Here is a 71,043-nt window from a genome sequence, read left to right as displayed (position 1 = left end):
GGATTGTTTTCGTTGGAAAGACGGAGGTTGAGGGGGGGACCTGATTGAGGTCTACAAAATTACGAGAGGTATGGACAGGGTGGACAGCAACAAGCTTTTTCCAAGAGTGGGGGTGTCAATTACAAGGGGTCACGATTTCAAGGTGAGAGGGGGAAAGTTTAAGGGAGATGTGCGTGGAAAGTTTTTTACGCAGAGGGTGGTGGGTGCCTGGAACGCTTTGCCAGCGGAGGTGGTAGAGGCGGGCACGATAGCATCATTTAAGATGCATCTGGACAGATATATGAACGGGTGGGGAACAGACGGAAGTAGACCTTGGAAAATAGGCGACAGGTTTAGATAAAGGATCTGGATCGGCGCAGGCTGGGAGGGCCGAAGGGCCTGTTCCTGTGCTGTAATTTTCTTTGTTCTTTGTTCTCTTTGTTAGAGAGAAAGAAAGACAGCGTGTGGGGGCGGAGGTGGGATGAGCGGATCAGCCTCGCCCGACCACGAACAAATGAAGTGGGATTTGGGGAAGAATGGCCCAGCGTGTTCACTCTGCCACTGTGTACACCTGCACCGGTCCCTCGTGCAAGCAACTGCTGGTTGTGAAGGTAGCCAAAGATAAAAGAGATTTAGCAACCTTTGTACTACACGATACTCCCACGGATGAACATTCTTGCGCAGCGGGGGCAGGGGAGGGGAAAGATAATTCTGGAAAAATGTCTGTGGAGCTGATACATAGTGGAAACATACAGATGGTATATTAAAAGGGGAATAACAGCATGATTGAAATCGCCAAGCACAGCTAATCTGAGCAGGCCTCGGAGAATCAAAGACCAGGCTGACCAAATGTGGTAATTATGTGAGGTGTTGCTCGAACCTCTCACACTAATTCCTGCCAAATGTACGGCCACACACAACACAAAAAACAAATCCCAGGGCATTGACACCTACCTGCAAAAGCCTTTTGTTCGACTGGCAGGAATACACAGGAGGTGGACATTTCAGCAGTTTAGAGGGAGGGGATTGGGGGGGGGGGGGGGGGGGGGGGGGGGGGGGGGGTGGGGGGGGTGGGGAAGAGGAGTTTAAGGAGCGAGCGGTTAACCCTTTAAGGCATCAGGTAACATGGTTGTACTCCTGTGCTACAATACCCACACTGATCGAAGGAATCACAAGATGCCAACACTGGGAGTTACACCATCGCAGACAGCAGAGCCAACAGTACAGAGTTTTTCCACAAATGCCTCAATTTAGAAACAAACACTTTTTTTTCAAACCCTAATGGGCTCACTCCTCCCTTCCTCGATCACCTCCTCCAGTCCGAGAACCCTCGCCTACTGCACTGGTCAAATTCGGGTCCCTCGCACCTTCCCGGTTCGAGTCACCTCTGCGATTGGTGACTAAATGTCTTCAGCTCTCTGGGCTCCCCTTCCTCCCTCAACCTCTCCATCCCCCTGGAGTCTCTCCTCTTCAAAACCTACAACTTTCAGCAAGTTCTGGTCCGAATATCTCGTGGCTCAGTCTATCAAATTCTGATTGATAAAACCTTGATGGAGGCACCTTACATTTATTTAATATACGGAGCTGTGTGAACAGCTTAGAGCTGTTTGCCTGCATTATTTGGGGAGGAGTGTAGCGATGAGGAATAGAGAGGAGCCATGCCAGATAGATATTGTATCCCCCATACAACACTGCGTCTCAGATGTCTCCTTTACTGTTTTAAAAGCTCTATTTTTCCCATAGCCCCAATCCCCCTCCAACTAGGATCTCGTTAGTGGATGACAATCTCACACACATTTGAACTTAATTCCTGCTGGTTTGTTACACATTCCCGATGGAGAAATCTGTTCTGTGGTTTGAGAGCTGGAATCCTGCTGGGACATGCCTGTTGCTCTCCCGCAGAGGCCTCTGTCATCAGGCCTGCAGTATCCAAACAAAGCCTCACTATCTCCCCCACCCACAACCTCCCTGCAGGTGGAGTTACTCCACTCGAGATGGAGTGTCACTCGAGTCTCCACTTACCCCGAGACTCCCTCTATCCCAGTGCATACATCCTAATATATCCTTGCTGCCGTGGAGATTTAGTGTTTTTTAATAAATTTACAATGCTCTCCCCCCCACCCCCCCCCCCACCCCCAATTAAGGAGCAGTTTAGTATGGCCAATCCACCTACCCTATACATCTAGGGTGATCATGGCTCGGCACGACATCGAGGGCCGAAGGGCCTGTTCTGTGCTGTAATGTTCTATGTTCTATCTTTGGCTTGTGTGGTGGAAAGCACGGTGGCACAGTGGTTAGCACTGCTGCCTCAAGGCACTGAGGTCCCAGGTTCGATCCCGGCCCTGGGTCACTGTCCGTGTGGAGTTTGCACATTCTCCCCGTGTCTGCGTGGGTTTCGCCCCCACAACCCAAAGATGTGCAGGGGAGGTGGATTGGCCGCGCTAAATTGCCCCTTAATTGGTAAAAAAAAATGAATTAGGTACCCTAAATTTATTTTGGGTTGTGGGGGTGAGACCCATGGGGAGAATATGCACACTCCACACAAGTGACCCAGAGCCGGGATCGAACCCACGTCCTCGGCACTGTGAGGCAGCAGTGTTAAGCACTGCCCCACCGTGCTGCCCTGAAGATTTAGTTGTTAACAGAGACACATTCCATTCAGTTAAGTGACAGGCCGTGTCTGCACAGGTGTCACCCCAGAACCCAAAGATGTGCAGCGTACGTGGATTGGCCACGTTAAATTGCCCCTTATTTGGAATTTTAAAAAAAGTGAAGCCTTTTTTTCCCCAGACAAGATGTGAAACCGAATCCCCATCTACCCTGAGTGGATGTAAAAGATTGTCGCACTGTGTGGAGGAAGGGCAGAGATTCCCCATGTCCTGGGGCCCATATTCCCGACTCCACAAACACCACTGAAACAGATCATCTGGCTTGATCCCATCACTGGCTGTGGGATCTTACTGTGCACAAATCGGCTCTCGCGTTTAATTCATCAAGTGCTTTGCTGAGCCATGACGAGCTGAGGCAGTGAAAGGTGCGAGAGTTGCACAACTCTTCCATTTATTAAAGGTCAACATTATTCAATAAGTCACATTATATATTTTCCCCCCCTTCCTACAGATAAGTCATCAATTTGCTCTTCCATTCCCCTCCCCCATAGACACTTATTGTGGAAAATGTTCGCAAATGTCAGCCAAGAAATAGAGAAGAAAAGTCGATCATCAAATGACACCCACTCCCAGGCAGTGACTGTTCAAACAGCCTTCAATCTGGAACAGAAGGAGCGGAGTGCTGGAGGGGATCATAGAATCAGTACAGTGCACAAGGCCATTCAGCCCATCCAGTCTGCACCCACCCCACCGATGCCCCTGCCCCAACCCAATCCCCATCAACCCACCTAACCTTCGGACATTCAGAGGCAATTTAGCACGGCCAATCCACCCAACCTGCGCATCTTTGGGCTGCGGGAGGAAACCGGAGCACCTGGAGGAAACCCACGCAGACACGGGGAGAACGTGCTGACTCCGCGCAGTCACCCGAGGCCGGAATTGAACCCGGGACCCTGGCGCTGTGAGGCAGCAGTGCTAACCACTGTGCCACCCCCATCAATGCGTGTTTTCAACATTTGAAAGCAAATTGATATTTGATCAAATTGGGAACGAGAAGGATGAACTATGACCGCTCAATGTTTTTTTTCCATTGTAGCGAAATATCCGATTATAAAATGCAATTTGACACTGGACGAGATGGCATTAAATTCAGAGTGATAAAGCACAGAAAGAAGCCATTTGGCAGAGGTGCCTTTGCTGAGCGGTCCAATGGGACCATTCCTTTTGGTATTGGTGACATGGTAGGTGCAGACTTGGCATCCTATATGGCAACAACATCAGTTCAGGTGCCTGGACTTTGCACAAAATACCACCTTTCTGGCCGAAAAATCACGCACACTCCCAGAGATGACAACCAGTCTGGAGCAAGGCTGGTGTCCACATTATCTACCAAGACAGTGATAGCTGGACAGCATCCAAGACCTCCCCCCCACCATCATGCAATGCAAGAGAATGTTGACAACTTCCCCCAGCTAGGGAGCAACATCTCCAGGTTGGCCGATGTTCCACATGGATATTGACAAGGCAGAAAGGCTCTTCCAGGGCTCCAGGGGGTCTGGGCACGTGACACCATCAAAATGGCCATGAAGGTCTGACTAAATGTCCATGAAGATACCAACGTGCTCCACCTGTTTAAGAGACCAGGCATCACACGGAGAGGCAGCATCACCCATCAGAACAAAGACAGGTTAAAGGTACAAAGAAGCAGTATGGCAAGTCTGGGTGGCATTTATTTAATGTACGGAGGTGTGCGAGTAGGGCAGATGAAATTAGGGTGTTGAACAACACATGGGATGGTATCACTGCTATCAGAGACAAGACTGAGGAAGAGTCCAGGACGAGCAGCTCCATATTCCAGGGTATGGAATCATCGGGTGAGGTGGGAGAGGGTGGAAACAAGGCGGTGTTGCAGTATTGATTAAGGAGTCAATTGCTGCAGGAAGGGAGGGCTGAGATCTTAGAATAGAACATACAGTGCAGAAGGAGGCCATTCGGCCCATCGAGTCTGCACCAACCCACTTCAGCCCACACCCTATCCCCGTAACCCTATAACCCCATCTAACCCTTTTTTTGGATACCAAGAGCAATTTAGAATGGCCAATCCACCTAACCTGCACGTCTTTGGACTGTGGGAGGAAACCCACGCACACACGAGGAGAACGTGCAGACTCCGCAAAGACAGTGACCTGAGGCCGGAATTGAACCTGGGACCCTGGCGCTGTGAAGCCACAGTGCTAATCACCTGTGCTACCGTGCTGCCCGAATGTTCCTCAAATGAGGCCATATGGGGAGAACCTGGGAAGAAAAAGGCAGCAGCCACATTGCGAGAGGCCCCCAGTCAGGGAGGGATAGAAGGGCAGGTATGTGAACAAATCGGAGAGATGTAAAATAATAGGGTAATAATAGTAAGGTTTTAAATGAGAACTTTGTATGTGTGTTCACTATGGAGAAGAACGATGTGGGGATAGAAATCAGGGAGGTGACTGTGATGCACTTCAACAATATCCATTGAAAGGGAGGAGGTATTAGCAGTTTTTGTGGGTGCAAAAGTGGATAATTCCCCAGGCCCAGATGGGATGTATCCAAGGTTTCTGTGGTGGGGAAGGGAGGAGTTTGCAAAGGCTCTGACAATATTCAAATCATCTCTGGCCACAGGTGCAGAGGACTGGAGGACAGCTACAATGGTGCCATTATTCAAAAAAAGGGGAGCAGGGAAAAGGTAACAGAAAATTACAGGCCAGTGAGTCGAACAGTGGGAGGGAAACGACTGGAAAAATTTCTGAGGGACAGATTTAAAAAATTTTTTTTTAGAATACCTAATTAATTTTTTTCCAATTAAGGGACAGTTTAGCGCGGCCAATCCACCTAACCTGCACATCTTTGGGTTGTGGGGGTGAAACCCACGCACGCACGGGGAGAATGTGCAAACTGCACATGGACAGTGACCCAGAGCCAGGATCGAACCTGGGACCTCAGCGCCTTGAGGCAGCAGGGCTAACCACTGTGCCATCGTGCTGCCCTTGAGGGACAGAATTAACCCCCACTTGGAGAGGCAAGGATTAATCAAGGATAATCAGCATGGCTTTGTTAAAGGGAGATCGTGTCTGACAAATTTGATTGAATTTTACAATGAGGCGACTCAGGAGACTGGTCAAGGAGGGAAGAGTCCATGGGATCCAGGGCAATTTGCCACATTGGATCCAAAATTGGCTAAGTGGCAGTAGGCACAGGGTAAAGGTCGAAGGTTATCAGTCGAAGGTTAACTGGAAGCTGCCCAGTGTGTTCTGCAGCAATCGGTGCTGGGTCACTTGTTGCTTGTACATGAATGATAACGATCTGGACACTGAATATGAAGGAGGTATGATCAATAAGTTTGCAGATGTCACAAATTGGCAAATAGTGAAGAGGAAAGCCTTCGATTATGGGATGATTATAGATGCGCATAACAGTGGCAAAAAGAATTGAACCCTAAAAAGTGAGGTAATGCACGTTGGGAGGGGGTGACTAACAAGGAAAGGCAATACACAATAAACAGTAGGACACGAGGAAATACAGAGGAGCCTTGGGGTAGCATGCCCTTAGATCCCCAAAGACAGCAGGACAGGTGGATAAGGTAGTTCAGAAGGCATGTGGGACACTTGCTTTTATTACCTTAGGTAGAGAATATATGAGCAAGGAGGTCATGTTGGAGCTGCACAAGCTGGTTAGGGCCCAGCTGGAGTACTTTCTGCAGCTCTCGTTGCCACACTATAGGAAGGGCGTGATTGCACGGGAGAAGATTCACCAGGATGGAGTCTTTTGGCTGTCAAGAGAGACTGACTGGGCTTGGGGGATTTTTTCCTTGCAGTAGAGAAGGCTGAGGGGGGGAAACCTGATCAAGGTGTACATGAGGGGCATTGATAGGGTGTAGCAGAGGCCTCAATAACTGGGTTGGGGGGGGGGGGGGGAAAGAGAGAGAAAGATAAGGGGCAGGAGGTTTAGAGGGGATGTGAGGAGAGGGTTTTCCCCCCACCCAGAGGGCGATTGGAATCTGGAACCCATTGGCTGAAAGGGTGGTCCAGGTAGGAATCCTCAACAGTTAAGAAGCATTTACATGAAACGTCACAGCCGACAAAGCTACAGACCAAGTACTGGAAGATGGGATGAGTGTAGATAAGTGCCCGACGGCTGGTGTGAACACAATGGGCTAAAAGGTCCTCTTGCTGTGCTGTGAAATCTCTACGGCTTTTGGACTATGCTACAATAAACTGGTCAGAAGAATGTGCCGGAAACTGAGAGACAATGGAGACCATTGGGAGAAATATTTCACATCCCAGAGGTACAGGTCCAGAGTGGCGGTGGAATACACAGCAACAGATGGAGAAAGATAACAGGGCCAGCCAAAGACCACCTGGTGAAGTACAAAGAGGACCTTCAAGAACTGATCACGACCTGGGCTGGAGCGAGAGAAACTGCAATGGACCAGGGTCGTGGAGTCTTCAATTCTTTGAGAGTTGATCAGGGAGACCTGCTGGATGTGGTTTATTTAGAATCGCAGAAGGCTTTTGACAAGGTCTCATATAGCAGATGACTGTGTAAAGTTAAGGAACATGGGATTTCAGGCAGTGCCGAGATGGATAGAAAGCTGGTTCACAGACAGGAAGCAAAAAAAACAAATGGGTCTTTTTCAGATTGGCAGGCGAGTGGGGTATCACAGGGATCTGTGAGAGGACCCCTACTGTTCACATTATATAATTAATGATTTGGACGAGGGAACTAAATGTATTATCTCCAATTTGCAGATGATACAAAGTTGGGTGGGAGGGTGAGCTGTGAGGAGGATGCAGAGATGCTTCAGTGGGATTTCTGGGCAGCACGATAGCATGGTGGTTAGCATCAATGCTTCACAGCTCCAGGGTCCCAGGTTCGATTCCCGGCTGGGGCACTGTCTGTGCGGAGTCTGCACGTCTTCCCCGTGTGTGCATGGGTTTCCTCCGGGTGCTCCGGTTTCCTCCCACAGTCCAAAGATGTGCGGGTTAGGTGGATTGGCCAGGCTAAATTGCCCTTAGTGTCCTAAAAAATAAGGTTAATGGGGGTTGTTGGGTTACTGGCATAGGGTGGATACGTGGGCTTGAGTAGGGTGATCATGGCTCGGCACAACATCGAGGGCCGAAGGGCCAGTTCTGTGCTGTACTGTTTTAATTCTAATTCTAATTTGAGTGAGTGGGACATGCATGGCACATGCAGTATAATGTGGATAGATGTGAGCTATTCCGCTTCGGTGGCAAAGTCAGGAAGGCAGATTATTATTTGAATGGGTGTAAATTGAGAGAGTTGGATACTCAACGAGACCTTGGTGTCCTTGTGCATCAGTCGCTGAAAGTAAGCGCGCAGGTACAGCCGGCAGTAAAGAAGGCAAATGGCATGTTGGCCTTCATAGAGAGAGGATTTGAGTACAGGAATAGGGATATTTTACTGCAATTGTACAGGGCCTTGGTGAGGCCACACCTGGAGTGTTGTGCCCAGTTTTGGTGTCTCTATCTGAGGAAGGATGTTCTTGCTATGGAGGGAGGACAGAGAAGGTTTACCAGGCTGATTCCTGGGATGGCAGGACTGAGGAACGACCGAGTTAGTTAGTATTATAGTAATTGCAGTTTAGAAGAGTGAGAGGATTTATTTAAAAATTTTTTTTAGAATACCTAATTAATCTTTTCCAATATAGGGGCAATTTAGCATGGTCAAACTACCTACCCTGCACATCTTTGGGTTGTGGGGGTGCAACCCACGCAGACACGGGGAGAACGTGCAAACTCCACATCGGTTGTTTCATGCTACCATGATATTTTGTTAATCATCCGAGAAGTCTATTCTCTGGTTACTGACATACTGATATTGGAAAGTTTCACATCATTTGCTCCCTCAAAACAATTCAAGATTTTGAGCACCTCTATCAAATCTCCCCCAAGTCTTCTCGGATCTCAAAGTGTGCAATATAGTTTCTCCACCACTGCACCCCTTAATCCCCACCACCATTAAACCTGCTCCACTCCCTCAAAAAGGCCAGACATCCTTCAGAAACAGCATTGCTCAGAATCGGACACAACTCCATCAGAACAAAAAGGACCAGGAGAGTGCTCCCGAGCACCTTCAGCCTCATACCATCATTCAAATAATATTGGCTGTTCTACAGTCCAAGTCCACGTGCCCTCTGACCCTCGATACCTATAAATTAACAATTGATCTGGCGCATGTTACTGTTTGAGCATTGTAGAGTTGGACGAGACTGGGCGAAAAGTGTTGGAGGGTTTGACCCCACCCACTGACATTTTGACTTTCATTGTGAAGGTGGCTCATTTCAGGCAGAGGGGGTGTTTGTGTCTTTGCTTGGATGCTGCCCTCTCCTGGAGTATGAAGAGATATAACGTCAGGAACAGATTTTTCTCCTTCACCATTCATGCAAGCGGTGTGCCAGAGTGAGCACAGACACAGAGCTATTTAATTGTAGGGAGTATTTTAACACAACCCAATTGCTGTCCCTTCATTCTAATCCCCATGGCCTGGGTCCCAGTGATCAGAAACAGACATTTCCCTCCACAGCCTCATCCCAGGCACAACAACGGAGGTCGAATAGACAGCAGATTGCACATCTTTGGGTTGTGGGGGCAAAACCCACGCAGACACGGGGAGAATGTGCAAACTCCACATGAAAATGAAAAAATGAAATGAAAATCGCTTATTGTCACGAGTAGGCTTCAAATGAAGTTACTGTGAAAAGCCCCTAGTCGCCACATTCCGGCGCCTGTTCAGGGAGGCTGTTACGGGAATCGAACCGTGCTGCTGGCCTGCTTTCAAAGCCAGCAAATTAGCCCTGTGCTAAACAGCCCCTACATGGACAGCGACCCAGGGCTGGGATTCGAACCCAGGTCCTCAGTGCCAACCATTGTGTCACTGTGCTGCCCTTTCTTCTGTCCAGTACACCAACCAGCAATAAATCGGACATTTCACAACCTTGGCTGTTCAAAGTACTTTTACAGTCAGTGAAGTGATTTGGGAGTCAACATAGGAGATGCAGCAACATGTTTACACAGCAAGATCCCACAAACCGACAGGACAAAGGATCATGCATTTCCTAATGATACAAGCAAAATGAAATGAAAATCGCTCGTCACGAGTAGGCTTCAATTAAGTTACTGTGAAAAGCCCCTAGTCGCCACATTCCGGCACCTGTCCAGGGAGGCTGGTACGGGAATCGAACCGTGCTGCTGGCCTGCTTTAAAAGCCAGCGATTTAGCTCAGTGAGCTTGTTGAAAATACAAACCGATTCTGTCTGACATGCAGAGTATTCTCAGTTCTCGCTTTTCTTTTGGTCAAGGAATGAGAGCTGCTGTGAAATTTAACATGTTTTAAGGCAGGCTTTAGGGATGTCTGCTTGAAAGGCCATCATATGAGAAAGAGCACCTCTATCAATACTGCAGTGGCAGCCGGGAGTCTGGACTCCGTGGAATCGGAACTGACAAGCAGACAGAGAACCTAACCGAGTCACTTTGCAGCCAGCTGGACAGTACTCATTCTGGATTATAGCACAAATTGCTTTTACTTGATCGGATGATTTCAAAGTTCAACTACTTGGACGATTGTTTTCAAAGTATTCTCATTTTGACCAGTCTTGGTTCTGTAACTGGCCAACAAGGGGGGGGGGGGGGGCTTTAACTGCAAGGGGAGACGACAAAACTTTTTAAAATTCCCCTTACTCAGCACAAATGCCACACAAGAATGAAAGATATTCAAGAAATTAAGAAAGTGCTCAGAAACACATGATCGGGCAAGGTCAAGTTTGATACCTCAAGAGTATTCCACAGTTAGGGCAGCGCAGTGGGTTAGCACTACTGCCTACAGCGCTGAGGTCCCAGGTTCGATCCTGGCCCTGGGTCACTGTCCGTGTGGAGTTTGCACATTCTCCCAGTGTCTGCGTGGGTTTCGCCCCCACAACCCAAAGATGTGCAGGGTAGGTAGATTGGCCACGCTAAATTGCCTCTTAATTGGAAAAAATGAATTGGGCAATCCAGCAAAATTTTAAAAAGTATTCCCCAGTTGAATAGCCACGGAGCAACCTAGAGCTGATGGCCATGGACGACCCATATTCAGAGAGGGGCTGGTTTAGCACAGTGGGCTAAACAACTGGTTTCTGAAGCCGAACAAGGCCAGCAGCGCAGGTTCAATTCCCGTACCAGCCTCCCCGAACAGGTGCCGGAATGTGGCGGCTGGGGCTTTTCACGGTTTTCATTTGAAGCCTATTTGTGACAATAAGCGATTTTCATTTCATTTCATTTCTAGGTGATCCACAGAATCTAGCAGCTGGAACACATCAATAACAACTCAAACGCAAGGGCTCATCTTCAATATTAGTTTAAAATTCTGTTACTTCTGACTATTGATCAGACATCAGTCAGAATGCATTAACAAGGTCAGTTAAGGTCCCACTCAGACCTACTTCACTAATGCTCAAGGTTACTTGCTGGCTTTTAAACTAGCTGCTTCTCACTGAGGAACTGAACATGTGGAAACACTGCCCCCTACAGGGCAGCAAGACACAAACATCCAACCAGAGGCACTGTTCCACAGATCAGCCATCCACAAGAAGTCAAATGTCTTCATTCAAAGAGCAAATGTGCAATACATTAGTAAGCCAAAAAATTAGCAGACCTGGATTTGCAAATTGAGCGAGGGATGATGCTGGGGAACAGCATTATCTAATGTTATCCACACTCATAAAATTGCATTCTTGATTCAAAGAGCACAATGTATTCGTCACCCCCAGGCCTCTCTCCCATCTTGCAGCCCTCAAATTAATTCATCCAATCCCTAACTCACACCAAGTCCCATCACCCAATGTTCATTGAACTACCGTGCCACAATGACAAATTACAAATTCTTGTTCTGGTGTTAAAATCCTGCCCTGGTTTTGTCCCCTCTAGCCCTCTCAGTCAAAGTGTCTGCATCTCTCCAATCCGAACAGGAGATTGACAAGCAGTCATTTCACCTGCTGTGTGCCAGGTGAACAGAAAGGTTGATCAGACCAGAATTTCACTTGGCAGATCTGTAGGTTAACGAATTTGTGCACATCCCTTTTTATTCAGTCAAATGCAAAGTTCTAGACAGCCTCCGCAGCACAAGATTGAAGGAATTCTCAACTCCCTCATCCTTCTCCAAGTTTAAATCAATGCTCTGGAAACTACATGCCTCCTATCCTCTCATCTGCATTTTTAAAAATTAAATTTAGAGTACCCAATTTTTTTTCCAATGAAGGGGCAATTTAGCGTGGCCAATCCACCTACCCGGCACATCTTTGGGTTGTGGGGGGTGAGACCCACGCAGACACGGGGAGAATGTGCAAACTCCACACGGACAGTGACCCAGGGCAGGGAGGGCAGCATTTTATAAGGCAAAATTTCATTTACCGCCCACCTCCTCCGTCCCATGCACTCCTTCAGTAGTCTGGCCTCTAGCTGGATGACCCACCCCGCCCGAGCTGGATGGCCCCCTCCCCCCGGTCAGATGTGTTTTGTTTGCCCCCCCCCCCCCCCCCCCCCATGGTCACCACAGACAGACATGAGACACAAGATGTAGCAAAGTGTGACCTTTATTCCAATAAATTTTATTCCAACGTTTTACAAAAATAAGTTTAAAGTCCTTCCTCTGGGCTTTGTTGTTTACCTGAGGGGGAGAAAATAAAATATTCTTAAATTAAATATTCTAGTGCAAGTCATGGAAAAGAAAAAAAAAAGATATTCAGCAATTGGTGTGATATCTGCCTCAGGAGGGCAAGGCTTTGGGAGGAATTCAAGTGTCAATTATCAAGGTTCCAGTTTGACATTAAAATTAAATTTAGAGTACCCAATTATTTCCCCCCCCCCAATTAAGGGGCAATTAAGTGTGGCCAATCCATCTTTGGGTTGTGGGGGTGAGACCCACACAGACATGGGGAGAATGTGCAAACTCCACACAGGGAAGGTTCCAGTTTGACTTGCAGATGTCAGCACTGGTCTAATTCTGGCCTCTTGTCTGTAGTGTTCTTGTCCGAGGGTCTGATTCATATGACAAGAACATTTGTAGCAAAAGCTATAAATGATTTAACACTGTGGGTTAACTGTATACAACACAACAGATGAATAACAGTATGATCATGCACAACAGATCATAGAATTTACAGCGCAGGAGGCCATTCGGCCCATCGAATCTGCACCAGCTCTTCGAAAGAGCACCCTACCCAAGGTCAACACCTCCACCCTATCCCCATAACCCAGTAACCCCACCCAACACCAAGGGCAATTTTGGACACCAAGGGCAATTTATCATGGCCAATCCACCTAACCTACACATCTTTGGACTGTGGGAGGAAACCGGAGCACCCGGAGGAAACCCACGCAGACACGGGGAGGATGTGCAGACTCCGCACAGACAGTGACCCAAGCCGGAATCGAACCTGGGACCCTGGAGCTGTGAAGCAATTGTGCTACCAATTATGATCATGCACAAGCAACTCAGCTCCCTAATCTGTCTGAGGTCACCTGACTCCAACATTCACTTTTGAGACTCCTAGTGGTCGGTCAGTAAATTACAACCACCATGATATCACTACATTGTCCATCTCCAGCATAATTGCTCCACCATTGGTGGCAGTACCTTCAGCTGTCTAGGCTATTCCTCCTCTCATTCTACCATGCATTCCTCCTTTAAGGCGTTCTTTAAAAGCCGATTCTTTGACCAAGCTCAAAGTCACCTGACCCAATTTCACCTTGTGGGATCCTCATGTGCCTTTGTAGTGCCGGAAGGACAGTTCAGTCCACCTATCCAAGTTTTGATTCTTCTGAATGGAATGGATGAAAGTCTCAGCAGCTTGAAGACAATGTGGTCTCCTGGCTGCCAGAGAGCAAACATTGGGCAGTAATTTCAAAATGGTGGATCCTGGGACCTCTATACCCATTTGGATGTGAAATAAAGCTTCTTTTGGCCCACCTGCCTGAACTAGGGCAACCAGTTAGGGCAGCACGGTGGTTAGCATAAATGCTTCACAGCTCCAGGGTCCCAGGTTCGATTCCCGGCTGGGTCACTGTCTGTGCGGAGTCTGCACGTCCTCCCCCTGTGTGCGTGGGTTTCCTCCGGGTGCTCCGGTTTCCTCCCACAGTCCAAAGATGTGCGGGTTAGGTGGATTGGCCATGCTAAATTGCGGGGAGGGGGAGGTGGGTTACGGGTATAGGGTGGATACGTGGGTTTGAGTAGGGTGATCATGGCTCGGCACAACATCGAGGGCTGAAGGGCCTGTTCTGTTCTATGTTCTATGTTCTAATCCTAATCCCAGAACAAAGTTCAATTTGACCATTCTTTCATTGGGAATCGAGGTATCAAAGTAAATGGGTTAAACACAGCAGACCATAGCAAACAGCACTGCAGGGACACAAACATGATTTCAGCATGTACCCTCCAAATAGCACAGCTTCCAACGCCCAATGATACCCAGTATAATCACACCAAAAACCATAGGAGCAGAGAGACATTGAACAGTTCAAATATAGGCTCCTTCCGTGACCCTCCCAAACTCTTCCAAGAGACTACATGAAGAGACGTCCCATTAGTCTGTCCTCCCCTAGAAAAAGGCCAATCCTTACCTTTCAAACATTTCCTTTGTGCTCTCCAACAAGTCTTTACTTCTTCGTAGCTACGCTCCTCACTTTACCGACCTCTTTTCCCTAGGGAATTAAAATAAGTATGGTGTTCATGCTGCATATACATTAGGCGATAGCCACAAGGCCAATTGCCAATAAGGCACATCCCCAAGGCTTACAGTTCATCAAACGGTTCAAGAATAGGAACAAGGTTGTAACCAGAAGCTGGTGATCAACAACAGTATCCATGAGCAGGGGTGAAAGGACCACAAACGGACTCGGAAACAATAAAACTGTTCCATGTCCTGGGGATTTGCCACAATCTTTTGCTCACTGACAGGTCAAATGACTACGGCAGAGCACAACAGGTAAGCACGCACCAAGGTATTTCTCCAAACAAGTATGGGAAAGATACGACTCAGCTTTGAGACAGTAGCGGGGGTAACGCGAAGAGGCTGGTTTTGGGGGTAAAGCGAAGAGGTTTTTGACCTCCTTACAGTTCAGTCAGAACCTGGAAGAGTTGTGGTCAGAAGGTGATGGACACCCTAACCCTATGGTGTTGGCATAACCACATCCCAAATTCCAGAATTGTAATCCAACAAGAGAGAAGGATGATGGGTCGCTCGGTATTCCGATGCATCTACTGCTCTTGTCCTTGTAGTTGGCAGAGTCTGTGGGTTTGTAAGGTGCTGTTGAAGGAGCCATGGTGGGTTACTGCAGTGCATCTTGTTGGTATTACGCACTGCTGCCACTGTGGAGGCAATGGATGTTGAAAGGTGGTGGACAAGGTCCTAGTCAGGTCAGCTGCTTTGTCCTGATGCTGACTTGAACCTAGTGGATTGTTGGCCATGCTTTGGAGAGTCTGGAATGGAGTTACTAGCCCAGAATTCCCAGCCTCTGACCTGCTCTCAGAGCCATCACATTAATATGGCTGATCCAATTCAATTTATTTTTTAAAATTTGTAAATAAATTTAGAGTACCAATGTAAGGGGCAATTTAGCGTGGCCAATCCACCTACCCTGCACATCTTTGCGCTGTGGGGGGAAACCCACAAACACGGGGAGAAAATGCAAACTCCACACGGACAGTGACCCAGAGCCAGGATCGAACCTGGGACCTCTGCCCTGAGGCAGCAATGCTAACCACTGTGCCACCTTGCTGCCCCTTCCATTCAGTTTATGGTGAAGGATTTTGATCGTGGGAATTCAGCAATGGTAGTGCCGTTGAATGTCAAGCGGAGACGGTTAGATTATTTTTTTGGAAATGGTCATTGTCTCAAGTCAATGTCTCAAGTTCTAGGCAATGTACCTGGCCTCGATCCAGCTCAAGCTGAATATGGACGCACTGCTTCAGTACCTGAGCATTAGCTACTTAGGCAAAATGGCTGCCTTCCACATCTATTTTATTATGCTGAAGCAGGAAGGAAGTCATGCAGTAAGTTAGCTAGATCGAGTCCAAGGGAACAAGCTTCCTCAAACAGCAACGTCCAGCATCCGCACAGGCCTGTGAAGGTCAGCAGATTCATTCATTCTGTTTGCATACATTTGACACTCAGCATACTGTCCAAATGACCCACTGGATGTTCCAGATTGATTAAAGAGCACATCTAATTCACCAGATGTGAACACAATGTGGAGGGGGTGCAGAGAACTTCCAGATATTCAACAAACTGCCCCGTGTTTGGACAGTTCAATTGGTTTTTCACTGAACAAGGCAAGGCGATTGAGACATCACCGTGGAAGTAACTAAAGCTGGAGAAACAAGGAGAACAAGAGTTCTTTCACAAAGCAAAGCATTGGATTTCATTGAGGCAGGAGGGAGAACCTACCTTTTTAACCGGAAGCTGCTCATCAGAGTCATCTCTGTAAACAAAGAAGTCACAGTCATCATGCAAGTACTCAGATCTGGCATCAGTGTTAATAAATCAGTCACTTACTCTGTCCTTTCAGCTTCCATCTTCTTCTTCTAAAGGAGAGAGAGATTAGAGAATTAGAGAACGAGCTTAGAGGGTTTTAGAAATAGATGAGGTTTTCCCAAGACAAGGAGCAGCTACCTTTGAAAGCCCGGCTTTCTTGGTGGTAGCAGACCGTTTCGCTGGCTTTGGGGGCGTTTCCTCCTCCTCTTCTTCCTCCTCCTCCTCTTCAACCATGTCCTCTTCTTCCTCATCCCATGAGTAATCCTCTACTAGAGATTCAAAAGGAGGAATTTCATTCAAATGCCAGACTCTTCCATTAGGAATGACTGAGCCAGCTATCCAAGAGCACTCGTTCTAGTTAACAAAGCACACCATCATCCCACCATCCATCAGGACAAGGCTGGCTCGAGGGCAGATTGACAAGATCAACTTCATCCTCTCCCAGCAGCACTTGATAATGTTTCAACTTCTTGTGCCTGGTGTTAGGAGTCAAGGGAATTACAGGACATCATCCCAGAGAGCAACAGCCTTCAGGTACTTGACCAAGACACTAGCTTGGGCTTTATGTGCAGTCAAGCTGATGGCTAAGCACCAAGACACTTCCAATGCATCCAAGGGGACAAGCTTGGGTGGACAAACAAAGAAATGGAGAGCAGGAAAGCAAGGACACCAGATGTTGGACATTGGGTGAAAAGGGAAATGCTGCACAGGACAGTCAGCATCTGCAGAGTATCAAACTATTAACGTTTCAGATCAATGACCCTTCAGAGCAAAACTGAAACTCTCTCCAGATACTGCCTGACCTCAATATTTCCAGCACCCTGTTTTTATATCAAGTAAACCTCTCCACCTCTCACTCAAGGACTTGCAAAAGGCCATTGAACACCAAAAATGTTGAATAATGACCCCAAGCAGATTACCTTGGCTGGAAATCCACTTTTGGTTAATGTATTGATGGTGACCAACCAGGTCAACTTAAAAACTGGCCACTCTAGGGGTACCAGGACCAGCGTCGGCTCATTCAACCAATTCCTGTGCTGAAGTGGGAATGAGGAAAGGTTGGGCCTTAAATTTAGAGTATCCAATTATTTTTTCTAATTAAGGGGCAATTTAGCACGGCCAGTCCACCTACCCTGCACATCTTTGGGTTGTGGGGGTGAGACCCACGCAGACATGGGGAGAATGTGCAAACTCCACACGGACAGAGACCCGGGGCCAGGATCGAACCCCGATCATCTGCACCGTGATGCAGCAGTGCTAACCACTGCACCACCGTGCCGACCCAGGCTGGGTTTTTATATTGGACTGAAGAATGAGAGGTGACATTATTGAAACACAAGTTCCTGAGAAATGGTGGCAGTGTTTCGTACTGCTGCCTCATGACTCAGGGTTCAATCCTGGCCCTGGGTCGCTGTCCAATTGGAGCCGATTCTCTGCGTGGGTCTCACCCCCACAACCTAAAGATGTGCAGAGTAGCTGTCTGGCTATACTAAATTGCCCTTAATTGGAAAAGAAGAATTGGATACTTTAAAATTCCCAAAAAAAAGAATAAAAGTTCCTGAGGAGACCAGACAGAGTGGATGCTGAAAGGAAGCTTGCTCTTGTGGGAAAGGCAAGTGTTTGGGAAAACGGATCGAAAATAAGCGGCTTTCCATTTTCAGATGGAGAGAGCCCTGGGCTGTCAGTTTGTGGAAATCTCCTCCAGCAGAAGCTGGGGCATTGGTTGTTTGTGAAAGCTGGATTATTGATTGATGAGGGAGTCAAACGTCATCAGTGGTTGGCACAATGCGAAGTTGAGGCCACAATCCAATCACGCTAGAGGGGCTGAATGGTCTATTCCTGCTCCCCATCAGGTGCTCACATGCAGGGGTGAAGAACTCAGCCCCTCGAGTTATTAAAAATAGAAGAGAGAGAGAGAAAGAAGCGGTCTCATACTTACAGACCATGTTTTGACCAGTTATATACACGGGTCCAGATCCACTCTTCAATCGGAAAGTAACTGGAGGAGTCAGCTCAATGCCAGAGATGGTGGTCTGGAAAGAGATCAGGACAGTGGACAATATTCACATGCTGCAAAACACAAGTCTAAACTCGGAACGCTCAAAAGTGAAGGCAGGAGCAAAACAGGAGAGAGAGAAAACCCATCAGCAAAGGTGACACCATCACCAAGTGGTTGAAAATCTTGAAGATGGGAACGTGAGCAGAAATGTTCAAACAGCAGAAAAGCTGAGAGTGACTAACCATTGGCAATATGGAAAGTTGCAGGGCAGCAATCGGAACGGCTGCACCCTGATTCTCTGGGACTATTTCCACAATGTTCAGCTCATCCTTTGCACCAACTCCCAGACATATCTAGGAGTCAAATAACCATATACTGAACCATATACTGAACACTAGACTGTCACCTGGAACAAAAGCAATTGGTTAACTTTACATAACTGCTCAGCCACATGTTCAGGGTGCGCCTCACTCTGAAAATACTCTTAGCAAGGAGAAAGATCGGCTAGTCTTCTTCGTTTATAGACATTTCCTCAACATATGGGAGTATCGGAATTTGGAGCAGAAGGAGGCCATTCAGCCCTTCCAGCCTGCTCAGTTATTCAATCAGATCATGGCTGATCTCTTCCTGGTCTCAAATCCACCTCCCCACCTGTTCCCCAGATCCCTTTAATTTGTTTTAAAAATCAGAAACATATCTCCCTCTTGAAACCATTTAATGATTCAGATTCCTCCACACGATAGGGCAACGAGTTCCACAAATTCACTACCCTGTGCAAGAAATAGTTCCCCCCTCATCTCAGTTTTACATCACCGCCTCTCAGCCTGTATCAGTGACCTCTCGTTCTCGATTGCCCCACACGGGGAAACATTTGGTCTCCGTTTACTTTATCAATCCCTTTTAGTATTTTATGTGCCTCGATATGATCAGAGTGGAGCGACCTGCCACACGAATGGTCACTACTCTTCCTGTATTGCATCCCAACAGGAACCAGTTTTATACAGCAAAAATGACAGTGAACCATCAGTTTCTACATTTGATACCCTCCCACCCTCTGGAGTCACCTCCGTGTCGCTGGACAGCCGCAAACCCATGGTCATTAAATTTCACAAGATGTGCGACAGGCCACAGGTGCTAATATGATCTCAGCGGACAGTCCAGTGTAGTGGCGAGGGACTGCTGCACTACCAGGGGTGCTGTCTTTTTGATGGAAATGTTAAGGCAAGGCCCATTATGCTTGCTGTGGTGCAGGAGTGCAAAATTCCCCGCGCTGTTTAAAGAGCAAACTGCTCTTCTGGCGTTGTGGGTTGACATCTTGTCCGTGAACCAACATGACCAAATAGACACATTGGCCACTTAACCCAGGCCTTAGGAATGCTGGTGAGTCACCTTGATAGAGCTAATATTCCCAGAAGGCACCAAAATGACCTTTAACCTTGCCCAAGTAGATATAATCCAGGGCCACTATGGAGATACATCCAAGCCTGCTCTTGCACAAATCATTCCCATCTCGAAATGAAGCAGAAACATGGAGGAATTTCCTCAAAAGAAACAACACAGATAATCTCTGCCAGGTTTGCGCTGATGCCTGAAACACTTTGGCCCACATTTCAACTTATTTTTTTTCAAATTAAGGGGCAATTTAGCATGGCCAATCCACCTACCCTGCACATCTTTGGGGTTAGGGGTGCGAGATGCTTGCAGACAAGGGGAGAATGTGCAAACTCCACACGGACAGTGACCTGGGGTCGGGATTGAACCTGGGCTCTCGGGTGCAGTGAGGCAGCAGTGCTAACCACTGCGCTGCCCCGTCACACACCTCACTCAAAAGCATCCAACCTTGGGATGGATTTTAAACTCCAGTATCCAAGATTAATTTTCGGGAGTCTGGGTAGAGAATGACAGGGACTTCACGGTGTGTTATTTATTTTTACAAACACCGAATCATGGAATCTACAGTGCAGAAGGAGGCCATTCAGCCCATCGAGTCTGCACTGACCCTTGGAAAGAGCTGTACCCAAGCCCACACCTCCACCTTATCTCCGTAACCCCACCCCACCTTTTTGGGCAAAGGGCAATTTATCATGGCCAATCCACCTAACCTGCACATCTTTGGACTGTGGGAGGAAACCGGAGCACCCGGAGGAAACCCACGCAGACACGGGGAGGACGTGCAGACTCCACACAGACAGTGACCCAAGCCGGGAATCGAACCTGGGACCCTGGAGCCGTGAAGCTGCTAACGACTGTGCTGCCGTCACTGCCAGCGGGGGAGGTGGCGAGATGTTCTTGCACTGGGCAGGGTTGTTTGGGATTATATCTCCAGTGGTTCTCCAGTGTCTGCATGATGAGGTGGATTGGCCCTCGTGTCCCGAGGTGTGCAGATTAGGTGGGGTTACAGGGATAGGGTGGGGGAGTGGGCCAATTTAGGGTGCTCTTTCAGAGTGCTGGTGCAGAATCAATGGGCCGAATGGCCACCTTCTGCACTGTAGGGATTATGGTACCTCTGACCAGAGCTGGTAAGAATCCCTCCTGAGAAGAAGGTGCTACTTTTGGTCAGATTGCTATGTACACCCTGGGACAATGAACGCCTCCCAAGATGTCAGGAGCCTAAATGAAAGTCATGGAAGAGGAACATGCATCTCCTCACCGTCTTCAAAGCCAGCTGATGTTCCCAGATCTCGTTGTCTGCAATTTGAAACTTCTGTGTGGTCTGACCCGCATTCAACTCACAGCCTGCAATGAATTCAACGTTATTCCTCCAAAAGAAACAAATAAAACATCAAAAACACTAAACTGCAGCCACTGTTGGCCATCATGATTCTTGCCATCAAGAACTCTTCACAGCCATGTAGCAACTTCCTGGATTTGGAGAATTCCCAAGAGGTTGCAGGAGGAGAGATCAGAGGGCAGCAGGCGGACACGTTTGGAGGATGATGAGCAAACAGGCGGGTTAGATGGGAAAGTCCACGAGTCACAATTTTGTTGTAATTTAACATGCGCAAGTTTAAAAAAAAAATTTAAAGTACCCAATTCATTTTTTCCAATTAAGGGGCAATTTAGCATGGCCAATCCACCTACCCTGCACATCTTTGGGTTGTGGGGGTGAAACCCACGCAGACACGGGGAGAATGTGCAAACTCCACACGGACCCAGGGCCAGGATTCGAACCCGGGTCCCAAGTGCTGTGGGCAGTAGGCAGTAGTGCTAACCAGTGCGCCACCGTGCCGCCCTCCCATGCGTCAAGTTGACAATTTAGAGACTTCCATCTGACAATCGGAAGATGGGAATCGTGCTCCCAACATGAAAGATCACATTCTCTCACTCCAACCTCAACACCTTTCCCAATCACTTCATGGTCAGAATCAACCCCTCAATCCATAGATAAACCATGGACTGCCCAGTACACAGTATAGACTGGGGGGGGGGGGGGGGGGGGAGGGGGGAGGCAGGTTGTGCAGGATGCTATTGGTTAGGGACACACTTCACCAAAGTACTTGATTGGCTGTGAAATGCTTTAAGTCCTGAGGTCACGAGGTCAAATTGATGAAAGTCTCGGTGACAAAGGACTGTGTCCACAAACTATTATGGAATTATAGTTGCAAGATAAATCCTAAACGGTAAAAACACAACATGCGTATTTCATCAAAGAGGTCAAATCAGAAACTAAAAAAGTAACACAAATTGATGGACTGATTAAAGTGTGATCCTTACTCCACAATACGGCAACTGGCGTATCCGATTTGTTGTTTTTGTTCGAAGTCATTCTTCAGGGTTCTATAACACAAAATAAAATCCTTCAATTTGAACTTGACCAAAGGGGAAAGGCTCATTTCACACTAGGCCCAAGAATGGACCCCGTCATCGGAGCAGAAAGGGAAGGGTTTCACAATCTCTCTCCCATCTCCCCCGCCCACTTCACCATCCCAACATTTCCACCAAACCAGAGTTCAGGCCCCTCCCTCTCCACATACCCAAATCCCATCGATTCACTGGCCAACACCCTTCCAACCATCCCATAACCAATAGTCCACCTTGTCGGGGTTGGTTTAGCACAGTGGGCTAAGACAGCTGGCTTGTAATGCAGAACAAGGCCAGCAGCAAGGGTTCAATTCCTGTACCGGCCTCCCCGAACAGACGCGGAATGTGGCGACTAGGGGCTTTTCACAGTAACTTCATTGAAGCCTACTCGTGACAATGTGTTTCCTGGCATCAGGAATTTCTTTGGCGACCGAAACTTAAGTCAGCATTTACACAAGAAACTGATGGAGCAGCAAAGACATCAGGAAGAGAAATGGAACAAACACTCCTACATTACAACCTTGGTCCAAAATGGACAGAGCGCTTAACTCCCAAGGTGAGGAGAGTGACTGGCCTCAATATCACGAAGCATTTGACTGTGGCATCAAGGAGCCCTAAAAAAATGATTGGGAATCAGGGAGGGATAATCCCTCGCTAGTTGAGTCATACCTAGTTCAAAAGGAATATGGTAGAGGTCAATCATCTCCATTCCAGGATATCCATACAGAAGTTACTCAGGGTAGTGTCCTAGTTCCAACCATCAGCTGCTTCATCAATGACTTTCCCACCATACAGACTTAAGTAGGGACACTTGTACAATATTAAAGGGTCATTTGCACTCAGCTAATGAAGCAGTCCATGTCCAAATACAGCAAGACCTGGACAATATCCTGACTTGAGCTGACAAGTGGCAATTAACATTCACACCACAAACCACACAGTGCCAGGTAATGACTCAACAAGAGAGCATTCAACAGCATATCCATCACAAACTCAATCAGTAACCATGGGGGTTAACATGGGCTGGACTAGCCAGGCAAATACTGTGGCTACCAAAGAAAATCAGAAGCTCAGAATCCTGCAGTGAGAATCCTCCTGACCCCCCCAGAGCCTGTCCACCATCTACAAGGCACAAGTCAGGAGTGTGATGGAATACTCTCCACTTGCCTGGATGAGTGCACAGCTCCATCAACACTCAAGAAGCTCAACACCATCCAGGACAAAGCAGCCCTGCTTGATTGTTTCCCCTTCCACAAACATTCAAACCCTCCAACATCAATGAACAATGTTGGCAGCATATTGCAGTGGTTAGCACTGGGACTGCAACACTGCAGACACAGGTTCGACTCCCAGCCCTGAGTCACTCTCCATGTGGAGTTTGCACATTCTCCTGGTGTTTGCATGGGTCTCACCCCCACAACCCAAAGATGTGGTTAGATGGATTGGCCACTCCAAATTGCCCCTTAATTGGAAAAAAAACAAACAATTGGGTACTCCATGAACAGCAGCAGCCGTGTGTACCATCTACAAGATGCACCCACAGGAACTCACCAAGGTTCCTGAGACAGCACCTTCCAAACCCACGGCCACTACCATCTAGAAGGACAAGGGCAGCAGATACCTGGGAACTCCACCACCTGAAGGTTCCCCTCCAAGTCACTCCCCACCCTGACTGGGAAATATATCGGCCGTTCCTTCACTGTCACTGGGGCAACATCCTGGAGCTCCCTCCCTAACAGCACAGTGGCTGTACCTACACCACAGGGATTGCAGCTGCTCAAGAAGGCAGCTCACCACCACCATCTTGAGGGAAGTTTGGGATGGACAATAAATGCTGGCCTAACCAGTGACTTGGTTTAAAAAAAAACTAGAGGATGTTGGATCAAACATAATGATAATACAAAAAGATGTTTAGACAGTAAAACCTTATAAGTGAAGAGCTGTACTCTCCCATCCCCCTCCCATCAGCAGCCCACTGAAATTGGAGCAAAGAATAAATTCTCTCAAATCCTTAGACCCCAAAAATAAATAAAATCCACCCCAATCCCCAGTGTTACACCCACAGGAAACAGTTTCTTTTGGAACACCATTTTTCAGAAGATATCATTGAGGTCTTCACAGCCCACATCTTGTCAACAACTCCCAACAATGCTGCATTGGGAACCAGGGCACAAAGCAGCACAAACAGGCTCCACACATCACTGTGACTCACCAGGGGGAACTCACACCATCAGCCACACTTACCCAACTCCAGAGGTGAGCAGAGAGAGGAAAAAGCAGAATCAATCTCAGACTCAAGGTTTTCCAAATAAAGCTGCTCAGCCCAGGTGGAAGCAATTGTGTGAATCAATCCCAATTAAAGCCAATGGGCTTCATTTTTAACCATGTCACTGCCACATTGGGGGCAGCACGGTAGCATTGTGGATAGCACAATCGCTTCACAGCTCCAGGGTCCCAGGTTCGATTCCCGGCTTGGGTCACTGTCTGTGCGGAGTCTGCACGTCCTCCCCGTGTCTGCGTGGGTTTCCTCCGGGTGCTCCGGTTTCCTCCCACAGTCCAAAGATGTGGATTGGCCATGATAAATTGCCCTTAGTGTCCAAAATTGCCCTTAGTGTTGGTTGGGGCTACTGGGTTATGGGGCTAGGGTGGAGGTGTTGACCTTGGGTAGGGTGCTCTTTCCAAGAGCCCGTGCAGACTCGATGGGCTGAATGGCCTCCTTCTGCACTGTAAATTGTATGTATGTATGCACCTGCTAAAGAAAGAATTTGCAATCCGAGAAAGTCTTTCACCAACTCATCACATCCTAATGTCACTTAGAGCCACATGAAGTGCTTCTGAAATCTTGTTACAATACAGGAAACTTGACAGTTATTCTGGGCACAGCAAGATTCCATAAATAGCAATGAGAGAAGTCACCTGATTGTTCTTTTTGGAGATGCTAATTAAGGAATAAATATTGGGTCGAAGTCCCTTGTTCTTCTTCAATGAGTGGCTGTGGGATCTTTGCAGGAGGGCTTCAGTTAAACTCTTCTCCAGAGTAGGGTACATCTGGAAATCAGCACTCCCTCAGTATTGGGGCTGGGAGTATCGGTCCAGATTATGTGCTCAATTCTCCAATTAAGATCCAATGAGAGACAGCACAGTGGTTTGCCTCACGGCGCCGAGGTCCCAGGTTCGATCCCGGCTCTGGGTCACTGTCCGTGTGGAGTTTGCACATTGTCCCCGTGTTTGCGTGGGTTTCGCCCCCACAACCCATAAAGATGTGCAGGCGATATGGATTGGCCACTCCTTTGAGGTCAACCAAACAGAAGAAAGGAAACAAACTTTGGGACAAACCCAAAAATTGCCGCTCCTGTCAGGGGCACTGCCCCGACGTAACAAAGATCAACGGTAAACTTAAAAACATCAATAAAGAGTGTGGTTGAAGAGGTCCCCCCTACCCCCGCAGTGCCCACCCGGAATGGAAGGCCTCGATTGTCCCCATGGATGTCGCGTGCTCCCATTCCAGGGTCACCAGGCTGCGAATGAAGCCGGGGAAGAGGGGCAGACAGTCGGACTGGACGACCCCCTCGGTTGGCCGCTGCCTGGTCCTATAAATGGGGCGCTTCGCCAGGCCCAGGAGCAGGTTCACAAGGAGGTCCTCCGCCTTCCCCGCCCCTCTCTGCACTCGGTGCCCGTCGATCCGGAGCGTGGGGCTGAACAAAACCTCAACAATGGATTGGTCAGAAAACAGCCATAAACACGTAACATAGACGTGGGCGGACTCCACAAGGCCGCAAAAATGGCCGGCCGTGGGAGGACTTCGTGGGAGACGGTGAACCGGTGCAATCGGTGATTGTACGGCATTGCGGTAACCTCCACCCCAGGTCCCCAGGATTGAGAGGGAGGACTTCTCCATAGAGGGACCTCCAGTGGGGACCTTCCACGGCCGGACAGCAGCAAGGCACGCCATGGCGTGTCCGGACGGCGGGCGAGGGTAAGGGGGTGAAGGGTGGCAACAGCAGCCCGGACAGGAAACCCCTCGGCGCAGTGCGATAGGGCACGGAGGGCATTTCCGTGAGGCAGCTCGGATTGTGGGGCACCAACCCCGAGGGAGGTTTCAGGGCCTGGGGCCAATGTGGAATTCTGTCCGGACAGGGGTTCACCCGGACAGGATACCACCACACACCTCCGCATCCTCTCAACCACGATGCCACCGGATCTGAGCTCTCGGATAGCATTGGCCACAAGCCGGACGTCCACCGCTGCACGTTGTGCTAACTCGTGGGGTGTCATCCAGCCCTCTTCTCTGGCACCCGGCACGTCCCCGATCCTGGTCACCCCGATAGCCACAGCTCGCTCCTCCGCCACCCGGCACGTCCCCGATCCTGGTCACCCCGGCAACCACAGCCCTCTCCTCCGCCACCCGGCACGTCCCCCATCCCGGTCACCCCGATAGCCACAGCTCCTCCGCCACATCCCCCATCCCGGTCACCCCGGCACTGTACTGCCCCGTAAATACATTTTTAACAAAGCGTTTCTTTCCCGTAAACTCAATTATTCAATGCTGTCCTGACCCACTTCCCATTTCATCCTTGGACAAATCCAAAACTCTGCTGCCCCTACGCTAATTCATATTAAACAGATGGGGTGCTCTTGCAGAGGGTCAGTACAGACTCGATGGGCCTCGAGGCCTCCTGTGTTGTCAGGATTCTATGGAGGAAGTGTGGGTTTCCTCCAGGTGCTCCCGTTTCCTCTCACAGTCCAAAGAAGTGCGGGCTAAGTGGATTGGCCACGCTAAATCGCTGCGTGTTCAGGAATGAGCAGGTTTTGGGGTTACGGTGATGGTGTGGTGTGGACGGGTCTGTGGACAGGAGTAGAGTGCTCTTTCGAAGACTCGATGGGCCAAATGGCTTCCTTCTGCACTGTAGGGATTCTGTGCTCTCCTAACCTCTGTGACCCCCTGCAGTCTCTAACCCTCTGAGAAGGATTCTGGAATTCCGGGAATTGCCCATCCCCAATCTCCTTTGCCTTGTCTTGAGTCCGTGCCTTTCGTTAGCTCGGCCCTATGGTTTGGAATTCTCTCTCTAACCTCTTCACCGAGGGCAGCACGGTGGCGCAGTGGTTAGCACTGCTGCCTCACGGCGCTGAGGACCCGGGTTCGAATCCCGGCCCTGGGTCACTGTCCGTGTGGAGTTTGCACATTCTCCCCGTGTCTGCGTGGGTCTAACCCCCACAACCCAAAGATGTGCAGAGTAGGTGGATTGGCCAAGCTAAATTGTCCCTTCATTGGAAAAAATAATTGGGTACTCTAAATTTATTTAAAAAAAAGAAGAAAAAAAAACCTCTTCACCGCAAATTCATTCCGGCCTTTAACACCGGCTACCTCTCTGACCAAACATCTGGTCACGTTTCCTCAGATCTCCCTGTATCATTCTGTGTCAGATTTCGTTAAGATCTCTATGTGAACAGCCTGACTGTGTTAGAAAGCTCTGCAGAAATGCAAGTTTAAAATTTTTTTTTAGAGTATCCAATTCTGTTTTTTCTAATTAAAGGGCAATTTAGCATGGCCAATCCACCTACCCCTGCACATCTTTATGTTGTGGGGGTGCAACCTTGGGACCTGGTGTCATGAGGCAGTCCTTTTTTTTTTAGGTTTCTTTTTAATTCAAAATTTTAACAAAATTTTACAAACCACGACAGAATGAAAACAACAAAAAACATAATAATAATAATAATAAAGAAAAACAAATTAACAACTTAACAAAGCAAGGTGGGGTTTCTGTCCTTTACAAGTAAAATCTACCCACCACCCATACCGCCCCCCTCTCCCCCCCCCCCCCCCCCACCCCCCCCCCCCCCCCCCCCCCCCACACCCCCACCCCCTCTGGGTTGCTGCTGCTGCTGCTGACCTCCACAACGTTCCACTGCCTGGAGAACCCCAGCAAGGACCCTCTCAAGGCAAACTTTATCCTCTCCAAACTTAGAAACCCAGCCATGTCACTGACCCAAGTCACCACACTTGGGGATTCACGTCCTTCCACATTAACAAGAGCCGTCTCCGGGCTACCAAGGAGGCAAAGGCCAGGACTCCGGCCTCTTTCAGCTCCTGCACTCCCGGATCTTCTGATACCCCAAATATCGCTATCCCCCAGACTCGGCTTTACCCGAGTGTCCAAGACCTTGGACATGGCCTTTGCAAAGCCTCCCCAAAATTCTGTAAGTTCCGGGCATGCCCAGAACATATGGACATGGTTTGCTGGGCTCCCTGAGCACCTCACAAACCTGTCCTCCACCCCAAAGAACTTGCTCATCTCACCCCTGTCATATGCACCTGATGCACCACCTTAAACTGAATCAGGCTGAGCCTGGCGCAAGATGAGGAGGAATTGACCCTGCCCAGGGTGTCTGCCCACAGGCCCTCACCCAGCTCCTCACCCAGCTCCTCCTCCCACTTGCCCTTCAAGCCTTCCACCGAGGCCTCCTCCGCCTCCTGCAGCTGCAGACGTTCAGCAGCGCCAGCCCACCCCGCCTCGACTGTGCTCTAAGAACAGTCTCTTAACACGCGGGGTCCTGTTTGCCCACACAAACCCCGTAATAATCCTGTTCACCCGCTTGAAGAAGGACTTGGGGATGAGGATGGGGAGGCACTGGAAGACGAACAAGAACCTGGGGAGGACCGTCATCTTCACGAACTGGACTCCCTCCGTGCCATGGCCAACGGCTCGATTGCCAGGGCTAACAGCAGGGAGGACAGGGGGCATCCCTGCCTCGTTCCTCAATGTAGCCTAAAGTACTCCGACCGCAGCCGGTTCGTCGACACACTCGCTACAGGGGCCTGATACAGTAATTTAACCCACCCTATAAATTCCTCTCCAAATCCAAATCTGCCTCACACTTCCCACAGGTACTCCCAGTCCACCCGATTGAAGGCTTTTTCCGCATCCATTGCTGCCACCACTTCTACATCCCCCTCCTTCCGAGGGCATCATAATCACATTCAGGAGCCTCCGCACAATCGTGTTCAGCTGCCTGCCCTTCACTAACCCCGTTTGATCCTCATTGATCACTCCCGGGACACAGTCCTCAATTCTGGTGGCCAGGATCTTGGCCAATAGTTTGGCATCTACATTAAGGAGTGATATCGGCCTGTAGGAGCCACATTGCCCCCCCCCCCCCCCCCCCCCCCCCTCCCGGGTTCCGACTCACACAGTTCACCATAAAAGTCCTTAAAGACCACATTGATCCCTTGCCAAACTCAGCACTGTGTTACCCCCCCCCCCCCTGTCCCTAATTCCCCCAATTTCCCAAGCCAACTCTCTCTGCCGTAGTTGGTGCGCCAGCATCCTGCTTGCCTTCTCCCCATACTCGTACCCCGCTCCTTGTACCTTCCTCCCCTGAGCCTCTGCCTTCCCTGTGGTAAGCAAGTCAAACTCCGCCAGCAGGCTCCAGCTCTCCTTTAGCAGCCCCTCCTCGGGGGATTCCGCATACCTCCTGTCCACCCTGAGTATCACCCCCACCAACCTCTCCCTCGCCATCCTATCCCTCTTCTCCCTGTGGGCCCTGACTGAAATGAGCTCCCCCCTGATAACTGCCTTCAGCGCCTCCCAGACCACACTCGCCGAAACCTCCCCAGTATCGTTGGTCGCCACATAGCTTTGGATACTCCTCCGAATCCGCCCACAGACCTCCTCGTCCGCCAATAGTCCCTTCGTCCAGTCTCCACAGAGGGCATTGGCCTCTCTCCTCCCCCAGCCCCAACTCCACCCAGTGTGGGGCATGGTCCGAGATGGCAATGGCTGAGTACTCTACCCCCTCCATTCTCGGGATTAGCGCCCTACTCACCATGAAAAGGTCAATCCGTGAGTACGCCTTGTGAACATGGGAGAAGAAAGAAAACTCCTTCGCCCTTGGCCTAGCGAATCTCCACAGGTCCACTCCCCCCATTTGGTCCATGAACCCCCTCAGGACCTTGACCGCTACCGGCCTCTTACCCGATCCAGACCTAGACTGATCCAGTGCCGGGTCCAGGACCGTGTCGGCAACCTGCCACTCACCATAATATATCTACCCCCTTTATCCGCCACAATACCCCCCCCCTCCTCAAATACCACCCGCTTGCTCACCAGAGGCAGCAGTGCTAACCCACTGCGCCACCGTGCTGCCCGAAATACAGGTTTTGTGGCGAATTTGGACAGTTTGCCTGTGGCTGGGGGAAGGATATTGCAGCTGAGCCCGAAGATATTTTCATCCACAGTTCAAACAAATGCAGGGGTTCCAAGATAGCACTCAGTACTGACTGCCCCAACTGAATGTGGTGAATGTATAACATATAAATCCACACTGTATATCACTGTGTCCCTGTGGGCTCTGTCTGTGAGCCGTTGCGCGGCTCTGCCCACAGGGGGAGATGAGGAGCTTGTACAGGGCTCCGCCCTCGGCTCCGCCTACAACTGGAAGTATGAAGTGCTGCGGTCTTGTGAGCCTGCCTTCAGTTCAGCATAGTCGCAGGCAGGCTCAGTTGTAAGTCGATTAAAGCCGCAACTCGTGTCTCTGAGTGAATTGATGGTCGCATCACTGAACAAAGCCCTCAATTTACAGATTGTGTCGAAACAGTAAATCTTTCACAGAGGGTTTCTTTTCAACACCGCCCTCAACCTCCCAAGATGCACAGCTACATTCGGTAAAGGTGCTGCAGAAATGGCGAAAGTAAATAACACTTTGTATTGTTACAACACATGTCAGGAGATAGGGCGGCACAGTGGGTGAGCTCTGCTGCCTCACGGCGCTGAGGTCCCAGGTTCAATCCCGGCTCTGGGTCACTGTCCGTGTGGAGTTTGCACATTCTCCCCGTGTCTGTGTGGGTCTCACCCCCACAACCCAAAGATGTGCCGAGTAGGTGGATTGAACACACTAAATTGCCCCTTCATTGGAAAAAAATAATTGGGTACTCTAAATTGATTAAAAAAGTCTCATCTACACGAGAATACAGATAGATATATGAGTCTGTCTTATCTACATACAGTTGAAATGAAAAAATTGAAATTGGCTTATTGTCACAAGTAGGCTTCAAATGAAGTTGCTGTGAAAAGCCCCTAGTCGCCACATTCTGGCGACTGTTATGACAGATTAATTTTTGATTACTGACCAATTACTTTAAATTTGTTTATTGAATAAAATATTGAAACAAAGCTGAGGTGAAGATGTAATGGATTTTAAAAAGGGGCTGTAATGTCCATTATATATTTTGTTAAACAAACAATTGTATTGAGGTATTTTTCGGCATTGTAAGAAGTTACAGATAACAAAAATGTGCAAACATCAACGTAAAACCAATACTTCAATCAAACCATACTGCACAAGCCCGCTCCTCTCCCATCGACACTACCCGCCTATTTATCCCTCTGACTCCACTATGTCCATTATATTTTAATTGAGATAATTTGTGTCGTTCTCAGGTCAGTCACTCAGTATTAAACGCAGACATATGAACGAACACTTTTGAAGATTCAAAACAGAGGTAAAAAAAACAACATAAGTGTACTTTACCTGAATGCTCGTAGTATTCGGAATAAAGTAAATGAGTTGATGGCGCAAATCATCGTGAATGACTATGATTTAGTGGCCATTACTGAAACATGGTTAAAGGATGGTCACGACTGGGAGTTAAATATCCGAGGGTATCAAACTATTCGGAAGGACAGAGTGGATGGTAAGTGGATGGTGTTGCTCTGTTATTTAAGGATGACATCCGGGCAATAGTAAGGGATGACATCGGTGCTATGGAGGATAAGGTTGAATCCATTTGGGTGGAAATCAGGAATAGTAAGGCGAAAAAGTCACTGATAGGAGTAGTCTATCGGCCACCAAATAGTAACGTTATGGTCGGGCAGGCAATAAACAAAGAAATAACTGATGCATGTAGAAATGGTACAGCAGTTATCATGGGGGATTTTAATCTACATGTCGATTGGTTTAACCAGGTCGGTCAAGGCAACCTTGAGGAGGAGTTTATAGAATGTATCCGCGATAGTTTCCTAGAACAGTATGTAATGGAACCTACGAGGGAACAAGCGGTCCTAGATCTTGTCCTGTGCAATGAGACAGGATTGATTCATGATCTCATAGTTAGGGATCCTCTCGGAAGGAGCGATCACAATATGGTGGAATTTAAAATACAGATGGAGGGTGAGAAGGTAAAATCAAATACTAGTGTTTTGTGTTTAAACAAAGGAGATTACAATGGGATGAGAGAAGAACTAGCTAAGGTAGACTGGGAGCAAAGATTTTATGGTGGAACAGTTGAGGAACAGTGGAGAACCTTCCAAGCGATTTTTCACAGTGCTCAGCAAAGGTTTATACCAACAAAAAGGAAGGACGGTAGAAAGAGGGAAAATCGACCGTGGATATCTAAGGAAATAAGGGAGAGTATCAAATTGAAGGAAAAAGCATACAAAGTGGCAAAGATTGGTGGGAGACTAGAGGACTGGGAAATCTTTAGGGGGCAACAGAAAGCTACTAAAAAAGCTATAAAGAAGAGTAAGATAGAATATGAGAGTAAACTTGCTCAGAATATAAAAGCAGACAGCAAAAGATTTTACAAATATATAAAGCAAAAAAGAGTGGCTAAGGTAAATATTGGTCCTTTAGAGGATGAGAAGGGAGTTTTAATAATGGGAGATGAGGAAATGGCTGAGGAACTGAACAGGTTTTTTGGGTCGGTCTTCACAGTGGAAGACACAAATAACATGCCAGTGACTGATAGAAATGAGGTTATGACAGGTGATGACCTTTAGAGGATTGTTATCACTAAGGAGGTAGTGATGGGCAAGCTAATGGGGCTAAAGGTAGACAAGTCTCCTGGCCCTGATGGAATGCATCCCAGAGTGCTAAAAGAGATGGCTAGGGAAATTGCAGATGCACTAGTGATGATTTACCAAAATTCACTAGACTCTGGGGTGGTTCCGGTGGATTGGAAATTAGCAAACGTGACACCACTGTTTAAAAAAGGAGGTAGGCAGAGAGCAGGAAATTATAGGCCAGTGAGCTTAACATCAGTAGTAGGGAAGATGCTTGAATCTATCATCAGGGAAGAAATAGCGAGGCATCTAGATAGAAATTATCCCATTGGGCAGACGCAGCATGGGTTCATAAAGGGCAGGTCATGCCTAACTAATTTAGTGGAATTTTTTGAGGACATTACCAGTGCAGTAGATAACGGGGAGCCAATGGATGTGGTATATCTGGATTTCCAGAAAGCCTTTGGCAAGGTGCCACACAAAAGGTTGCTGCATAAGATAAAGATGCATGGCATTAAGGGTAAAGTAGTAGCACGGATAGAGGATTGGTTAATTAATAGAAAGCAAAGAGTTGGGATAAATGGGTGTTTCTCTGGTTGGCAATCAGTAGCTAGTGGTGTCCCTCAGGGATCCGTGTTGGGCCCCGTGTTTTGTTTTATACATTTGTAGAAACTTTAACTATCTTTTTATATTCTGAGCAAGTTTACTCTCATACTTTCTCTTCTTTATAGCATTTTTTAGTAGCTTTCTGTTGCCCCCTAAAGATTTCCCAGTCCTCTAGGCTCCCACTAATCTTTGCCACTTTGTATGCTTTTTCCTTCAATTTGATACTCTCCCTTATTTCCTTAGATATCCACGGTCGATTTTCCCTCTTTCTACCATCCTTCCTTTTGTGGGTATATACCTTTGCTGAGCACTGTGAAAAATCGCTTGGAAGGTTTTCCACTGTTCCACCATAAAGTCTTTGCTCCCAGTCTACCTTAGCTAGCTCTTCTCTCATCCCATTGTAATCTCTTTGGTTTAAGCACAAAACAGGAGTGTTTGATTTGACCTTCTCACCCTCCATCTGTATTTTAAATTCCACCATATTGTGATCGCTCCTTCTGAGAGGATCCCTAACTATGAAAATATTAATCAATCCTGTCTCATTACACAGAACCAGATCTAGGACCGCTTGTCCCCTTGTGGGTTCCTTGACCGACTGACACACACAGGTCCAAAAAGTCAATCAATTGGACAAATTTTTTACTTTGTCCATCGAGTTTTCAAGGAAGTGCATTCAGACGTCCTTCAGATAGTTCATGAAGCAAAAACTGTAGACAGAGGGCTGCACGGTGGCGTAGTGGGTTAGCACTGCAGCCTCACAGCGCCGAGGTCCTAGGTTCGATCTCGGCTCTGGGTCACTGTCCGTGTCGAGGTTTGCACATTCTCCCCCTGTTTGCGTGGGTTTCACTCCCAGAACCCAAAGATGTGCAGGTTAGGTGGATTGGCCACGCTAATTTGCCTCTGATTGGAAAAAATGAATGGGGTACTCTACATTTATTTAAAAAAAACATTTTAAAAATCTACATCAGAGCAATAATCTGAAACCAGAATCCCTAGTGCAGAAGGAGGCCATTCAGTCCATTGAGTCTGCACCGATCCTCCGAAAGAGCATCTCACCTGGACCCAAACCACTGCCCTATCCCCATCTAACCGTGGGACACTAAGGGGCACTTTAGCACGGCCAATCCACCTAACCTGCATATCTTTGATCTGTGGGAGGAAACCAGAGCACCCGGAGGAAACCCACGCACACACGGGGAGGTCACCCGAGGCCGGAATTGAACCCAGTCCTGGTAAGGCAGCAGAGCTAACCTCTGTGCCACCTGAGGTACTGCTGCAGAAAGGAGCCATCCTCCGGGTGAATTGTTAGACCCGTGCCCTCTCCGCTCTCGGAGGCGGACAAAACGATTCAAATGCACTCTTACAAGAGCATGCAAGTTCTCCCCAGTGTGCTACCCAATATCGATCCCTCAGCCAACATCACTAAAACAGATTAACTGGCCACTTATTTCTGTTTGCCCAACCTTGCGGTGAGCAAAGTGGTTGACACGTTCCTCGATGTTCGACCGCAGTGACGTTGTGGAAGGAGCTACCTGAAGACCTGGTACTTCCATAAGCGGATCTCAACGGGGACCCTTGCTTGAATCAAATCTGCTGCTCGAGTACAATGCTGGGGCTGGTGCTGCACGGTTTTCTTTATTCATTCATGAGATGTGGGTGTCGCTGGATGAGCCAGCATTTATTGCCCATCCTTTTTTAAAAAATACATTTTTCCAATTAAGGGGCAATTTAGCGTGGCCAATCCACCGACCCTGCACGTCTTTGGGTCGTGGGGGTGAAACCCACGCAGGCACGGGGAGAATGTGCAAACTCCACACGGACAGTGACCCAGAGCCGGGATCGAACCTGGGACCTTGGCGCCGTCAACAGGTACACAAAGACAGAGAGATGATGAGCAATGCAGGGAGAGGTCACATCACAACAAAAAAATAAGGACCAGAGAGTTTTAAATTCATTTATTTTCATTCATCATAATCACAGCAGCCTGTGCGTCTCCATCTCGAACACGAGCAGATCTCCCATTCAAGCTTCGGTTCCATTTTTAAAAAACACAAAATAAAAACTTTCAAACATCGTTTCAATTGAAAATGAGAGTGAACTTGAGGGGGGCTGTTTCTAAGCTGCGGGCTGTGTGGGAATTTGTACATCCCTGCCTAACCCGATGAGCCAAGTGCAGGGTTCTGATCAGCAGAAACTGGTCAGCCGACCACACAGATTCCAGGAAGTTTGTGAAAGAACCAGAGGTGAGATGGGAGGATTATTTGATAAAACAGTCAACTGTTACAATCTGCAATGCACAACAGGGAGAGGGAAAGGGTTCAGGGGGAATTTTCCAAAGGGAATGGGATCAATTTGAAAAGGATGAAAAAGCAAGGGCTCGAGGAAGTGACGAGCTGTTTGAAGGAGTCAGCCCAGACAGAATGAGGCTGACTGTTGTCCTCCTTCACCGTGCAATGTGAACACACTACATAGTTCTGTTCAGTGATTGTCAATGATATTGGGGGGGGGGGGGATTTGTCAAGGAGTTTGATGTGAGAGAGCAAAGTTATCACAACTTGATTCAATAACACCGAGCTCCCTTGCAACATAAATGGGACCCTCACCCTATCACAACCTCCTCCCACAGGTGCTCACTCGCTTAGAGGGAAGAATGACCACATAAGACTCGAGCACTTTCACTTTTTCTGTCAAACAGATTCAGAAACAAAGAGTCGCTACAGTGCAGAAAGAGGCCATTTGGCCCATCAAGCCGACACCGACCCTCTGAAAAAAAACACCCCATCCAGGCCCACTTGCCCACCCTATTGCCGTAACCCCACCTAACCTGCACATCTTTGGACATTAAGTGGTAATTTTATCATGGCCGATCCACCTAACCTGCACATCTTTAGATTGTGAGAGGAAACCGGAGCACCCGGAGGAAACCCACGCAGACAAAGGGAGAACATGCAAACTCTAATACAGTCACTCATGGCCAGAATCAAACCCGGGTCCCTGGCGCTGTGAGGTAGCAGTGCTAACCACTGTGCCAACGTGCTGCCCAGAAGTTGATTAATCGCTCTCGAACACCCTCCGAAAAGCTTTCTTCTCAAGTGTAAAGTTCTAGTCTTTCTGCATGTGCCTGAAACCAGAGACAGCATTTCCCACGACATTGAGGGATTCAGTGTGCTCCTTCATTCTGCTCAGGACTAGAAATCCAAGTCCCTACCTCGTGGGCGATGGTCCTACATCAGGAGGGAGTGTGCAGGAAGGAGATAGGTAATAGACAATATTTGACATCGCTTTGATTTGGAAAGTAAAGGGTGCGCATGCAGGAATGTGGACTCGGAATTTACTTCAAGAAATAGACAAAGGGTTCGGTTGAAACTTCCATTTTAGTTTTTAAAGCTATTCTGGCTGGCACTACTCTGAGAAAGAGAAGGTTGAGGGGCGGTCAGGCCGAATGAGATGTTTCCACTTGTCTAAAGTTTGGGACCAATATTAGATCGTCACTAATAATTCAACGCAGAATTGATCCAGAGAGTGGTGAGATTACTCCCACATGAAATGAAAATGAAAAAAAAAGAAAATCGCTTATTGTCACGAGTAGGCTTCAAATGAAGTTACTGTGAAAAGCCCCTAGTCACCACATTCCGGCGCCTGTTCGGGGAGGCTGGTACGGGAATTGAACCGTGTTGCTGGCTTGCCTTGCTCTGCTTTCAAAGCCAGCGATTAGCCCTGTGAGCTTAACAGCCCCTAGTCCTACATGGAGTAACTCAGTCCAATAGTATAGATACATTTAAGTGGAGGCGAGAGGTTCTGGGGATAAAAAGGAATAGGAGGATGTACTGTTAGCGTGGGGGTGTAGATGGGTGTGAGGATCATTTGTAGAGCATGTAAGAACTGGGTTGAAAGGCATACTGTGAATGAAACGTAAATGATCTGAGTGGGACATCTGGAAGCTATGTCTATAAATACACACAAGAACATCTTGTAATCCCTGGTTGGTGCAGTGGTTAGCATTACTGCCTCACGGCGCCACAGACCCCGGTTCGATCCTGGCCCTGGGTCACTGTCCGTGCGGAGTTTGCACATTCTCCCCGTGTCTGCCTGGGTCTCACCCCCCACAACCCAAAGATGTGCCGGGTAGGTGGATTGGCCACGCTAAATTGCCCCTTAATTGGGGAAAAAAAGAATTGGGTACTGTAAATTTATTTAAAAAAACATGTTATAACTCAGTGAAGTCAAGACTGATGTGCAGAGAAGCGAACAATTTAAGGAATGGAAAATAAGCTCCAGATTCTTGACGAGACACAAAGCAGAGTAGGCAGGAATGACTATTTCGTTACTCAGTGTTTGGACCCACTCTCTATTTGCAGGTTGAAATGGAGTTAAGCGACCCAGGGAGCTGGCTGGAGTTTCACGGTGATGTTCTCGAAAGATAATGTAATCATTTCTGACATTTGAAATCCTTGCGTGTTGGGAGAATGATAAACTGCAATTTAATCACGAACCACATATCTTAAAGAATGCATTTTTTGTTTTTAAAAAGGCTACATAAATAATCCACAGAACAATACCTCAAAACAAGGAAATGTAGAAAAATTGCGATCAAAGCAAGTGAAGTGAGAACAGGGGAGCTCATGCCCCACCCTCCCAAAACAAGGAGATAAAGGAGGAGCTTGTACCCCCAAGGGGGGAGGGGGGGGGGGGGAGGAGTTCGGACTGACTGGGTTCGGAGCGGAGAAATTACATTCATGAGAAACCTGGGCATTGTCTGATTGTTTGAGGGGTGTAAGGTGGTGGGGAAAGCAGAGTTCAGATGTTGAGGGCCTTTGGGAGAGGATCTGGCCTCAAACAACTTGGCTCTCTTTCTGACCCCCTTCCACCAGGGTGTTCACACTCCACTTTCCCACATGCCAAAATACAACTGGCCCGTGTCATTGGTCAGCCCGTGAGACCAGATGGGCAATTTGACTGTATGAGGCACCACCCCAGACCCCCTAACTGTTCACTCCGAGCAATGGGCTGTGGATGGTGGTCTTCATCAGTAAACTCTTGATTGATCCCCGGCTGCTCCCCCTCCTGCAGGCACCCCCCCCCCCCCCCCCCCCCCCCCCCCCCGGCCCGGCTTTTAGGGTCAACCTGCTTTTACCCTCAATTCCCCCACCCTCCCTCCCACGAAGCCAACAATACCAAGTCCACAGTGGCATAAATATCCAGAGTTTGGGCAGCGCAGCAACTCCCAGCTCCGTGTGATCAAGGCAGCCTTGGTCAGCGACGTTGTGCAGTGTGGAACCCGGATGAGGATGGGGCGTGGGAAGCAAACACAGAAAAGAAAGACCCCCCCCCCTCCGCCCAAAACAACTTCCCCACAACACGGACCTGCCGTCATGAGACACAGCTGAAATGGAACCTTTAAAAGCCCCGGGGTTTCACCAATGATTAAAGGAAAAGTTTCACAGAGAATACTTATTAAAATAAACTAAACACAAGGTACTATACACAAACTGTGCAATAGTCACTGTCAATTGCACATTGGCTTCTAGCAACACAATACACCACCTTCCTCTTGGGACGAAGGCAATGACATAATTATACAACATCATAGGTGCTAATCAGAGCAGCACTGGGGGCCCTTCTGCACTGTTGCCTTATCTTTGATAGTTTCTCCCACCTTTAACGTCTGGGCTGCTCAATGTGGTGGACAAGGACCTGTGGTGCTCCAGGTGTCACTGCCCACGGTACAACTCTGCAGACGACTGCCACTTTGACTGGGATAGGGTACAGCTTTCCAGGGCCGCTCGTGACTCTGCCCCCCTCCCTCCCTCCCTCCCAGCAGGCTTTTCAGCTCCGTGGCCGAGCCTGATCCTGCCATCTCTGATACCAGTTTAGGCATCGTGTAGTGATTGGAACCAGGAGCCAAGGCCAAATCCATCACCAACAACCCCCTCCAACCCCCCCCCCCCCCCCCCCCCCCTTCCCAGCCAGCTCCACGTCACAGTGAGAACAAGTGATTAATCGGAGAACAATCCCAACATCGCACTCTCCACTGCAAAGTTGCAATGCTTTATTGGTTATTGAAGAACACACCCCTGAGGAGTGACTCAAATCAAACTCCTGATGCCATGTCTCCACTTCTCTCCCCCTGCCCTCTGCAAGGCCCAGATCTTTACTGGAGCACAGTCCATGGGCAGCAGCCTCACCATCGTATCCAAGCTGATATCCATCACAGGCTGTCTGGCCATGGCATCACGGAAGAGCCTGATTCTGTCCTCCAGCCGGGATGAAGGAGGGGTATTATTAAAGAAAAGCGAGTCTGGCTCATTTCATTTTTCCCTCTCTCTCCAATCGTGCCTCAGCCCCCCCCCACATCCCCCTCCCCACAACCAGTTTGTTTCCAAGGCCCAGAGACACCTCGACCAGGCCCAGCTCACACCTGCCATCTCCCACTCTCTGGGGCTCGCTGTCATTAGGTCGGGGAGCGTCTTCAAACTCTGATGTTAAGGGGGAGAAAGAACAAAATAATCTGCAACAGTACAGACGTTTCAGCAGAACCCATCACCAAATCCAGGCCCCCCTCCCCCCCCCCCCCCCCCTCGCTCTTCCCTTTCAGAAGATTTTTCACGGGTTTGCTTCGTCTTCAAAAGTTCCTTCCAGAAATCAGTCCGTACAAATTTACAAAATGAACAGGGTTTAGTTGCTTTGAGATGGAGGTGGAGATCCAGTTAAAACTTCTTCCGTTGATGCAATGATATGTAGGGATTTGTTTTTCTGCTCTCTCAAATGCTGCATCCGCCACACAGCAGGCACTCACTGCTCACTACCCCAGATCCTGAAATGTCCCCGTCAAAATGACCGCTTCCTTGTATGAATGTGTGGCGCAGGGTCGTTGTTTTTTTTAATAAGTGCCAAAAAGCTGCATTTTGGACATCCTGAAGAGAAGACAAAGAGAGGGAGAGAAGAGAGGAGAAACATCAACCCTTTACATCAGGACAACGTGTTGGGCCTCTCAAACGGCAAGTCTCAAAGCGGTTGCACTCCCTGTTAAATCTGCCTCCCCTTGCCCTCTCGCACAGTGGCTCTACATTTTGTACCTTCCGGAGTGAAGGTTCCCAAAATGTGGTTTTGATAAGAAAGGGCCTTCAAATTTATTACAAAGAATCATAACGGCGGGGAGCGTGCAGGGAGAGATTTGCAGAGATCCAGCAAGTCACCGAAAGATCAGCATTCTTTTTCTCACTGCTCGTTAGAAGGTTTGCACCAATTGCGGATCTCTGCAACTCCCAACCTTGCCGCCCAGAATTTAAGCTAGGATTGGTTGGAATGCCGTTGGTTACTCTGGTTTGATGATGAGTCACCAACCAGGAACCAGACATCTGCAGCTGCCAGCTGAGCAGGACACTGGTTCGCCTTTCACAGAAGAAGAAAAGTCACGGCTGGAATCGAAACCCACATCACTGGGCTCGTTTGGCCAAGAAATCAGAGCACCCCCCCCCGCCCCCGCTTTTCACAAAGAATGGGGGTGATGGCAATGGGGCAACACGCGTTCTGTACCCAACTTACCACAACCAGTCTGACACGAGACACCCACACCTATCTGGAGACGTAGGTGTACGTGCGGGGTGCTGACTGCGAGCCGTCCCCTTGATCGGAGGGCACATTCAGGAAATCCCAGATCAGGATGGTGTCATCGTGAGAACTACTAACTATCTGGAACTCGTCAAACTGAAGCCTGAATACTCTCCCGGAATGCTCCTGCACAGTAGAGAGAGAGAGAGAGAAAAACAGGAGGAAGGTGATGGAAACATTATTAGAAGAAAGCTGATGAACTGGCTTCACATTCCTGATACTGAGGCTGACCCGTGGGACGGTGAGAATCAAAGTGCAGTGTTCCCCCCCCGAAAAACAGCCTGTATTCCAGTCAGTTTCCTAACTACCTCCTTCTGCTGAACACAGGGCCAGAGTCAGTTATCCAGCCTCTCAAACCTGCTTCCACATCCAATATTCCTCATCAACTCCACTTTCAAACACAATTCCCTCGTATCCAAAAGTCCTTCAAGCACAGGCTGAGCATGCTCATTCACAGACCGTTCACAACGCTCGGAGAAACCCAGAGGTTCTCATCCCTCTTGAGTGAAGACATTTCTCAACCTCACTCTTAAGTGACTCGCTTCTTATCCTGTGTCTACACGGCCGAGTTCTCCACTCTCCCGCCAGGTGAAACAGCCTCTCAGTATCCACCCTGTTTTAGCTCTCTAAGAATGGTGTCTGCTTCAATGCGATTAACTCATTTTCCACACTCCATTGGCCCATTCTGTGCAATCTCTGCTGTGATTACCCATCTGACTGGGAGAAGCTTGTGCAATGTCCCCTTCAGAACAGAGTGGGCCGGGGAGCATCCTGAAAGGTTAATTTATTTCCTGATAATGTTGTTCCTTTTTCAGCTTGTGCACAGGGTTCGCAACTCTGAGAATTCGCAACTCTGAGAATTCGCAACTCTGAGAATTCGCAACTCTGAGAATTCGCAACTCTGAGAATTCGCAACTCTGAGAATTCGCAACTCTGAGAATTCGCAACTCTGAGAATTCGCAACTCTGAGAATTCGCAACTCTGAGAATTCGCAACTCTGAGAATTCGCAACTCTGAGAATTCGCAATTCTGAGAATTCGCAACTCTGAGAATTCGCAACTCTGAGAAATCGCAACTCTGAGAATTCGCAACTCTGAGAATTCGCAACTCTGAGAATTCGCAACTCTGAGAATTCGCAACTCTGAGAATTCGCAACTCTGAGAATTCGCAACTCTGAGAATTCGCAACTCTGAGAATTCGCAACTCTGAGAATTCGCAACTCTGAGAATTCGCAACTCTGAGAATTCAGATCACGGAGAATTCAGATCACGGAGGATTCAGATCACAGAGGATTCAGATCACAGAGGATTCAGAACACAGAGAATTCAGAACACAGAGAATTCAGAACACAGAGAATTCAGAACACAGAGAATTCAGAACACAGAGAATTCAGAACACAGAGAATTCAGAACACAGAATTCAGAACACAGAGAATTCAGAACACAGAGAATTCAGGCCACTGACAGTAAGCAAGGTTTGATCTGCAAGGATAACAGTTTTCTGTTCCGTAGTTTTTGAACAGATCACAGAATCATACAGAAGAGGCCCTCAGGCCCATTGAGTCTGCACCAACAAAACTACACGAAACCCAATTCACAGCACGTGGCCCATAGCTTTGAATGTTGTGACATTTGTTCATCCAAGTACTTTTTTAAAGGTTGTGAGGTTTCCTGCCTCCCAGGCAGTGGGTGCATCCCAGATTCCCACAACCCTCTGGGTGAAAATTCCCTCGAAACCTTGTTATTGACCATTCAACGAAGGGGAAGAGTTGCTTTCTATCCACCCTTCCCATGTCGCCCTCATCATCTTATCCACCTCAATCAGGTCCCCTCTCGGCCTTCTCTGCTCCAGCCTCTCTTCCCAGCTGACACGCTCCATCCCAGGCAACGTCCTGGTGAATCTCCTCTGTACCCCCTCCAGGCAATCACATCCTCCCTATAGTGCGGTGACCAGAACTGAACACACTACTCCAGCTGTGGCCTCACCAAAGCCCTGTACAGCCCCAACATGACCTTTACATCTTTCCTTGGGTCAGGACACCAAGAGCAGAGATCGCAGTGGAGGTGCGGTGTCACAGAAGGTCTATAATCCCTGCAGCAAGGCTCTCTTACTGAGACCCACAAGGACCTTGCAGTAAAGGTGAGGTTAACATTTACCTTCTGAAAGACTTGCTGAACGTTTGTGTTATCATTAAGTGCTCCCAGACTGAAACCACAGCTTTCTGATTACAGGAGAAGTGTGATCACACAGCACATGTTCGTGATAAATGAAGCAGGTCAGTTTTTAAAAAACAAATTTAGAGTACCCAATTATTTTTTCCAATTAAGGGGCAATTCAGCGTGGCCAATCCACCTATTCTGCACGTCTTTTGGGTTGTGGGGGCGAAACCCACGCAGACACGGAGAGAATATGCAAACTCCATACGGACAGTGACCCAGAGCCGGGATTCATAGAATTTCATAGAATTTACAGGGCAGAAGGAGGCCACCCGGCCCATCTAGTCTGCACCGGCTCTTGGAAAGAGCACCCCACCCAAGCCCACACCTCCACCCTATCCCCATAACCCAGTAACCCCACCCAACACTAAGGGCAATTTTGGACACTAAGGGCAATTTATCATGTCCAATCCACCTGACCTGCACATCTTTGGACTGTGGGAGGAAACCGGAGCACCCGGAGGAAACCCATGCACACATGGGGAAGGATGTGCAGACTCCATACAGACAGTGACCCAGCCAGGAATCGAACCTGGGACCCTGGAGCTGTGAAGCGATTGTGCTATCCACAATGCTACCGTGCTGCCCTTTCAAACCCAGGTCCTCAGCGCTGTAGGCAACACTGCTAACCACTGTGCCACCGTGCCGCCCATGAAGCAGGTCAGTTGAAGGGATATCTGGAATTCAGTCAGAAGCTGGATTCTTACCACCAATGTTCGCAGACAGAGAGTCCCAGCTGGAGATCGGGGGTCCAATGCAGCCACCAGGTCCCACACTTTAATTTTGCTATAAAACAAAACAGAAAAGAGAAGCCAAACTAAATAAACACGAAGGTGTGTGTGTGGTCAGGTCAGCTTTGGATTATCTCAGGCCTCTGCCAGCGTTGTGAACAGTCAGAGACTCAGCTATTTCCCAAAGTGCCAGATTGCAGGAGACTCATCGATGGAAGGTGCTATATAAACACATGCTGATGTTGTACAAATATAGATCCTGCTTGAGCAGCGACATTACATTTCAATCCTGCCCAATCGGCTCAGAATGCCGGAGGGTCAGTACTGAGGGAGCGCCGCACTGTCAGAGGGTCAGTACTGAGGGAGTGCCGCACTGTCAGAGGGTCAGTACTGAGGGAGTGCCGCACTGTCAGAGGGTCAGTACTGAGGGAGTGCCGCACTGTCAGAGGGTCAGTACTGAGGGAGTGCCGCACTGTCAGAGGGTCAGTACTGAGGGAGTGCCGCACTGTCAGAGGGTCAGTACTGAGGGAGTGCCGCACTGTCAGAGGGTCAGTACTGAGGGAGTGCTGCACTGTCAGAGGGTCAGTACTGAGGGAGTGCCGCACTGTCAGAGGGTCAGTACTGAGGGAGGCTGCACTGTCAGAGGGTCAGTACTGAGGGAGTGCCGCACTGTCAGAGGGTCAGTACTGAGGGAGTGCCGCACTGTCAGAGGGTCAGTACTGAGGGAGTGCTGCACTGTCAGAGGGTCAGTACTGAGGGAGTGCTGCACTGTCAGAGGGTCAGTACTGAGGGAGTGCCGCACTGTCAGAGGGTCAGTACTGAGGGAGTGCCGCACTGTCAGAGGGTCAGTACTGAGGGAGTGACGCACTGTCAGAGGGTCAGTACTGAGGGAGTGCCTGCACTGTCAGAGGGTCAGTACTGAGGGAGTGCCGCACTGTCAGAGGGTCAGTACTGAGGGAGTGCCGCACTGTCAGAGGGTCAGTACTGAGGGAGTGCCGCACTGTCAGAGGGTCAGTACTGAGGGAGTGCTGCACTGTCAGAGGGTCAGTACTGAGGGAGTGCCGCACTGTCAGAGGGTCAGTACTGAGGGAAGTGCTGCACTGTCAGAGGGTCAGTACTGAGGGAGCTGCCGCACTGTCAGAGGGGCCACCTCCCAGATGAAACGTTATATGATGACAGTGAATATATTTCAAAAACTATTTTACTGCCTTCAAAGCTCATTTTGAAAATGGGTGGGATGAGAAAATCGATATATCATTGACCTTTCTCTCTTGCTTACCCATCATAAGCTCCGCTAACTATTCGCTTGTTGTCAAAACGAATGCATCGAACGAGTTCTTCATGGCCCTCCAGGACCCGCAGACATGCTCCACATTCGATATCCCACAGCCTGCAGCAGGGGCACATCAATCAGAGGGGCAAAAAGTCAGCAGGGGGAATTTGAAGCAAGAATAACTGAGCCGAAAGCGCGGAAAGGAAAACTCTCTTTCAATCTTCAAGATGCTCTCCTTAAAACCCAAGTCAAAGTTTCCGGCCGATGGGCCCTAATATCCCCTCAGGTTGTCGGGTCAGATTGTGCCTGATGACATTGCTGTGCAGCTCCTGGAAGTGTTTTACAGTGATCAAGGTGCTATATAAATGCAAACTTTTATTGTTGAGGTGAGCAGTTGGACAATGAGTAAAGTGGGAGATGTCTGTGAGCATTTACAGAGGGTTCATGGTCAGTGCCATTTTCCACACAGGAGAGGCCTTGTTGTTGAATGGTGGGCGATGTACGTCCGGTTCTGTGCCCAGGTTAACAAGCAAATGCTCAGCCCATTTAAAGAAGAGAGTTCAGCAGGCAACGCTTGCACCTCAGTGCCCAGCAGGTTAAATCCTCAGTTGCAGAGACTCGCACCGTTATTCGGGCCACAGGTTCAGTGCAGTCCGGAGGGAATGCTGCAATGATGGAGGGGCCACGCATTCCGCACGATGTTACATTGAGCTTCCGGCTGGAAGCAGAGTAGAGGAGGGAGGCCTGCCCGGTGACTCTGGTCAACCTCAACCAACATCATTATCTGGGAACCAACACAATGCTGTCTGTGGGATCTTACTGCCCCAACATTGGTCAGCGCTCTTTCAGCAACCAGTGCTGGAAAGGAAGAAAAAGCACCCAATTGTCGCCGAATGCTGGGGGACAAAGCAACATGAAAAACACCACCGCGTGGCAGGAGTGGCCCGCTGTCGCCGCTGCTGCTTTGCGCTGGCCATAGAGCCATTGGCGATGGCTCTCAGGGGGTTGGCAGAGTGGCAGGGGATAATGAGGGGACAGAGGGAGCATCGGGTGTCGCTCTATGCCGATGACCTCTTGCTGTATGTTTCGGATCCGTTGGAGAGTATGGGAAGGATTATGGGCCTGTTGGGGAGGTTTGGAGAGTTCGCGGGATACATAAGGGCAGCACGGTAGCATGGTGGTTAGCATAAATGCTTCACAGCTCCAGGGTCCCAGGTTCGATTCCCGGCTGGGTCACTGTCTGTGTGGAGTCTGCACGTCCTCCCCGTGTGTGCGTGGGTTTCTTCCGGTGCTCCGGTTCCTCCCACAGTCCAAAGATGTGCGGGTTAGGTGGATTGGCCATGCTAAATGCCGTAGTGTCCTAAAAAGTAAGGTTAAGGGGGGGGTTGTGGGTTACGGGTTATAGGGTGGATACGTGGGTTGAGTAGGGTGATCATGGCTCGGCACAACACGAGGGCCGAAGGGCCTGTTCAGTGCTGTACGTTCTATGTTCTATGATGAATGTCGGAAAAGCGAGGTATTCCGGTGAAGAGCTGGCACAGCGGCTAATTTATGGGGATGCCATTACGGTAGCGAGGGATAGGTTTAGGTACTTGGGGAATCAGGGTAGCGAGGGAATGGACGGGGCTCCGTAAGTGAAACTTAACGAAGCTGGTGGAGGAGGCCAGGGAGGATCTAAGAGGTGGGATACACGGCACTTAGCGTTGGCAGGGTGGGTCCGAGTGGTGAAAATGAATATTCTGCCGAGGTTCTTGTTTATCTTTCAGGCTCTCCCCATCTTTATACCAAAGGCCTTTTTCGGAAAGTGGACACAATCATCTCTGACTTTGTATAGGGGGGGAGGTGCCGAGGGTGGGGAGGGCCCTGAGGCAGAGGCAGCCGGGGGGGGGGGCAGGGTGGGGAGGACCCTGAGGCAGCGGGAGGGGGGGGGGGGGGGCCGAGGGTGGGGAGGACCCTGAGGCAGCGGGGGGGGGGGGGGGGGGGGGGCGAGGGTGGGGGGGGGGCGAGGGTGGGGAGGGCCCTGAGGCAGAGGCAGCAGGGGGGGGGTGGGGGGCCGAGGGTGGGGAGGGTCCCGAGGCAGAGGCAGCAGGGGGGGGGGGGGGGGGGCCGGGGGTGGGGAGGACCCTGAGGCAGAGGCAGCAGGGGGGGGGGGGGGGGTGGGGGCCGAGGGTGGGGAGGGCCCTGAGGCAGAGGCGGGGGGGGTGCCGAGGGTGGGGAGGGCCCTGAGGCAGAGGCAGCAGGGGGGGGGGGGCCGAGGGTGGGGAGGACCCTGAGGCAGAGGCGGGGGGGGTGCCGAGGGTGGGGAGGGCCCTGAGGCAGAGACAGCAGGAAGGGGGGGGGGGGGGGGAAGGTGCCGAGGGTGGGGAGGACCCTGAGGCAGAGGCAGCAGGGGGGGGGGGGGGGAAGGTGCCGAGGGTGGGGAGGACCCTGAGGCAGAGGCAGCGGGGGTGGGGGGGGGGGGGGTGGGAAGGTGCCGAGGGTGGGGAGGACCCTGCCACAGAGACAGAGGCAGCAGGGGGGGGGGTTGGTGTTGCCAAACTTGCTCCATTATTATTGGGCGGCGAATGTGGACAGAGTGCGGCGGTGGTGGGAAGGAGAAGGGGTAGAGTGGGTTAAGATGGAGAAGGAATCTTGTGAGGGGTCTAGTTTGAGGGCTATGGTGACGGCAGCATTGCCAATGGCTCAGAGTAGGGATTCAGGGAGCCCAGTGGTGCAGTCAACGGTGAAGATATGGAATCAGCTGAGGAGGCATTTTAGGGTGGAAGGGATGTCGGTGCTAACGCCGCTGTGCGAGAATCATGGGTTTGAGCCGGGGAGGATGGATAGTGTATACAGGAGGTGGAGGGATGTGGGGCTGGTCAAGGTGAGGGATCTGTATTTGGAGGAAGGGTTCGCTAGTCTGGAGGAGCTCAGGGAGAGGGTAGAGCTGCCGAGGGGCAGTGAGTTCAGGTATCTACAGGTTAGGGACTTTGCACGAAAGGTCTGGAAGGGATTCCCTAGATTGCCGGGATACACCCTGCTGGAGCGACTGCTGCTTCCGGATGTGGAAGGGGAGGGAAGAATTGGGGATATATAAAGTGGCTGGGGGAGCAGGGAGGTGAGCGGGTGGTGAAGATCAAGGAGAAATGGGAAGGGGAGTTGGGAATGGAGATCAATTGGGGTGTATGGAGTGAGGCACTGTGAAGGGTAAATGGGACCTCCTCTTGTGCAAGGTTGAGCCTGATACAGTTTAAGGTGGTGTACAGGGTGCATATGACTCGGATGAGTGGGTTCTTTCAGGGGGTAGCAGATGAGTGTGAGAGGTGTGGGCGGGGGCCAGCGAAACACGCACACATGTTTCTGGTTGTGCAAAATTGGGAAGATTCTGGGCGGGAGTGTTCGCTGTCTTAGCCAGGATAGTGGAGGAGGGACTGGACCCGGACCCTTTGGTGGCGATATTTGGGGTTTCAGAGAAGCCGAAGCTCATGGAGAGGAGGAAGGCCGATGTCATGGCCTTCTCGTCTCTGATTGCACGGCGACGGATGTTGCTGGAGTGGCGGTCGGCATCGCCACCGGGGGTAGCAGCACGGTTGGGTATCTGTACGACTTCCTGCGGTTAGAGAAGATAAAGTATGAGTTAAGGGGCTCAGCAGGGGAGTTCGAGAAAAGGTGGGGGATGTTTGGGACCGTCTTCGAGGGGCCATTAGTCACCCGGGGGGGGGGGGGGGGGGCCAGGAAAATCTGTACAAACTGTATAGTTGATTGTTGGGAAGATTGTTTCCCGGAGTGTTTATTTGCTGTAACCTACTTTGATACAAGTTTGAATAAAATGCGTTTAAAATGAAAAAGATCACCTAAATTCACCGGGTTCCTTTTACCCAGCTCTGTTCCTGCCCAAAACAAGCAGAGAGTTTAAAGATATTGCAACTGGCACAGCTGAACTGCAAGTTAATGCATGGCGCTGATGGTCACTCTGTGACTGAACGAAGCAAGGACTTGCCGCGGGGAGTGTAGTTTGAGAGAGGTGTGAGATGGGAAGAGACATACCGGATTGTGTTATCGGAGGAACCACTGACCACGAGTCGGTCCCTGTACTGCAGACAGGCGATGCCTCGCTTGTGACCATTCAACGTGCGCACAAACTCACAGGAGCCAGTGTTCCACACCTCGAGAGAGAGAGAGAGGCGGAAGGAAGCACGGTTAGCAACACACCTAGACAAATATTCACTCACACATCATCAGGAACTCTTAAAGAACAGAGGGTCAAGGGCAAGTAACTGGGATCACTTCCTGAATTCAGGAGGGATATTAAGACTGACCTGAGCTTGGGATAATCCTGATAGAACAATAAGGGAATGAGTTCTGCAGAAGGGTCATTTAAACCCGAAATATGAACTCTGATTCTCTCTCCACAGATGCTGCCAGACCTGCTGAGTTTATCTCTGTGTTTTTTATTATTATTAATGGAACGTTAAATTGGTGAAGGCCAAGTTGGGGTTTTTATATGGTCAGGCGTTTTGAGAAGCTGGAGAGGGGTGTGGAGAGAGGGTGACTATTCCCTTCACTTGCGAGGTCAATGGGCTGAGAGTCCCAGTCCCAGTCCCATTCCACAGACAATGCAGCCGTACAATGCCGATGCAGCAACTGAGGGAGGGCTGAGCTGTCAGAGGGGCAGCACCGAGGGTGCCCGACACGGACCAGAGAGAGTTTCACTCTGCCAGTGTTGGCATGTTCTCGGAGGAGACAGTACACCCAGACTCTGTTGAAGTGAAATCTAAAATGTCGAGCAGGAAATAGACCGTTCTGCCACTGCCAATAATTATTTCTGAATCAACACGGGGGGGAAAGAGACTTTGTGCGCTTTGATCTCAGTCCTGTTTATGGGGATTTTGTGTCTCCCATTTGCCAGGTGCATTATCCAGTAAAACAACAGTGACTGTGTGACATGGAGCATTAGCTGGCTGCAACTAATTTGGGGTGTCCTGACTATGGGGGTGTTCATCGAATATTATCGTATTCAGGAGCATCAACTGGCCACTCACTTCCAAATCGATACAGACTAAACCTTTGATCCGGAGCTCAGGAGATAGAAGCTTGTGGAATCATAGAATCCCTACAGTGAAGAAGGAGGCTATTCGGCCCATCGAGTCTGCACCAACCCTCCGTGATGGCACCACACCCACGTCCCCAGCCTACCCCCGCAACCCCACTTCACCGCTCAGAGGAAATTTAGCGTGGCCAGTCCACCTAAACAGCACACCTCTGGGCTTATGGCAGAGGTCAAGATGTAGCACTTTACAAATGTGCATTCCACAAGATGCTCAGATGGCTCGGGAACATTTATCAAACTCCATCCGATGGGAAAACGTTTGGAAAAGTGGATCAATGAGTTGATCCGCTGATGAGCTGATCCAAGCCAGTGAGACACGAGAATTCCAATTCAATTTCACCCAGCATCCCATTCCGTTGCTGGGAAGAGTTGATACAATACACTTATCTGACAAGGACCTAAACTCTGTGTTGGTCACACCGCACGCCGCTGGATCAGACAGCCTGTCGACTCCAGTCTGCAAGGTTTTTATTGGCGAAGGCAATCAAAGGGCACGGAGCAAAGATGGGTAAATGGAGTTTGTGTCCAGATCAGCTCGGAACTGACACACCAGGCTCGAGGGGCAGAATGGCCCCACTGTCAACATCAGGGGGAGGGAGAAAAAGAACAGACAAACATTGCACAAAAGAGAAGGAAGGAGTGATGAAAGAGGTCTTACTTTGATGGTCCTATCCCCAGAAGCTGATACGATGTACTTATCGTCAAAATCCACAACGTTGACAGCTGCTCGGTGTCCAACAAGGACCCTGCGCAAGGTGATGTCCGTGGATGTACTCATATCCCACACAGCTATCGAACGATCCTTGGAGCAGGTGACCATCATTCCATTGGTGAAGCGGAGATGGAGGACAGCTTCACAGTGATGGATCAGTGTGTTTAACATCTCCCCTGTACCAACGTCCCATACTCTGTAATGGGCAAATCAAACATACAGCACCCCAGTTAAATAGAAGCACTCCGCAGTGGGTTCAGAGAGAGAATGGGGAGGGGGGACGGGGGGGGCACGCAGGCGGAGGCGGAGCAGTGGGTTCAGAGAGAGAATGGGGAGGGGGGCGGGGGGGCACACAGGCGGAGGCGGAGCAGTGGGTTCAGAGAGAGAATGGGGAGGGTGGGCAGGGGGGGCACACAGGCGGAGGCGGAGCAGTGGGTTCAGAGAGAGGATGGGGAGGGGGCCGGGGGGGGGGGGGGGCACACAGGCTGAGGCGGAGCAGTGGGTTCAGAGAGAGGATGGGAGGGGGGCGGGGGGGGGGGCACACAGGCTGAGGCGGAGCAGTGGGTTCAGAGAGAGGATGGGGAGGGGGCCGGGGGGGGGGGCACGCAGGCGGAGGCAGAGCAGTGGGTTCAGAGAGAGAATGGGGAGGGTGGGCAGGGGGGGCACACAGGCGGGGGCGGAGCAGTGGGTTCAGAGAGAGGATGGGGAGGGGGGCGGGGGGGCACGCAGGCTGAGGCGGAGCAGTGGGTTAAACACTGATCCTTTCACCTCTGGGAGCCAGGTAACAGGTGACTGAGCCAGTGCTGTCCAGTCATTGGAATGATGATCGTTATTAACAGGCATCGGAATCGGCCATTCAGCCCCACCAGTCTGCTCCGCCATTCAGTATCATTATGAATGTAATTATAACCAGAACTCAACTTTCTTGCCTGTCTCCTGTAAAGCTCAACTCACTCATCGATGAAAAATGTGTGTAACGAGGGGGTTAACGAGGTTCACCAGAGAGTGAGTGTTTCACCCCAGTGTGGTTTACGCACAGCATCAGTTCCTATTGCCAAGTCGAGCATACACCTGGGAGTAAGCAGCCACATACCTTACTGTGGAGTCCGAGGATCCAGTAATGATCACTTTGTCATCATACTGCAGACACAGCACCGAGCCAGTGTGTCCTGTCAGAACGTTCTTACACTCCAATGTGTTCTTGTCCCAAATCTGGAGAGGGCAGAACAAATATCACAGATCACCATGGTCATTCGTGTCATTAAACCGGCGCGATTCCTGCCATCTTCTCCCCTCCACCAATCACACCCTCCACCCCCCTCTCCCCTCCACCAATCACACCCTCCACCCCCTCTCCCTTCCACTAATCACAGCCTCCGCCCCCCTCCACCAATCACAGCCTCCTCCCCCTCTCCCTTCCACCAATCACACCCTCCGCCCCCTCTCCCCTCCCCCAATCACAGCCTCCGCCCCCTCTCCCCATCACCAATCACAGCCTCCTCCCCCTCTCCCCTCCACCAATCACAGCCTCCTCCCCCTTTCCCTTCCACCAATCACACCCTCCGCCCCCCCCTCTCCCCTCCACCAATCACACCCTCCGCCCCCCCTCTCCCCTCCACCAATCACACCCTCCGCCCCCCCTCTCCCCTCCACCAATCACAGCCTCCCCCCTCCACCAATCACACCCTCCTCCCCCCTCTCCCACCAATCACACCCTCCTCCCCCTCTCCCACCAATCACACCCTCCGCCCCCTCTCCCCTCTACCAATCACACCCTCCTCTCCCCCCTCCCACCAATCACAGCCTCCGCCCCCTCTCCCCTCCACCAATCACACTCTCCGCCCCCTCCCCTCCACCAATCACACCCTCCGTCCCCTCTCCCCTCCACCAATCACAGTCTCCGCCCCCTCCCCTCCACCAATCACACCCTCCGTCCCCTCTCCCCTCCACCAATCACAGCCTTCCCCCTCTCCCTTCCACCAATCAGAGCCTCCTCCCCTCTCCCTTCCACCAATCACAGCCTCCGCCCCCTCCCTTCCACCAATCACAGCCTCCTCCCCCCCTCCCTTCCACCAATCACAGCCTCCTCCCCCCTCTCCCCTCCACCAATCACAGCCTTCCCCCTCTCCCTTCCACCAATCAGAGCCTCCTCCCCCTCTCCCTTCCACCAATCACACCCTCCTCCCCCCTCTCCCTTCCACCAATCACAGCCTTCCCCCTCTCCCTTCCACCAATCACACCCTCCTCCCCCCCTCCCTTCCACCAATCACACCCTCCTCCCCCCTCTCCCTTCCACCAATCACAGCCTTCCCCCTCTCCCTTCCACCAATCACAGCCTTCCCCCTCTCCCTTCCACCAATCACAGCCTCCTCACCCTCCCCGCTGCTCCAGGTTTCAATATTCTTGCTGTGGAATGGAGACCAGGCCTGAGCCGTACACAAGCCAATTAATGCTGACCAACCAACAGATTCCTTTGTGTGACTACGCGCAGCAGCTCCTGTTCCACAGGAACTCCCAGTGGAGATGAGCAGATATTAAACTGGACCCCAGTCAGCTCTGACACTGTGCACATCCCCATTACAACACAACCTGAAGACTATTTGATTAATAAAGCCATGTCAAACTGACTGGGCTCATTAACAAACCTTCCTCCATTCAGTCGCTGCTCTATTTACCTTGATTGTGTTGTCGCGTAAACCGCTGATAATTTTCTGATCATCGTACTGTAAGCAGTAGACACCTTTACTGGTCTCGCTGTGACAGTGTATCCGCTGCAAGCCGTGATGTCCACATCTCCAGTTCGATTCAATGGTCTGAAAAGGAGACACAATCCACCTTTTCATTCGTGTTGAAGCAAATGGCCGCGGGGGCTGCAATCTGCCACAAACGCTGAAAATACCGGGAATTCTCAGCAGGTCTGACAGCATCTGTGAAGAGAGGGGAGAGCGAGCTCACGTTTCGAGTCTGGATGATGCTTCATCAGAGACTTCAATGAAACGTCAGCTCCAATCTCTCTCCTGATGCGGTCAGATCTCCTGGGGTTAGCCAGCATCTTCTGCCCATCTTTTCTCCTCTTGTGTTTCTCCCATTTGCCTTCCACCTTCCTCCCTTGTCGCTTCATCGTTCCCACCCACTGCCTTATCACAGACCCATCCCTGGGGTTATTTCCTCCCTCCCCACCTTTACCGTCGCTCGGTTTGTGATTCGGACACTGTTAAATCTCAAATACCGTCACTTTTGGCAAAACGCCATCAACTCAAGACCTCTCTCTGCTGACTGGACACATTGCAGGCTTTCCCATCTTCACGTCAGATTCCCAGCTTCTGCTGTGTTTTGCTTGTGTGACAGCCTCCTCCTCCTGTTGCTGTCCCATCTCCCAAGGCTGCTGCAGGTCAGAATTACCCAACCAGGCCAACTTTAAAGAAAACCTTTCTCTTGCGTAACGATCTCAATGGTCTTTCGGCCGAATTGCCTGGGGACAGGGAGCTCGGTCAGTGAAGAGAGTTAACAGCAGCAGACTGAGATTGTGGTCTGGACCAGGGAGAGATGATGGAGTGCGTGTAAAGGTGCTGCAAAGCCACAGTGTACAGAATCATACGGCCCTTGAGCCCATCACAGCCCAGCCCTTGGTTCAGTGGGCAGCAAGCTCGCTTCCCTGTTACAACGCTGCGGGTTCAGGTTCCACTCCAGAGGGGGTGGTGCATTTAACCACAATCCCGGTCTGCTGCATCTAAAAGACTCCAAGACAAGACTTTGAAGATAGGCAAGGGGATTCCCCCCCCCCCCCCCCCCACCCCCCCCCCCCCCCCCCCCCCCCCCCCACCCCCCTCCCCCAATATCACACACAAGTCCTGAGTCAATATTCTTGCCCAAACCTACATTAGCAACAGATTTCCAGGACTAATCTCACTGCTGTGAGTGGGAGCTTGCTCTGCACAAAGTGGTCACATTTCCCTGCCACACTTTGTTAACTGTAATGACCTGGGCTGTGACTTTTTTCATCAGATTGTGATTGGCGTCACGCCTGAACCCGTCCCCAGAACGCAAGCTGCAGCCTCTTACCTCTATGTCCTGTATAATTTGGGGATACAGGGATCTGTAGAAGGAATCTGGAGGGAGAATCCCATCGGAAGGCTTGTTCTTCAACAGATACTGGATCCTACAACATAAACAAAATCCAGGACGTTGGCATCAAAATCTCTGCACTGGAGATCAGCAACATTATAGGAAGGACGTGGAAGCATTGGAAAGGGTACAGAGGAGATTTACCAGGATGTTGCCTGGTATGGAGGGAAGATCTTATGAGGAAAGGCTGAGGGCCTTGAGGCTGTTTTCGAAAGAGAGAAGAAGGTTAAGAGGTGACTTAATTGAGGCATACAAAATGATCAGAGGATTAGATAGGGTGGACAGTGAGAGCCTTTTTCCTCGGATGGTGATGTCCAGCACGAGGGGACATAGCTTTAAATTGAGGGGAGATAGATATAGGACAGATGTCAGAGGTAGGTCCTTTACTCAGAGAGTAGTAAGGACGTGGAATGCCCTGCCTGCAACAGTAGTGGACTCGCCAACACTCAACGCATTCAAATGGTCATTGGATAGACATATGGACGATAAGGGAATAGTGTAGCTGGGCTTTAGAGTGGTTTCACAGGTCAGCGCAACATCGAGGGCCGAAGGGCCTGTACTGCGCTGTAATATTCTATTACTGCGGACACTCCCCAATCTGTGAGGAAGTGGTTAGCCCAGAGCTGTGTGTCCGAGCACAGCTGTGACTAACTGGGATCACCGTCACTACATGTCATTCTGTGAAGCATGATAAATCATCAATCTGGTCACAGATTATATACAGACACACAGGTGCATCTGAACATCCTCGCTCAGGAGAAATAGGTAAAACAGATCGAAGGGTTGGACGTGGAGGAGACGAACACCTCTCCGTTAAGAGATCCCTTTCAAACCCGTGGGAGATTTCGGTTCAGATAAATAAATAATACTTTCTTCATCCACTCTTAGCAGATAATTAAAGTTACATAAAATAAATCTCTGCTTGCTAACTGGGAGGATTGGCTTCGCACATTGTCCGTTGGAGCAAAAGATGGAGAAACATATGCAGAACTTTAATCTGCTGTTCTTTACATCTCGATTCCTTCACCAAATGTTTGTGCAACAGTGGTCAGTGTACGCAACCAGAACTTGGGATGAAGCAGTCAACGAGCTGCTAATGTTGGCTCCTGAACTCTCTCTGTCTCTCCCACTCCAGGCAGCAAGTACAGCTGAGCAGCGAATCAGGTCTCGCACACCATCAACTGCTTCTCACAGAAAATATTGTCAGCAGATATTATTTTCTTGTAAATTAGTAGAGTTTATGAAGTTACAAACCCCAATCCAGTAGTCAGGGCTCATTGAGGCTTGGAACAAGAGATGCAGACAGAAGGATCTGACTCTCTGACAGCCATTTTCCACTCCAGGATATCTTGTGGCAACATTTCAAATCAACATTGCCAAAGAGTAATCGGCTGTTTGTTGTGTTGCTGCTTGTGGGATGTTGCTTGTGCCCAGAATGGGTGCCACATCATTTCAAAGCAGAGTGACTTGTTGTGGGCAGCACGTTGGGAAATGGGCAAGGTGAGGTGTGAAAGAAACGTGCATGTCTTTTTTTCCCGACACACCCCTGTTCGCATAACTGTGGACACACTGTCTTCGCCATGTGTTTGGTTCTTCAGTTAAGCGGGCATCTCAAAAAAAGTTTCAGCTGGCATTTTGTGTAACAAATTCTCTCAGGAGGCATGGGTCTCCTGAACCACCTCAAGATAAATTCACCTCTCTCCACCCAAATGATTGATAATCTCACACAAGAAAATCCTGTGGGTCCAAAAGATGGAGGGAGAGATTTAATTAACTTCCCCACCTGTAAGTTTCATATCCTCACTTTGCTGTGCTCAATCCTGTTGAGGGACCCAGTAACTGTGCGTCTACAATGAACAGCAGCATCAGCAGGATATTGCACTGTAGGAACCATCACAGCAGAGTGCATCGACTGAAAAGGACTGTGCATTTTCAGTTGGCTGACTGCTCTCCAGTGACCGTTGGCTACCCAGTGACCCTTGGCTACCCAGTGACCCTTGGCTATCCAGTGACCCTTGGCTACCCAGTGACCCATGGCTACCCAGTGACCCTTGGCTACCCAGTGACCTTTGGCTACCCAGTGACCCATGGCTACCCAGTGACCCTTGGTTACCCAGTGACCCTTGGCTACCCAGTGACCCATGGCTACCCAGTGACCTTTGGCTACCCAGTGACCCTTGGCTACCCAGTGACCCTTGGCTACCCAGTGACCGTTGGCTACCCAGTGACCGTTGGCTACCCAGTGACCCTTGGCTACCCAGTGACCCTTGGCTACCCAGTGACCCTACCCAGTGACCCTTAGCTACCCAGTGACCCTACCCAGTGACCCTTGGCTACCCAGTGACCCATGGCTACCCAGTGACCCTTGGCTACCCAGTGACCCTTGGCTACCCAGTGACCCTTGGCTACCCAGTGACCCTTGGCTACCCAGTGACCGTTGGCTACCCAGTGACCCTTGGCTACCCAGTGACCTTTGGCTACCCAGTGACCCTTGGCTACCCAGTGACCCTTGGCTACCCAGTGACCCATGGCTACCCAGTGACCCTTGGCTACCCAGTGACCTTTGGCTACCCAGTGACCCTTGGCTACCCAGTGACCGTTGGCTACCCAGTGACCGTTGGCTACCCAGTGACCCTTGGTTACCCAGTGACCCTTGGCTACCCAGTGACCCTTGGCTACCCAGTGACCTTTGGCTACCCAGTGACCCTTGGTTACCCAGTGACCCTTGGCTACCCAGTGACCCTTGGCTACCCAGTGACCCTTGGCTACCCAGTGACCTTTGGCTACCCAGTGACCCATGGCTACCCAGTGACCCTTGGCTACCCAGTGACCCTACCCAGTGACCCTTGGCTACCCAGTGACCCTTGGCTACCCAGTGACCCACGGCTATCCAGTGACCTTTGGCTACCCAGTGACCCTACCCAGTGACCCTTGGCTACCCAGTGACCCTACCCAGTGACCTTTGGCTACCCAGTGACCCTACCCAGTGACCTTTGGCTACCCAGTGACCCTACCCAGTGACCCGTGGCTACCCAGTGGCCCTTGGCTACCCAGTGGCCTACGGCTACCCAGTGACCCATAGCTACCCAGTGACCCTACCCAGTGACCTTTGGCTACCCAGTGACCCACGGATACACAGTGACCCTTGGCTATCGTGACCTTTGTCTACCCAGTGACCCTTGGCTATCGTGACCTTTGTCTACCCAGTGACCCTTGGCTATCGTGACCTTTGTCTACCCAGTGACCCTTGGCTACCAAGTGACCTTTGGCTACCCAGTGACCCTTGGCTATCCAGTGACCTTTGGCTACCGAGTGACCGTTGGCTACCCAGTGACCTTTGGCTACCGAGTGACCTTTGGCTACCCAGTGACCCTTGGCTACCCGGTGACCCTTGGCTACCAGGTGACCTTTGGCTACCCAGTGACCTTTGGCTACCCAGTGACCTTTGGCTACCCAGTGACCCTTGGCTACCCAGTGACCCTTGGCTACCCAGTGACCCTTGGCTACCCAGTGATCCTTGGCTACCCAATGACCCTTGGCCACCCAGTGACCCGTGGCTATCCAGTGACCTTTGGCTACCCAGTGACCCTTGGTTACCCAATGACCTTTGCCTACCCAGTGACCCTACCCAGTGACCCTTGGCTACCCAGTGACCCACGGCTACCCAGTGACCCACGGCTACCCAGTGACCCTTGGCTACCCAGTGACCCACGGCTACCCAGTGACCCTTGGCTACCCAGTGACCGTTGGCTACCCAGTGACCTTTGGCTACCCAGTGACCCATGGCTACCCAGTGACCCTTGGCTACCCAGTGACCCTACCCAGTGACCCTTGGCTACCCAGTGACCCTTGGCCACTCAGTGACCCGTGGCTATCCAGTGACCTTTGGCTACCCAGTGACCCTTGGCTACCCAGTGACCGTTGGCTACCCAGTGACCTTTGGCTACCCAGTGACCCTTGGCTACCCAGTGACCTTTCGCTACCCAGTGACCCTTGGCTACCCAGTGACCTTTGGCTACCCAGTGACCCATGGCTACCCAGTGACCCTTGGCTACCCAGTGACCCTTGGCTACCCAGTGACCCTTGGCTACCCAGTGACCCACGGCTATCCAGTGACCCTACCCAGTGACCCTTGGCTACCCAGTGACACTTGGCTACCCAGTGACCCACGGCTATCCAGTGACCCTACCCAGTAACCCTTGGCTACCCAGTGACCCTTGGCTACCTAGTGACCCTTGGCTACCCAGTGACCCTTGGCTACCGAGTGACCCACGGCTACCCAGTGACCCTACCCAGTGACCCTTGGCTACCCAGTGACCCTTGGCTACCGAGTGACCCACGGCTACCCAGTGACCCTACCCAGTGACCCTTGGCTACCCAGTGACCCACGGCTATCCAGTGACCCTTGGCTACCCAGTGACCCACGGCTACCCAGTGACCCTCGGCTACCCAGTGACCCTTGGCTACACAGTGACCCGTGGCTACCGAATGACCCACGGCTACCCAGTGACCCTTGGCTACACAGTGACCCGTGGCTACCCAGTGACCCACGGCTACCCAGTGACCCTTGGCTACACAGTGACCCGTGGCTACCGAGTGACCCTTGGCTACCCAGTGACCCCTGGCTACCCAGTGACCCTTGGCTACCCAGTGACCCTTGGCTACCAAGTGACCTTTGGCTACCCAGTGACCGTTGGCTACCCAGTGACCCTTGGCTATCCAGTGACCTTTGGCTACCGGGTGACCTTTGGCTACCCAGTGACCGTTGGCTACCCAGTGACCTTTGGCTACCCAGTGACCTTTGGCTACCCAGTGACCTTTGGCTACCCAGTGACCCTTGGCTACCCAGTGACCCTTGGCTACCCAGTGATCCTTGGCTACCCAATGACCCTTGGCTACCCAGTGACCCTTGGCTACCCAGTGACCCTTGGCTACCCAGTGACCCTTGGCTACCCAGTGACCCTTGGCTACCCAGTGACCCTTGGCTACCCAGTGACCCTTGGCCACCCAGTGACCCGTGGCTATCCAGTGACCTTTGGCTACCCAGTGACCCTTGGTTACCCAGTGACCTTTGGCTACCCATTGACCTTTGGCTACCCTTTGACCCTTGGCTACCCAGTGACCCTTGGCTACCCAGTGACCCTTGGCTACCCAGTGACCCTTGGCTACCCAGTGACCCTTGGCTACCCAGTGACCCATGGCTACCCAGTGACCTTTGGCTACCCAGTGACCCTTGGCTATCCAGTGACCTTTGGCTACCGAGTGACCCTTGGCTACCCAGTGACCCATGGCTACCCAGTGACCTTTGGCTACCCAGTGACCTTTGGCTACCCAGTGACCCTTGGTTACCCAGTGACCTTTGGCTACCCATTGACCTTTGGCTACCCAGTGACCCATGGCTACCCAGTGACCCTTGGCTACCCAGTGACCCTTGGCTACCCAGTGACCCTTGGCTACCCAGTGACCCACGGCTACCCAGTGACCCTTGGCTACCCAGTAACCCTTGGCTACCCAGTGACCCTTGGCTACCCAGTGACCCTTGGCTACCCAGTGACCCTTGGCTACCCAGTGACCTTTGGTCCCCATTGGCTGGGTTGTTGCTGAGATTAGGTAATTGGGCCTCGGTGGGGAGACTGAACCCAGACTCCTGGACCTGGACTCGGGATGTCATCACTCCCGGAACTTGGAATTCACACCCTTGGGAGGCATCAATGCAGCACAATCCTTACCATCCCCTCCTTTCGGAGAGCCCCTTCCACAGGGAATCCGTCCGCACCATGCGTTCCATCAGTTTCTTCCAGAGCATTCCATCAGAGATCACCCGATACCATTCCTTACACACAAGCTCAGCAGCACACAGTGACCGGGCATCCAGGAACGAGAGGATGTTCTCTGCAATGTGATCCAGACCACGGGCTACACAAGCAAAGACATAAACAGTGAAAAACAGGTCGGCTAAACCCGGGTCCAGCAAGGGCTTGGCCCAAACCTGGACTCAAGGCAGCCAAAGTGGCAACGACACAGCAGTGCTGAGTTGGTGCAGGGCCTGCTGGCACGCAGAGGCGGGGAATGAGAATGGGCTTTGGCCAGAGGGTACCTTGTGTCTTTTGGAAGAGGAGGCCGTTCAGCCCCTCCAATTTCCTGCACCCTTCAATGGGATGAGGGCTGATCTGTGACCACATTCCCAACACTCCCTGCTGTCACCTAATAACCTGTGTTAACAAAAGTTAATCCACCTCAACTATAATATTCACTAGGGCAGCAGGGTGGCGCAGTGGTTAGCCCTGCTGCCTCATGGCGCCGAGGTCCCAGGTTCAATCCCGGCTCTGGGTCAGTCTCCGTGTGGAGTTTGCACATTCTCCCCGTGTCTGCGTGGGTCTCACCCCCACAACCCAAAGATGTGCAGGGTAGGTGGATTGGCCACGCTAAATTGCCCCTTAATTGGAAAAAAAGAATTGGGTACGCTAAATTTAAAAAAAACTATAACGTTCACTTTAGAGTTAAAGAAACGTTACAGAGGCAGGCAATTCGGTCTACCCAGGTTGTGCCAGCTCTCCATAAAAGAGCTGTTGATGAATGGCACTCCCCTGCCCTTTCCACACCAACACCCACCCAACCTGCACAACTGTGGGAGGAAACCGGAGCACCCGGAGGAAACCCACGCAGACACGGGGAGAACGTGCAGACTCCGCGCAGACAGTGACCCGAAGCTGGAATCGAACCCGGGACCCTGGCTCTGTGAGGCTGCAGTGCTATCCACTCTGCCGCTGTGCCGCCCTAACCAGTACCACCCTACTGCCAGCAGGGTAGCATGGTGATTAGCATAAATGCTTCACAGCTCCAGGGTCCCGGGTTCGATTCCCGGCTGGGTCACTGTCTGTGTGGAGTCTGCACGTCCTCCCCCTGTCTGCGTGGGTTTCCTCCGGGTGCTCCGGTTTCCTCCCACAGTCCAAAGATGTGCGGGTTAGGTGGATTGGCCATGCTAAATTGCCCGTAGTGTCCTAATAAAAAAGTAAGGTTAAGAGGGGGGTTGTTGGGTTATGGGTATAGGGTGGATACGTGGGTTTGAGTAGGGTGATCATGGCTCGGCACAACATTGAGGGCCGAAGGGCCTGTTCTGTGCTGTACTGTTCTATGTTCTATGTACTCACTGCCATTTCCCCTTTAAACCAATTAACCATGTCTGCCTCTCTCTCTTTGTCATTCCCCACTTCCGGTTTTCAAAGACTTCAGCACAGGAAATGATGCAGACCATTCACTTGAAAACATCCCTCCCAGCATGGGATATGAACACACTGCTCGAGAACACATTTCAGCAATTCGTAGCTCTGTCTCTATCAATGAGCGAGCGCTTGAAACAAACATTCTCGCGCGGCAGCGATTAGGCTTATCCACAAATCCCAGGAAAGGATCACAAGGGAACTTGGGGGGGAGAGAAGGGTTTGTGGGAGAGGAAACACATTCCCTCACTGTCTCGTCATGTTGATAAGATTGTGAAAAGGGGAACAGATGCATTGGTTTTGTAACGGGAGGCACGGAGTAACGCAGTTGACCTGCGCTGGAGCAGGGTGCCCAATTCATTGCAGCACTGGTACAGTGGGACTGTCACAGGAACTAACCCAGAGATCCAGGGGAATGCATGGGAACTCGCTTCGATTGCCACTACTGCAGGTGGCAAAATCTGAATTCAATAAGTATCTGAAACGCTGATCATGAATCCATTGTCCACTGTCGTAAACCATCACGTCCTTTCGGGAAGGAAATCTGCCGTCCTTACCTGGTCTGGCCCACAGGCCACTCCAGACCCACAGCAACGTGCCTGACTCTGAAATACCCACTCAAGGGAAGTTAAGGATGGGCAATAAAAACTGTTCCAGACACCGACGTCCAAATCACATGAAAGAAAAAAAATATACACCCCGGGTCCCACATTTGAGAGAGGAACTGAGCGCCAAGGAGAATTACTAAAGTCCAGTCCGATGGCGGAGGCTGGAGGGGGTAAGATTGTGCTTCGAGGAACACAGGAGGAGAAGGAGCGATTTTATCACAGTATCTAAAATTACAAAGAGTTTCCCAAATCAAATAGGGAGAAGCAGTTTCCCCAAGGCAGGAGTGCGGGTAATCAGAGCGTGCAGGTCGAAGGAAATTTGAGCAAGAATTGCGCATGGTGTTTGGGAAAAGAGCAGGGAGGCAGGATTTGCTAAAGAGCCGGCACAGACGCCCTTGACTGGGTGACGTACTGAGCTCCACGTGAGTGCGCTGAACCCCTTCTGGTCCCCCCGTACCTCCTCTCCTCTGGCCACGTACCTGGGAGGACTGTGATAAAGTCCCTCTGCAGCATTGGCTTCAGGTAAGAGTTGATGTGACCGTGCTGATAGTGACACATTCGGGATATCAAGTTCTCGACGAACTCCACCTGGTCGGTTTCTGTCCACTGGTCAAAGTATTTCACACACTGCTCTTTCTGTGTCTCATAACTATTAGAAGCTGCACGTTGCTTGGCTGATATCATGCTTGACGTGCCATTGCTGAGTTTAGTCTGCAAAGGAATAAGAATTTTAAAGAGAGTCGAGATTCGGCACAGAACTTTTTGTTTGTATTTACCGACGGGCTCCAGCGTAGAAACTAACCCAAGGGAGGGAGGGAGCTGGAAGGGTGGGGAGTGACTCAGGTAGGGTGAGGGGGTTCAAGGACTGAAGGACAGATGGGGTTCAGAGGGCTGATGGCACTGGTGGAGCGGGAGAAGAAGGGGGTGCGGGGAATACACAAGAGGCGAGAGTTCGAGCGGCAGAGAGTTGGGGCAGAATATGGCTGGAGGAGGTTGCAAAGTGAGGCTGGGGCTCTGAGGAAAGGAGCTCAATTTGAAGATGGCCACAATGGGGAGGTAACTGACCATCCTGGTTATTGCAATGGGAGTGAGGCAGTGGAAAGGTTCACATCAACAACACGTCCAGCTCCCTGATCATGGGTTGCACTGGTTTTTGCAGATTTCACCCCGAGGGATGCCGCTAAAACTGATGGACGTTCCACAATCCCAACTCCGCATTCTCGAATGTGGTTGTGTTTTCAGAGCGGTTCAATGAGGTTGGTGGAGGCGGGCAACTCTAAAATAAATCACTCCTTGTCAGCCGCAGTGCAGAGTTGAATCGTCACCTGATTAAATGTGTTCTTTTCCAATACAAGTTTCCTAGGGGGTTCAGCTTCATTAAGGTCATCGCGTCCAGATGCATTCTGGGGAGGACAAGACAAATTAAAAACACAGACAAAAGAGAGCGGGGCAGAACTGGGGAGCTTCACAAGGTTAATCTTTAAAAAAGAACAGCCAGAGGAGGGAGAACAAAAGGAGGTGAATGGAGCACGGAGGCAGAGTTGGGCGCTGGAGAGAAACTCCGACTGTAACATGGTTTCGTCAGTCTGGACTGCCAATGTTCATTCAACGCCAGGGCATTCCAATCATTTTTATTTGTCTCCCACACACAGAAAAGATAACTTTGTTGAACCTCTGGGCTCAGATTTCCTCCCTGCCCTCTCTCCTCGCTCCAACAGCACCCAACTGTCGACACACCTTGTTCTGACTGAGCTGTGTTCATACCTGTTTTAAGAGCTGCATTTCAATAAAAGGTACATTGAATGAACAAAATGCTGGCGCACAAAGAAATTCCATTGGTCCAGCCAATTTGTGGCTGGTGTCTATCCCCAATAAACAACGCCCAGCCCGTGCTCTTTCCAGATCCCTTTATTCCTTCATCATCTGTCGAACGTGCTCTTCAATGATGCCCTCTCACCAGCTCCAGGAATCGAGCTCAGGGTCTCACAGCCCTCTGTGTGAAACAAAATCTCTTCTGATCCACCCTATTGCCTGCCTTCTCCATTTTAGACACAGCTCTGTAGCCGTCCCTGTTCTTCTGTGTGTGAAAAAAAGTGACGAGATTTTTTTTTAAAGCAAAAATAGAAAATGCTGGACATTCCCAGCAGGTCTGACAGCATCTGTAGAGAGAGAAGGGAGCTCGTGTTTCTTCCAGTGTGGATAACAAAGCTGGAGTGAAGTGGAAATAGGGTCAGATTGATACTGTTGTGGGAGGGGAGAGCTGGGGCTGGATAGGGGGCCAGTGATAGGTGGTGATTGACAAAGATGCCTTGGAGAGAAAGACAGAGGGAATGTAAATGGTGATGATACTCACTAAGAAGGGGCTGGTCGTGGCACATTAAGAGATCAGAACGTGTTACTGCCGGAACAAAGGTAAGGACAAGTCAAAGGACAAGTTAAACAGGGGACAGATGGAGGACACAGTTCACAGGCTGAAGTTGTGGAACTCGATGTTAAGTCCGGAAGGCTGTAACGTTCCCCTTCGGAAGATGAGGTGCTGTTCCTCCAGTTTGCGCTGGGCTTCACTGGAACATTGCAGCAGGCCAAGGTCGGACAAGTGGCCGTGAGAGCAGGACGGGGAGCTGAAACGGCAGCGACAGGAAGGTCTGGGTCCTGCTTGCCGACAGACCGGAGGTGTTCTGCAAAGCGGTCACCCAGTCTGCGTTTAGTCTCTCCAATGTAGAGTAGGCGGCACTGGGAGCAGCGAATGTAATAGACCAGATTGAAGGAGGTGCACGTGCAGCTCTGCCTCACTTGGAAAGCGTGTCTTGGTCCTGGGATGGAGAGCAGGGAGGAGGTAAATTTGGTTGTGGCATAATGCTGGAGTTGGTGGAACTGGCGGAGGATGGTTCTGTGAATGCGGAAGCTGGTGGATGAAAAGTGAGGACAAGTGGGCCCTATCCTGGCTCTGGGAGGGAGGGGAAAGGCTGAGAGGCAGGGTGGGGAGTTGGGTGGGACACGGTTGAGAGCCCTGTGGGTGGGAAACCACAACTAAGGAAGAGTGGAGACATGTAAGCAACACCGTTTTGGAAAGTAGCATCATCGGAGCAGATGTAACGGAGGCGAAGGAACTGGGAGAATGGGAGTCCTTACAGGGTGTGGGGCGTGAAGAGCTGTAGTTGAGGTAGCTGTGGGAGTCAGTGGGTTTGTAATGGGTACTAGTGGACAGAAATGGAGATAGAAAGCTCAAGGAAGGGAAGGGAAATGTTGGGAACGGTCCATGCAAAGGTAATAGAGGGGTGGAAATTGGAAGCGAGATGAATAAATATTCCCAAGTCCAGACGGGAACCTGAAGCAGCACCGACAGAGTCATCGACACAGGTCGGGCAGAATGCCAATGATGGCGTACTGTTCCTTACCTGTAACTGCAATAGAGAGGGAAAGAATGAGGGCAACCTTCAGCCCCAACAAGCTCTTCTATTCCATTAGATTATGGTTGATCTATGTTTCAACTCAAGGCGTGTTCCGAGGAAGATCAGTACAGGAGACGGCTATCTCGTCCATCATGTCAGCACAGCTCTTTGAAAGGGCTATCCAACAAGCCTCACTTCTCTTCGACCAACAGATGTCTCCTTGTCGTCAAGTTAATATTCTGATGGAGTTAAATTTCAATTACGCTGCTCCCCATGTCTCACTCAGTCAAATCTGTTTCCGTCATTATTCCACAGGACGCTCCACATTCATTGGTTTAAATTCCTGCGGATACCCCGTGTCTGGAGCCTCCATCAAGACCAGCACTATCCACATGATCAATCAATCACCAACTTCAAACCAAGTTGAACAGGCCTCCAATGTACCTCGCATTCCTTCCCCAATGTTGCTCACACCCCCGGCCCCTCCTCAACCTGCAGCTCAGGGTAGAAGGACCCACTCTATCAGGTTCATCGACACACACCTAGAACTCCGGAGAACACCAAAAGGTATTTTACAAGCCCATTATGATCGACAGGTACATTCCTGACGACCTCGTGAGTACATACACAAGAAAGAATTGTGATTCTCGGTAGCAGCTTCTCTAACCGCCAGATGCTTGACAGCCAATGAAGTTCTCTTTGAACTGGCGTCACTGCTGCAGGAAAGGTGGCAGCCAAGTTGTGCACAGCAAGATCCCAAACGCAGCTCTTTTATAATGATAAGGCGTCTGGTTTCAGCAGAAATATTAACCAGGGTACTGGGGTGAACTCTCCTTCTCTTCTTCCAATAGTGTCGTGGGATCTTTACCATCAGAGTTTCTCCTCATTACCAACGATCCCTTGTGAATTGCGGCGAGTTCACGCATTTGATCAAACCAAATGTTTGGACACAACTCCTTCCCTGGTCAGGATAGGCAAAAAGGACGAACTGGAAGGGGGTGGGGTGGGGGGAACGTTTTAAAAATCAAATCGCTTGAACCCCAGCACAACTGTGACTGTCAGAGGGCGGGCGCTCCAAGGGGATGGTCACGGGCAGAATTCACACAGCGAGGGACAATAACCTTTGCAACAGGGACTGACTGCAATCAGGAAATGAAAATTCAAGTGAGACAGATAAAGCGAAACTATTCTGTTGGCCAAGTGACAGAAGAATATTTCTCTGCTGCACACCGGCCCTGGGAGTGCCCGCATTGAAGTCAGGGTGTAGCTCAGGACCGTCACAAGCATTTTCCAGCTTGTCTTTTCACTTAGTAGGAGCATAGCAAGCTCCCACACACAGTGAGGCAACAATAAAATACATCAGTGAGACATATTGACCAGGACGCCAGGGGGAATGCCCTGCTCTTCTGTGGCAAACGTCCTGTGGTCTTCATAGCCAATCTACAGAGTGGGTTTCGCAGACAATGGCAGCTCTACACGGCCCCGAGTAGACAGCATCTAGAGTAATGTGGGCAGTTCTGAAGGATATATTATTGGCCTGGGAGGTGGTGCAGTGCAGATTCACCAAGGATAATACGTCGACTCCAAGGGTGATCTTTGGTGGAAAGGGCCAGCAGACTGGGGTTGTGTTCCCTGGGGTTAAGATGGTCAGGAGATGATATGATGCAAGATCTCGAGACAGCAGGAGGAGTAGAGAGGGATAAACTATTTCCACTGTCTGGGGAGTCAAGGATTAAATCAAGTGTTAAATTTTAAAAACAGGCTGGCAGAAGTTTCAAACTCTTTTCCGCCAAGGTTAAATCTGAGGTTAATGAACTTTTACTTCTCAAAGATATGAAGAGATAACCCCACTATTTAAAAAAAGGGAGATAGAGAGGGAAGAGGGAATTCTGGACCAGTAAATCAATAGTGGGGAAAATGCAAGAGTCCATTGTAAAAGATTTTATAGCAGAGCAGAGAAAATAGCGGCAGGATCGGAAAGCATCAACAGGGATTAACCAATATGGCACCGGGGTCCCGGGTTCGATCCCGGCTCTGGGTCACTGTCCGTGTGGACTTTGCACATTCTCCCCGTGTCTGCGTGGGTTTCACCCCCACAACCCAAAGATGTGCAGGCTAGGTGGATTGGTCACGCTAAATTGCCCCTTCATTGGAAAAAATAATTGGGTACTGTAAATTTATTTTAAAAATACAGCTGAAGGTGGCGCTCATTTGACAAAGTCAAGGATGAGCCGGCTGTTGGAGGGAGTCGAGGATACTTGCGAACGGTGTGGGAGGGGCCAATCATATGGACATGTTCAGCTCCTGCCCAAAGCTGGAGAAATGTCGGGGGTCATTTATCAGCAACAAGTTGATGCAAGGTTATTGGGGGGGGGGGAAATATTTTTGTTTTCTTTTGTAAAATGTTAAACTACTAAAAATGTGAATAAAAATACTTTTAAAAAGTGTTCTGTCCACCGAGCCATCGCTGACAGCTGATGAAGTGAGTAACATCACAAAGAGGACAAACCAGTTGAATGTCTGAACGAGGAGGAAGAGGCCTCTTGTTAAACCATCATTTGCTGACTGTTTTACCTCCACAGATCACCAATAGGACTGACCACAGGTTGGCACCAAGGGTCTGGCCCACCGAGAGGGACATGACAAAAAAGGGAGACAGATTCATTGCGATGTGGGCAACTCCAACCAGTTGCACATTTCTCAAAGCTGAAGCCTGGTTTGGAGAGGAGAGGAGAGGAGGGAGTCTCCGCACTCACTGAAGGGACAGTTTGCCCATTGAGGGGGCTGCCGGAGGAGGTTCACATGGAAAGAGGAGTTAAATGGGTCAATTGACCCCCCCTCCCACGGCACGGACCTTGAATCAGGCACAATAAAGCATTTTAGAGGCGAGTTCATCATGAGCACAAAAGGCTGCAATTCAGTCCAGAATATTCAACGTAAAACTGGGTCAGATTTTAAGAACAGGAGGTTATGAAATCGTCAGAAAGCTCTCGCCTCCCTCAGTACATGACGTGAACATATTATCTGTAATATGTTTTTTAAAAAGTCCAACACACCAAGCATCGCACGCGAGGCGTATCCAAACTCCCTCCCTAACCTGCACCTCAAAACCAATCTGCAAACTTCCCCAGTCACCAAAGTAATTGTCCTCTATGCGGCGAGATGAAGTCTGGTCCACAACCGACCAATGTCTGCATCAATTCCGGCCCATGTCGACTGGATGTGTTGGAATACTCCGGTTGTGGATTAGTGAAGCTGCAATGTCAGTGTACAATTTGCTGCAAATGTCACAGAGGCAGAGAGTTAGGGAGTGGTCATGGCTCAAAGCATCACCTTGCACAGCATCCAAAAGGGCCCAGGGTGATGGAGCGGAGTTAACTGATCGCTCATTGGGGAAAGTGGAGGGGAGGGAAGAGACGCCGCAATCAGGATTAATAAGGGGGAATGAGAGCTAACCAGGCCCCCTTCCTGCTCCAATTCTCTCCTGCTGGATCCCCACCTCTGTGAAACTCAATCCCGGGAAAACAGTCACCGCTTTCAGGAGGGGATTCAGCAGGAAGCATTCACAATATATCATCCAAAGAATGAAGAAAGCGGCCGGCAGACGGGTCACAGAAACCAGTCATCAGATCGGTGCACCCGTTCTAAAGGCCCGGCTGAATATCTCAGCTAAACTTTCTGTGACAAGACCTGAGGGAGCGCAGTATCGTCGGAGGGGCGGTACTTGGAGCGAGGAGATGCCATCCTGCTGCTTATTTAGGCACATGTCAAAGATCCCACTGCCATATTCGGAGAGGAGTGGATTTATCCCCGTGATCCATCCTCAATGTGACTGCAGAACCAATCAACAGCTCACCGTGGGAGCTTGCTTTCCATAAACGTCCTCCCCCTGTGTACGTGGGTTTCCTCCGGTTTCCTCCCACAGTCCAAAGATGTGCGGGTTAGGTGGATTGGCCATGCTAAATTGCCCGTAGTGTCCTAAAAAGTAAGGTTAAGGGGGGGGTTGTTGGGTTACGGGTATAGGGTGGATACGTGGGTTTGAGTAGGGTGATCATTGCTCGGCACAACATCGAGGGCCGAAGGGCCTGTTCTGTGCTGTACTGTTCTATGTTCTATAAACGTGCTCCTTCATTTCCACTGTGACCACATTTCCAAAAGTTACTGATCGTGGATGAATATTTTTGGGGAGAAAAGTACAGAAACAGAACATGTGAACTTGAAGCAAATCCATTGGAAACAACCCGTTTCAGATCCGCTCTCGGTGGATTTAAGGCAGAGAATCTAAAAGATAAAAGATTCCGACAGGGATGACACAGATGGTGAGGAATGCTGGCACAGGGTGTGAGATCACCTGGAATTCTCCATCCAATCGCTGCCTTCTCATGTGAATAACCACGCCCTCTCCCCAAGTGAACTCCGATACTCCAGTTAAAAACCAGGTGGCGGGAGAATAAACACCAGGTACTGTCTTATTTTCCAGATTTAAGATGAATGGCATTTTCTGTACTCCTGATGTGCTCCATGTTTCAGAACCGGAATTCCATCTGCTGCAGATGCCTCCTCCTTGCCACCCCAAGCCCATGATCAGAACGTGGATCACAGACAAGGCAGCATGTTGTCATGAACCATCTCGACTGCACAAGCTCACAACACTCATCTGGGAAAAGGAGCGGACACCAGAGTATCTAAGGGATGTTGTGACCACGACTACCTTTGAGCAAGGGAGACAAGTCAGA

The 71,043-nt window shown here is 50.2% G+C and overlaps 2 protein-coding genes across 4 annotated transcripts; both read right to left on the bottom strand.

The window, feature by feature from the left end:
• Positions 1 to 12,189: 12,189 nt before the first annotated feature.
• On the bottom strand, positions 12,190 to 24,714 carry LOC119957509 (nucleoplasmin-like). Of its 2 annotated transcripts, none has more exons than XM_038785629.1 (10): positions 24,696 to 24,714; positions 21,860 to 21,922; positions 20,796 to 20,881; positions 18,388 to 18,498; positions 18,086 to 18,179; positions 16,285 to 16,415; positions 16,168 to 16,196; positions 16,060 to 16,093; positions 14,234 to 14,314; positions 12,190 to 12,281 (listed from the first exon to the last, which is right to left on the bottom strand). In XM_038785629.1, exons 2-9 carry the CDS (start codon positions 21,909 to 21,911, stop codon positions 14,270 to 14,272), a joined length of 582 nt encoding a protein of 193 aa, XP_038641557.1. In that variant the 5' UTR covers positions 21,912 to 21,922; positions 24,696 to 24,714; the 3' UTR covers positions 12,190 to 12,281; positions 14,234 to 14,269. The 2 variants fall into 2 exon arrangements, with proteins under 2 accessions (XP_038641557.1, XP_038641556.1); XM_038785628.1 differs by lacking the exon at positions 24,696 to 24,714 and adding an exon at positions 24,191 to 24,274.
• A 15,498-nt stretch (positions 24,715 to 40,212) lies between these two features.
• Positions 40,213 to 68,357, bottom strand: LOC119957351 (F-box/WD repeat-containing protein 1A-like). 2 transcript variants are annotated; one of them, XM_038785266.1, is made up of 12 exons: positions 64,241 to 68,357; positions 63,395 to 63,626; positions 60,817 to 61,003; positions 55,025 to 55,121; positions 53,638 to 53,775; positions 52,056 to 52,174; positions 50,909 to 51,158; positions 49,188 to 49,306; positions 45,168 to 45,278; positions 43,865 to 43,943; positions 40,876 to 41,067; positions 40,213 to 40,244 (listed from the first exon to the last, which is right to left on the bottom strand). In XM_038785266.1, exons 1-11 carry the CDS (start codon positions 64,487 to 64,489, stop codon positions 40,906 to 40,908), a joined length of 1,743 nt encoding a protein of 580 aa, XP_038641194.1. In that variant the 5' UTR covers positions 64,490 to 68,357; the 3' UTR covers positions 40,213 to 40,244; positions 40,876 to 40,905. The 2 variants fall into 2 exon arrangements, with proteins under 2 accessions (XP_038641194.1, XP_038641195.1); XM_038785267.1 differs by lacking the exon at positions 64,241 to 68,357 and adding an exon at positions 63,981 to 64,189.
• Positions 68,358 to 71,043: the final 2,686 nt, after the last annotated feature.

Source organism: Scyliorhinus canicula, chromosome 26, assembly GCF_902713615.1.
Source record: "Scyliorhinus canicula chromosome 26, sScyCan1.1, whole genome shotgun sequence".
Taxonomy (NCBI): domain Eukaryota; kingdom Metazoa; phylum Chordata; class Chondrichthyes; order Carcharhiniformes; family Scyliorhinidae; genus Scyliorhinus; species Scyliorhinus canicula.
The sequence above is the reverse complement of the archived record's forward strand: the minus strand, read 5'-3'. Positions and strand labels throughout refer to the sequence as shown.

Bases quoted from the DNA above. Each gene is read 5' to 3' on its own strand.
- LOC119957509 (XM_038785629.1), bottom strand. From the start codon at position 21,911: ATGACTTCGAACAAAAACAACAAATCGGATACGCCAGTTGCCGTATTG. The intron at 16,197-16,284 runs GTAGCTGCTCCT...TCTCTCCTTTAG, and splicing joins AGAAAGCCGGGCTTTCAAAG to AAGAAGAAGATGGAAGCTGA. The intron at 14,315-16,059 runs GTAGGTTCTCCC...TTAATTCCCTAG, and splicing joins AGCAGCTTCCGGTTAAAAAG to GGAAAAGAGGTCGGTAAAGT.
- LOC119957351 (XM_038785266.1), bottom strand. From the start codon at position 64,489: ATGTTACAGTCGGAGTTTCTCTCCAGCGCCCAACTCTGCCTCCGTGCT. The intron at 61,004-63,394 runs GTACGTGGCCAG...TTGCTTGTGTAG, and splicing joins CTTTATCACAGTCCTCCCAG to CCCGTGGTCTGGATCACATT. The intron at 41,068-43,864 runs GTAAGAATCCAG...TCTACTGTGCAG, and splicing joins TCTGTCTGCGAACATTGGTG to GAGCATTCCGGGAGAGTATT.